General features: G+C 46.4%; 1 protein-coding gene and 1 long non-coding RNA gene across 7 annotated transcripts; one reads left to right on the top strand and one right to left on the bottom strand.

Annotated features, from left to right (window-relative positions):
* Positions 1-333: 333 nt before the first annotated feature.
* LOC119808793 lies at positions 334-6,362 on the top strand. Of its 2 annotated transcripts, XR_005284563.1 has the most exons (4): positions 334-754; positions 2,080-2,241; positions 3,414-3,763; positions 3,921-6,362. It is a non-coding gene; the product is annotated as an uncharacterized LOC119808793 (long non-coding RNA). The 2 variants fall into 2 exon arrangements; XR_005284562.1 differs by having other exon boundaries at positions 334-2,241.
* Positions 2,228-57,411, bottom strand: Snrk (SNF related kinase). 5 transcript variants are annotated; one of them, XM_038321239.1, is made up of 8 exons: positions 57,283-57,411; positions 41,486-41,543; positions 40,724-40,805; positions 37,619-38,312; positions 14,478-14,619; positions 9,973-10,185; positions 7,546-7,680; positions 2,228-5,630 (listed from the first exon to the last, which is right to left on the bottom strand). In XM_038321239.1, the coding sequence occupies exons 4-8, from the start codon at positions 38,205-38,207 to the stop codon at positions 4,463-4,465; spliced, it is 2,247 nt and encodes a 748-aa protein (XP_038177167.1). In that variant the 5' UTR covers positions 38,208-38,312; positions 40,724-40,805; positions 41,486-41,543; positions 57,283-57,411; the 3' UTR covers positions 2,228-4,462. The 5 variants fall into 5 exon arrangements, with proteins under 5 accessions (XP_038177167.1, XP_038177169.1, XP_038177166.1 ...); XM_038321241.1 differs by lacking the exon at positions 57,283-57,411 and adding an exon at positions 44,716-44,954; XM_038321238.1 differs by lacking the exon at positions 40,724-40,805.
* Positions 57,412-60,948: the final 3,537 nt, after the last annotated feature.

Here is a 60,948-nt window from a genome sequence, read left to right as displayed (position 1 = left end):
GGGCTGGAGACAGTTCAAATTATATTTTAGCAAAGCATTCATTCTGTTCATCTCCCAAGATCTGCAGTGCAGCTAAGGATACGGACTGATATGTTTGATGGGGGAAAGTCAAAGAACGTAGAGCATTCAGGCTATGGCATGGCTGCTTATCACCGTTAATACATACCCAGAGTGAAAAACCAGTACAAACTAGGCAAAAAGATTTTAAAGATTGTTTGATGGGGGGAAAATTCAGGCAAATTTGAAAGCCTCAGACAAAGCGTGCAGAGCAACAAACAGTGCTGTAGTTGTTGAGTCCCACGGAGAAACTCGTGCTCCAGGTAAGGAGCCCTGGAGAGAGCCCCAACCCCTGGAAAGTGTCCTCGTGAAAGGAGTGTGTAAGCTCAGGATGCCTCCGGAGGAGGGGTTCCCTGCTCGGGTCCAGGGGCCCAAGCTGCGTACCTAGCTGGCAGCAGAACCTGACAGCATTGTCCACACCAAGGCCAGGCAGTCTGTGGCAGTCAATGGCCCTGAAAGGCTACTACGTGAAGCTGTGAAGATGAAACCCAATTTGCAGTGAGACCCAAGGATGTTAGTTCAGAAGCACAAGACTGCTGCTGAGGAAAAGTGGAGGAATGAGATGGAGCCTGAGAGAGGCTGTCTGTGCAGCAGGGGCAGAGCAGGAGGCCCTGTGGAGCCCAGAGATTCCATCACAAGCCCCACTGCCAGGCATGGAGCTGGAGGGCCCACGACCAGTCCCCGGGCTTCTCTTCAGGTATGGGGACGTTCACTGGGAACCACTGTATGTCGGAAACACGTAGCTGGTTTATAGGCACTCACAGCTAAGATACTTTGAGCCTCAGATAAGACAGCTCTGGACTTTTGAATAATGTTGGAACTGTTAAAGACTAGGGGACTCCTGAAGTTGGACTAATTATTCTGCATTGAGATAACCATGCACCTATGGAAAGGGCTAAGAGGCTATAGCTTCAAATTGCTGTTTGGAGATCAAACTGGCAGGGGGTAGACCTGTCATGTCAGAGTGACAGCATCCAGAGTCACCTAGGAGACAGTCCTGTCCATACCTGAGAGGACTGTCTATACTTAGCCTTTGGGGAGGTGTGTGAAGAATTATGGGCTTGCTGAGGCAACCCCATCTCCCCAACTGTGGACAAATAAAAGGGGAGCTGAGCACAGCATTCAACTCTGCTCCCTGGTTGTGGACGTGCATGACCAGTTAGTCACCTCGAGCTCCTGCCTCCATGCCTTTCCTGCCATGGTGGACTTTAGCCCTGAACCAAAATAAAGCCTGCCTTCCTCAGGCTGCCAGCCAGGTATTTTGTTACTGGGTGAGACAGGTCACTGATTCAGGCTGCTATCAAGAATCCTGGTTCACAGAACTTCTGCGACTGCCATCTGATGGGCAGGAGACATTTCAAGGGCAAGTCTGGGGCTTGGAGACTGTGATTCTCTCTGGATGTATCTATGTGTTCAGTCAAAGAGGAGACTAAAATATGTCCCTGGCAAAGAAGTGGGTGTGTCTGGAAGACTGGGTGCGTGTGGTCTGGAGCCCGCATGAGTTGGTAAAGGTGAATGTTGAGGCAGGGAGGAGCAAAGGTCTAGCTAGAAAATGGGGCTTTTCCAGCTTGAAGAGCCCAGCCACCATTCTCACAGGGATGAAGCTGGACCCTGGGCAGTGACAGCCTAGGCCAGCGGGAAGGCTAAGGAAAAAGATACTGACAAAAGACCTTTTTGGATGTGTAAGAATGGATTATAGAAATGACACAAACCACCGAATGTGCGAAGACCCACTGAACTGAGAGTCAAACAGGGCACCATGACAGGAGTCCCTTAAGCCACTAGATCTGTCCCCTGGGTTCTGCAAGTGGAGGTGACAGTGACCCAACAAAGTCACCAGTGAGAGAGGAGGGCTGCAGAACACAAAGGCTGACTGACTGAGGCAAAGGCTCTATGGCTCCGGGGAAAGGGCAGACCTGGAACCACGAAGACTGCAGGGTCTTGTGGTTTGCGAAGCTAGGGACGAGCCAGGTGAGGGAAAGCAGGTGAAGTAGTCACAGCTCTGTTCTTCCTTCTGTCCAGGCAGTGTTAAAGGAAAGGCTGCCGTCAGGACCGTGGTTTCTGCACACCTCTCCGCCCCCCCCCCAGCGATGGGAAGCAAACTCCGCCTCCTTGTGCTGGACTGGCACGGACAGAGCGACACTCATGAGAAAACCACAGACTCGGCGTCTACTGCTGAACACCGTATGTCACTTTATTATTGATCACTTCCCGTCTGTCACACACCTGTCATGTTCACACAAGAAAGACTGGTCAGAACTAGAGGCAATGACCAATCAGCCAATGAGTTTGTGTTCTCAGTGCACACCAACTCTGACTTGGTAGAACATCTTTGTTCAGTTTCATGACTATTAAAATTGGTGTCAAGATTGTCACATCTTTAAATACAGATAGAATTCCAGAAGTACATAATTATATATATATATATATATATATACACAGAAAAATACAAGACTAACTTTTCCCACAATATTTAATTTATACACTACTGTAACTCTAGGTGACTTCTGAAGACAGGTTAGGGGACAAGTCACTGGTTAGAGCAAGAAGTAGTTTGGTCCACTATTGGTGTGATGGTGTTCTGCTCCCGCCCTGTGACAACATCCCAGGACATAGACACATGCACAGACATCCGCTTGTCAACGAATGGGTAAGACACCACTCAACAGACATTTATGTGCCCAGAGGGTCACCAACCACACACAACTAATAAGGCTATGATACAGCTCTGCAGCATAAATGGCCAACACTGCTGATCTAGAGTGAGCACCGTATATACACCTGAATATAAAACCACTGGAGACCAAACGCAGACGGCTGAGTTCAGAGGTGCCACTCCGAGGCTGGACGTGGCCACAGAGGAGTATGTACATTACTTGGAAAACAGCTGCGACAGAGTTTATTGCGATGCCCCTATAAACGTCTCTCCTCGCTCACACAGACACGGCTCTCACGGTCTCTGTGAACCACACTGGTTTCTGGCCCTTTGAAGATCCCTGCTTAAGAATTTCAAGCGAATATGTTCTATGGCTTCACCCACACATCCACCTTCATCACTTTCAACTATACAAATGTCACGCTGAAGGGACTGTAGCTTAAAGCACAAGCAGTTAGCCTAGGTCTAGGAAGTATCTTAAGTATCATTTTTACTTAGCATAGTCAGGTTATACTGTGAAGTTCGGAGTAATATATATCAACCCTAAAGGACTGAGTCTGAGCACTGACAAGTGACTGGCCTGTGCCCTACCCGCTCTGAATTACACAGTCAGGAAAGAAAGCGGCAGAGTGTGGGAAGGACCCTGGGCCCAGTGACACCCATCCCACAGGTCACTTATGTACTGCTTTCATAACCCTAGGGCACAGTGTAAAAAACAAAACCAAACCAGCATCTGGGCTTCCCAGGATTAGGGAAGATGTGCCTCAGAGAAGATGCCTGGGGAGCTGATTATCAGTCGGGACCAGAACTCTGGTCAGTGTGGCAGGAAGGCAGCTTGGAGCACTACCCTTTCCTGAGGAGTTCTCATCAGCTGCTCTTTGCAGCTGAGCCAGATGCTGCCATGGATTGGAGAAACCAGAGGCCACCTAACCACCAAGCTCCTGAAAAACCAATCCCAGGAAGCTGTTTTACTGTCGGTGTTGACTCTGCTGCCATCTGTGTGTGCTGTGACCACTGCAGTGGGAACTCCAGCATCTCCTCTCCACACAGGTTTGAAGGAAACCCCGCTATGTCCTGCGGGGGGGACTTACAGAGCCTCTCTTTGATCTGTCAGACAGACAGACATACACTCTAAGAGTACTCTAAGAGTTAAGACGAGAGTTCACCTCATCACCTCACAAAAGATTGTCTCCTTGTAATTCTACAGGGGAAGCTGCCTCACAAAGCTAAGTAGCTGATCTCACCTACTACAAACAAGAACATCTTTGTCAATGAAAACGTAAGAGCCCCAACTGTTTTCACACTATCGCTTAAGACAAACAGGTGTGGGCGCTCAAACCGTGGCTCGGTTCTTGGTGCACAGGCCCTGGGGGGCTGGCAGCGGCTGTTGCTCCGCCCAGGCCCGTGGGCATCACCACGTTATTGCTTTGGTTCTGTCTCAGGCACCAGGGTGCCTCAGAGCATGGAGTTTCCCTATCACCGGAGGTCAGGACAGGAATTTGGGCTTTTCACAAGGAAACGAAAGCATTTTCCCTCCAGGTTAAGTGCAGAACATGAATTTCTAAGCGCTCCATTTACGTTGGGTTCCAGATAGACAATTTCATCCTGGTCATCCACACTGAAATCATGAATGTAAAATCACACAGTAGACTTTTCGGCTGGAAAAGAAAAGTAGCGTGTAGCAGCATGCACAAGGACCATGCATTGTCACGTCAGAACAAATGAAGTGAGCGGAGCGCGCTTTACAGGTCAGATGACGTGGCAGCAACTGGCGGGGCTGGAGGCGCAGAGCAGCCCCTCCTTGCGGCTGCGCTGGATGTTCACGGAGATAGTCTTTTCGCACAGAGGTAGCTGGAGCACGTTGTTCCGCAGCTTCTTGGTCCTCATGGGGTCCAGGTCAGCAGCGGGGCCAGGGCCTGGGGTGCTGATGCACATCTTCCACGTGGACTTCTCCTGCACCTTCACGCTGGAAAACAAGGCCTTCTGCGGGTCCAGAATGTACTTGGCGCTGTGCAGCTGGGAGCCTAGGCACAGACTAACAAGTTTGAGGCTCTGCACAAGCTCCGCACCGCGTGGAGCAGCGGAGGCCGAGGCTGGGGAGGATGAGGAGGAGTCGGGGCCTGCACAGCGTTGCGAGGAGCCTGCTGCACCTGATGGAGTCCCGCCTGAGCCACCCTGGCCGCCACTGCCCGTGCCCTGATCTCCCGGGCTGGTCTTGTCCACCCCGCCACCACTGCTAGGCTTGCTCTGGCCGCTCCCATCACCCTCACTGCCCGGCGGCCCCTCGCTGCTGTCACGCCGGTGCCATGAGTAAGCAAAGCCGCTGTCCTTGTCCAGCCGCCTGCGGCTCTCAGAGTCATCATCGCTGGTCTCAGAGCTGCTGCAGCTCGAGCCGCGGCCCTGGCTTTTCCTGCGGTGGTAGCGCTTGTGCACCGTGCCCGGGGAAGCGATGTTCATCTTCAGCCGGCTCAGCTTGGGCGGCAGGTTCTCGTCCATGTCGAACTCATCGTCGGACTCGCCCTCTTCGAAGATCTGGTTGAGCACCGGCGCACTCTTGCGAGATGTCAGGCGGTTCGTGACTGACGGCTTCCTGCGCAGCACCACCTGCGTGGACAGAGACACAGGCTTCTTGTCTTCCTCCTCCTCCTCCTCATCTTCTTCCACCCTGAACAGACACTTCCGCCCACTGGCAGCAGGCGTCAGGCTCGCGGGTGGCACAGTGGGCAGTGCTGGCCCAGCCAGCTCCGGGAGCTCGTCTTTCTTGGCCGAGTCACACAGGCCTTTGCTCCTGTGGCCATTAAGAACATTGTCAGCAGCCCGAGCAGGAGACTGTGGGACCGTGGCATGTGACAAAGGCGTGGCAGTGAGGTCATCCTCAAGGTCTTGGGGCACATCGATTTTGGTCGGCCACGACTGCCTGTGTGACAGAGGAGACAATCGTCATGTAGTCGCTGGCCTGGCCTGGGAGACAGACAGCTTGGTGGGTAGAGTGCTGGCTGCCACCCACGGAACGTTAGATGTGACGGGCCGAGGACCCTTGTAATCCCAGCACCATCACAAGGTGGTGGATAGAGACTGGATTAGTTCCAGAATCATCGGCCAGCAATCCCTGCACACATGGCAAAGACCCTGTTTCAGACAAGATGGAAGATGAGGACCAAAACCCAAGGTATCCTTAAACCTCCACACACAGCCATAGCACACAGATCCTAACACACACAGAGCTAGGATGAAATCCACAGATGTAAAAAGCATTTCAGGTCCATCAGCAAGGATACCAGAGGGACATGTGGCAACTTCATCACACCACAGCTGCCAGAAAAGAACATGGGGCACACAAATATTGGGGCAGCACAAGTTCTCCCTAAACCTCAACACCACACACTTCTACACATGCACACCTACATACACGCTCACATACACCCAGACACACACATATATATGTACAGCTGCACACACGATCACACACACATACACCTTCAGACAAGCTAATATATACATACACACATGCATATGCTATCATCTACAAATGTACACATGTACACCTACATACAAATATCCAGTATACTCTCACAAATAAACACATGGACAGACTCATATGCACACATGTTCATCACACGTACCATCTACATATGTACACACGCACGCACACACAGTGCAGATGAGATTCACCTAGTATAAATCCCCACACAGGGTACTAGAGAGCAAAACTGTTAAACACTGTCTTTCAATCTGGAGGTCCCATGTGGGAGGCTCTAAATGGCCTGAGTTCCTGACCGTGCTCTCTGCTGAGGGAGTGGGGTGAAGCCAGAGGGTGTAATGATCTCAAGAGCATTCACAATAAGCTATTTTCATGATGACATTTGCATTTCATACCAATTAAAACTGCAGTTGTAAAATACCTTAGCGCAGACATATTCCCCCCTCAGCAACTGTATGGGGGAAAAACTACTTCTTGCCTCGACCACTGTTGGAGGCGCGTAACAGGCAGGTTTTCAGAGAGGCCACCAAGTGAGAAAACCAGCCAGAGAGCCCTGAGCGAGGCCCGCAGTAGGAGTTAAGGCACAGGCCCTGCAGTCGGGCCATGGAGAAGGAGGAGCAGCACGGCAGAATGCAGGCTCAGCTCTTCTCCATCAGCTTAAAGCAAAACCTACTGAGTAGCCACACTCAGGGGTAGCCTTGGCAAACACCGTGTGAAAAATCACAGTTTGGCAGCTCACCTCTCCTGAGCAGGTGACACAGGACTCACCTGTCCAAGCAGTGACAGCCGGGAGAGCCCATGTTAATGGGAGAGAAGGAAAGCCGCTAGAGAGCACTGCAGGTGGAGCGGAGATTGCCGGGGGTGCCCGGAGGGGGTGCTGATGGTGAAGCCCCAGGACTGCTAACCCGCAGGGCAGGCTTCACCAACCAAGCCCGAGGGTCAACTTCAGGGAAGGCTCTGGTCAGTGGCCCCAACAGGAGTCCACCCTCCTCGCCTCAGGAGGTCAACAGTGGTACTCGACCAAATCAGAGAGATGTGTTCCTGAGATTCCAATAGCTAATAAAGCAGCTGACTGATGTAGCTCTCTAATCTCTGACACCCCAAATGCCCCATTTAAAAGTCTTCCAGGTAACTAAGGGAATTCGCACTGCTCTTGGGAGGCGGTCTCTAGGGACCCAAGAGGTGAGGCACCGCCAGCACACAGCAGAGGAACGTGATCTCACCTCTGTGGAGGAAACTGTCATGGCCATGAGGGTGAGGAACCTCCTCCCTGCAGAATTATGAAGCATCAACAGACAGCTCCCTATTTCAAAACATTAGCTTACTAATATCAATGAAGGTATTTTCTCACCTAAACTGGGCCTTGATGTTGCTGGGGCTTGCAGACCTGCTCTGTATTTCCTTCTCTTGCTTTTCTCTCAGGATCCTTTCAGCGAGTAAGAAGTAGGTGGCTGTGATGTGGTTGTATCTGTTGGTTTCCAGGGCTCTGGAGAAAGAAATCAAGATGATCAGAAGCTAAGCAGCTAAGTTTTTACAAGATTAGTATAACCTAATGAAATCCAGTATCTGGGAAGCTTTTAAAATGAGACAAAAATACAAATTAGAGAGAACTAAACCATGTAGTTTCTTAGGTTATTACTGACATCAAAAAGAAGCAACTGAGCCGGGCGGTGGTGGCGCACGCCTTTAATCCCAGCACTCGGGAGGCAGAGGCAGGCGGATCTCTGTGAGTTCGAGACCAGCCTGGTCTACAAGAGCTAGTTCCAGGACAGGCTCCAAAGCCACAGAGAAACCCTGTCTCGAAAAAAAAAAAAAAAAAAAAAAAAAAGAAGCAACTGAACAAAAATGTGCGCATCAGTGAGCAAAGAGCAGACTGCGGTGTAGCTGGACTGCTATCCGCATCCAGACATAAGAAGAGACAACAAGCTTCTAAGAGTGTGTGTATTTTCTGGAAACATGGCTGGTAATGTGGAGCTGATTTCTTTCATGAGAAGAATGGACTAAAGACAAGACCCATGCTACCCAGATAGTCTGTGAGCCAGGGTCAATCAGAATGGTGGGAAGTGGTTTTTACTTTTGCACGTACACCGGACAGCAATCAGTGCAATCCAGAGGGTGCCACTCTCATCCTCTGCTTTAGTGAAATCAATGTGCTTGTTCATCCATTCAAACAACAAGCTCCCAGGTCACCACATCAGGCCAGGCAGCACGGTGGCCAGGTGCTGGAGACATGACAAGAAAACACATGGCCCTGCCCACCTCCTGCAGCTGGCCGTCATGGGAAAACCTCACAAGGCTTAGGAACACACAGCTCTGGTTTCTGAACGCCTCTGGCTTTGGGAAACTACAGCATGTGTAAGAAACAGGGTTCAAGATCACTCTGAAACATACAGGGCAGCTGGTGAGGCAGGACATCCTGGGGTCAAACTCAGGGAGGGGTGATTTCTCACAAATGGTTCCTGAGAAAGCAGCTGTCTGTGTTCAGGGGGTATCCTTTACGAAGACACTTAGGCCTTTAAACTCAGGAGCTGCTCTCAGAATAAGCAGATTCTCCGAGCATGAGCAGTCAACAAGAAGTGTGAGTAGCTGGGAGCCATGTGCTTGGCAAGCTGCGGTCACCATGGGTTTGCAACAGAGTCTGCACTGAGTCTGCAGGTCTGACACTACAGCACACGCGGCGACATTCCTACACATCCTGACAGTGTCTGAAGAGCCAGCAGGTGTCCTGCACTTGCTCAGGTTGTGGGGGTGGTGGACACCAACCAGGGGACACTCAGAAGCAACTGAGATCCTGCAGGAAACTAACACCAAGATTAAAAGTCTGGCTTTATTTCTTCAAATCTTTATTTTTACTATGCTAAAACTACTACTCTAAAGGGGTGTGTCCTTTCTACAGATATGTTCTTTCCCAGAGACCAGAGTTCCCACCAGACATGTCTGCTAACAGACAACACACAAGGCCTCCATGTCAAGCCTGTGCCCACCTCTTTCCCAGGTCAGGGAACTGCGATCCACAGCCAGACCCAAGTGGCCATCCCATGGTGGCCTCTTTCTTGCTTCCCTGAGCTGGGGCATCTGTTTCATTAACACACTAACTGCACTCTTCATCTGTGGGAGTGCTCCACTGTTTCCAGACAGACGGTCCTGACCCGTGCTGGAGCGGAGCGGAGCACCGTCACGCTGCACTCTCCTCAGCGGCACTAAAGTCACTAAAAACTCTTCTGAGTTCATGAGCAAATATGTAATGTGCAGGTTCCAGGACGCTGCAGAGGCCCAGGGAGCAAACAACAACCGTCCTGGTACGCACAGTGCAGCCAGAGGGATCACATGACTAAACGATCCTGCTGGAGCCTGTTGTCATGCCAGGACCCAGGAATGATGGGGACGCTTCTACAGACGCCGAATCCTGAGACCCTACCATCCTATCCATCCCACTCCACAGGTGCCTACCCACTGACACTGCCTGCAACGGGCTACCTGTCCTCTAGAATGAAAGACAACATGTTAGCTCACGTGTGAATCCTGGAGGACAACGGCTGCCTACTGGGAAGTCTGTCTGTGTGTGTCTCCTGTTCACTGTGTGCTTCCTGATGGCAGACGCAGTGTGACTCGTCCAGCTCCTGATCCTACCACCATGCCCTTCCCCACCAGAGAGAACCACATCCCCACACTAAAGCCCAGAATTAACTCCTTCCTCCCTGAAATGCCTTTTGTCAGCACTCAGTCACAGTGATGAGAAAACCAAGCAGCCTGTCAGTGTCAGGAAGCCCAGACGTACTCTACAATGGCGTCTCGGTCTGCGATGTCCCCGAGCACCATGCGCTGGATGATGCTGTTGTGCTCCTCTTCTGAGAGGTTCTTGTAGGACACGAGGGGGATGTTGTACTTGGTAGCTGGTGAGGGGTCCACTCCCTGGAGCCAAGGGTGGCTCTCAATCTCTTCCAGAGAGGCTCTCCTTTTCGGGTCTCTCTGCAGCATCCGTGTGATCAGGCTGCGAAGGAAGGAAGCCCGTTACTGAAGCAAACTGTGTGCAAGGACTAGTAATGATGGATGTCACCAACAAGCACTGTTTCTCACATAGTCACAACCATTTATGGGTTCACTGACAAATGAGCATCTGGTGCCACAGTATTTGTAAAGCAAAACCACCTCAGCCTCCTGGAGTCCTGGTGAGGACCAGCTCCTATGGTCAGATAACTGGAGATGTCAGCCTCTGCCCCACTACACACTGGCCTGTGCACAGCAGGCAGCACTGCCCAGCTGTGCCACAGGAGTACGTGACTCTCCTGATGAAGATAATGCCATGTGAGAACTTTTTAGGAATGTATTGACAAAAAACTAACAAGGAATATTTGATGACAAACAGTGAAAGCAGGAGCCATGGGGACAAGAGCTGGTAGCTCCATCTGCTCCTGCTTTGTTTGGAAGGCTACATAGGGTTCATGTTACTGAATGCAATGGGCAGGTGACAGTTGGTCACAGAAAGCTCTAGGAAAGAAAGAAGACTCCATGTCAGTGACGAGAAAGAAATCCACTAGCCAGAAGAGGGTGAGAAAGGAGCCTGTGAGCCCAGTGCTGACTCTGGAAAAATAACTCTTTTCTGTAGAATGGAGCTTAAAAGAATTTCTAAACAGTGTTTCAAAAACTAGTGTAGATCAAACCCACAAAGGAAATAAGGAGCCATCAGCAAGACCTCAACAGCAAACCAGTGCAGACCCTGTGAACGCCAGACATGCAGCACAGACTTTCACTGTCAAATGTGCTTCACATATAAACAAAACTCGAAAATATGACCAGAAAACAAGAACAGGCAAAAATATACTAGACAATCTTGAGAAAAAAAATAAAAAGGGGCTTCAAAAACTGAAGAATAACCCCTGTAATTGAAAGAAGCAAACAATGGACACATTTAGAAACTGTAAGAGAACTCATGGAATGAAATACAAAGTCAAGGAGACACTTTGTTTGCAGGCCGAGAGAAATACCAAGAATGAAAGACAAGACCGCGTGGGAAGAGCTATCAGGTATAAATCAGAGTTCCAAGAGGACATGAAAAAAGAGGAAGAGAGCCTGTTTGGGAAGGTAGTAGCTGAGAATTTTCCAAATTCATGAAAAAATGTAAATCATAAGCCAGGAAGCCTAACACAGTCTAAACAACACGGAAGCTCCAAGCAAAGCAGACAGGTGGACAGCAGAGGCTGAGGAGCAGAGAAGGAAGAACGGGACCAGGGCTGCCTCACGGGGTGACCCCTTCATGGGCACACAGCCTGAAGACCTCCTAAGGAAGCACTGACCACAGCAGAAGGAAATGTGAAGAGCACAGTCTTGGTGGAAGATGTAATTCCAGCCGAGAAAGGAGTTAGCAAAGTTTACCTGAAATGTAGTCAGAAGATCTCTGACTACATAAAATGTTTAATTTCTAGAATTAGAAAACACTACTAAAGTATTAGTTAAAACATTAGGATTTTAAAATGTTTTAGAAGACAATAGAAGTATTAGCTGTGGATTTTTGAAAACTAAAATAATAGCCTATAACTTCCCAGCTAGTTGACACATGAGATAAATGACAGAAGGAAAGTCTCCACCACCCTCCAGGGCAGAAGGTAAGTCAGAGAAGAAGTGACAGAGATAGCCCACACCTACATCCCCCACTGACCACAAGAGAAGTGACAGAGATAGCCCACACCTACATCCCCCACTGACCACAAGAGAAGTGTACAGAGATGGCCCACACCTACATCCCCCACTGACTCCAAGTGCAAGGGGAACAGCGCACAGCTGAAAAGACAAACTGTGGCCCTAGGTCCAGACTGTTCAAAAAGGTGAGGAAAACTGTCACACACAGACGCTGACCCAAAGAAGACAGGTGCAGATGCCCCAGAAATATGACACAGACCTGGACAAGAAGCATAACTCTGACAAAAACTGATACAAAGGGCAGATTCAACGCATCAGGAAGATGATAGTTTTCAACTTACCTGCAGCTAATAACTTTACCTCAGAACTCTCAAAGCAAAAATTAATAAATCTTAAGGAATTAAAAAAAAAGCTATCATCATGGTCGGAGATTATCTCAGTAGGTGAAGAAAATTCTGGATGCAAACATTTAAAAATATAATTACTGAGCTTGACCTTAAAGATGTATAGAGACCTCTGACCCCAGTTGAAAATACAACTCTATCAAAAACAAGACTGTAACAATTATCTTCATGATACACATAAACAGGCCTCAAAAATGTGAAAACATGGAACACCCAGACTGTATTCTTTGACTATACAGTCACTTAGACATCAAAAGCAACACTAACTAGAAGTAAAACCACCTGTGAACAAGGCAGGCATCAAATAAGACAACGAAAGCGAGGAGACTGAGCTGAACAACAGAATCAGCTCCTGGGTCAAGTAGAAGAAATAACACCAACGTGAGGACAGGCAGAATGCGTGAGAAGCCAGTCTTCAGGAAGAGACAGAGCAGCAACAGGCTTCAGTCTGACGACCACGCACGCAGTTGTAGCACCCAGTCAGCAAAGGCATCACGGACACGCAAGACCAACACACTGAAAAGTTAGGCGAAGCGGTCAGGTTCCTTAAAGTACACCACTTAGCAAAACACACCAGAAAAAGTTGGTTGTTGTTTTGTTTTGGACAGGATCTCTCTGTGTAGCCTTGGCTGTCCTGGAACTAGATTGGCCTCGAACTCACAGAAATCCACCGGCCTCAAGGCGTGTGCCGCTTCCACCACCACCCGATGTTGTTTTGTTTCTTATCTGACCACTTTTTTTTAAAAAAAAATATTTATTATTTATTTATTATGTATATAGTATTCTGTCTGTGTGTATGCCTGAAGGCCAGAAGAGGGCACCAGACCTCATTACAGATGGTTGTGAGCCACCATGTGGTTGCTGGGAATTGAACTTAGGACCTTTGGAAGAGCAGGCAATGCTCTTAACCTCTGAGCCATCTCTCCAGCCCCCTGAACACTCTTATAATTATTAAAAAATAATCCTCCTAGGAGGGAGACATGGAGGCAACATCTTAGATCTTGGGGAAAAAAAGCATCCATGTTGATTCTATAACCTGCAGGCTTTCAAATGATGTAAAATGAGATTTGTTTTTGTTTTTAACCTGCACTTGGTGTACACCTGCTTCCTAGGGGGAATAGTAAGATCAAGAACCTAAAACCACCACCACTACACACACACACACAGAGAGAGCTTCCCTTGTCCTATAGTACAAAATCACCCACACATATAGCCCCCCATTTTTGACAGCCAAAAGTCAATACCACCACAACACACACAGCTTCCCGTGTGCTCCAACCTAAAATCACCAGAGACATCAATATACCTCCTACCAAATATCACCACCAACACACACACACACACACACACACACACACAGCCTCCCATGTGCTACAATCTACCATCACCACCAGCCTCCTGTGTGCCCAAGCACCACGACCGACACACAGCCCACAATCACCTCCACCTCCTCACACAGAGCCTCCCCATGCTCCAGTCTAAACTGCACGCTCTACACTATCATTTCCTGACATTCCCACAGTAACCTGTTGAGTACACTGTGCCACGCTCACAGAAGTCAGCAGGAAAGCCAGGACTTGAGTCCACAGGGTTGGATGCCCAAGCTGGACTCCACCTGGAAGAGACCCCCCGCCCCATCTGCCATCGTTTTCTTACAGCCGACAGGAAAAAATTTATCTGATACCCACAATCTCATTTATTTATTTAAAACACATCCCTTTTCCACAACTGCACCTCTCACTGCAATCCTGACCCCCAGAGCGAGTCAGTGCGGGCCTCCCACAGTGGCGCACACCAGAGCACAGGCTCCACTCAGCTGTGGGAGGATGTGAGAATACAAGACACACGTTCTTAAGACATGCTGCCACGAGACAGCCAGGAGGAGCTCTGCAATGCCATGCTCCTGCCAAGGACAAGGACAGCCCAACCCTCTTCTGGAAACGCAAACAGTTCCAAATGGTCTGGCTTTGCCACAAAGAGAAAGGCACCTGCCAGGAAAGGTCTTAACCACCACTTCTAGAGGCTGAAGAGGCAAAATGGATTTCTTGAAAATATGTGTAAGAAATAAGCAAGACTGTTTGGCACTCTTCTGTTTGATTTCTTATCAAATATTACTGCGTGGCCCCAAACAATAACAGCAGAAACAGTAATCTCATAAATTAAATGAACTCAGATCACTGCACTGACATGCTGAAGGCGTGTCAGGCGTTGGAGCCATGCTACGTGCCCATGCTTTACTTACTCCCTGCACCCTGCAGACACACGGGGCGGCACAGTGTACTTGCAGTCCATGATCATGGTCAGTGTCTCGCTGTCGTTGGCCTCTTGGAAGGGCGGCTGCCCACACACCAGCATGAAAAGGATCACACCCAGGCTCCATATGTCTACAAACGAAAGACAGCATTTAAATACTGGAGTATCTAGAAAACCAGGAACATCAGGATGAGGAAAGGGAGGCTAACAAGTACTTTGTCCTTAAAAATATATAAAACAGACTGCAAAAGCTCAACAGAGCAGAGGGGTCAGTCTGACTGACAGGAGAGCTAGGCCATCAGTGCCCAGGCTTCTGAGTCGGGGACACAGTCTGCTTTCCCCAATGGCTACAGCACCCCCAGCACTAAACACATTAACGCTGTGAGGCTGGAAGGGTCTGCCTGAGGTCAGCATCATCTCCGTTGTTTTCTCCTCATCCTGAGGTGGTAACTGGGTCACACAGCCCCTGAGCGGCACAGATGAGAAATGTGAAGCTCAGAGACAAGAAATACGGCTGTCACGCAAGCCAAGCAGAGCCCACACTGGGTCTGTACCACATTACATGGTGGAGCTGGGTCCTAGGTTTAAGTTCTTAGTCTGCAAACAGTAAGAGCTACTCCACAGAGGGTAAGACATGGGGCTGACAGCCTTCTGTAACTCCAGCCCCAGGGCCTCCGAGGACACTGCACTAAAGTGCACACCCAACATACATTATTCAAAAAGTAAAACAAACTTTTTTTTAAAAAAGAAGAGGGAGTAAATTTGTCATTAGTATCCCAGGATTGCCCAGCTTTGGACAAACTGCTGTCCTGGCAGGACCCTGCCCATGTGAAGCTGCAAGAACTGACACCTGAGGACTCACAACAGCAAACAACTTCCTACCTCTTGTTTTTAAATAAAATACAAGCCTTTTAATTAGAAAAAAAGTGATTTTTTTTTTTAAAAAAAACTTTTCAGGTCAAAAAAAAGGATTTAAGAAGGGCATCAAAAATTAATTCGTTCTAAAAATAAAAATGTATTTGTGGTAATATTTATTCACACACAACACTTGAGGCAGCGCTCTGTATACACAGGCTCAGAGGAGGGTCTGTGCCAAGCCATCACACCTGGTAATAGGCAGCTGCTGTTTTCATGTAAGCCTAAAACACCTAAAATAATGGAAGTTCCAACCTAAGAAAATTAAAATTTGTTAATCAAATACCATTTCCTTGGTTCAAAGGAAAAAGAAGGGCAACAAGTGAGAACCCACATTTCTCACAGTGTGGCTTCTCAGGTGTGTGGCACACTTTGCTGTGGGTGTGCTTATGGAAAGCCACTGAAACGAAGGCACTCACAGGCCGCTGGGTCTGATCCTAGGACACGCCTGGCCCTGCCCTCAACACGAGCTGCCCCGATCTTGGGCCTCAGGTCTCTACTCAGGTAACGTCAGTAACAACAGTCGATTAGACTTGTTCTTTAAATAGTTATCAAGAAATATTGAGAATCTCGATTCTAATCAGACCTGAAGGTCTTTAAGGAAAATGTATGTGACTGATTTTAACTTAAACTCTCCTTGTACAACATTTAAAAGATTTATGTGGATGTATATGAGTGTCTTACCTGTATGTATGTATGCCACATGCATGCAGTGCCGTGGAGGTAAAAGCGTGTGTTGGATCCCCTGGAACTGAAGTTACAAACAGCTGGGTGCCATGGCAGTCACGAATCAGCCTCTAAACTGTAACCCACAATAAATCCTTTCTCCTCTAAGCTGCCTCGGTTGCCATGTCTCAGGACAGACAGAACCGTAACTAAGGCAAGGATCATCTCCTCAAGCAAATGAACACTGTCCGTCTGCATGGTCAGGGGGGCAACGAAGGAGGAGATGGACACGAGGAGCAGACCCCACAGTCTGGCTGGAGCTCACATCACTTCTCCATACACAACTACCTACAAGGTGAGGAGCTTAGAAACACAGCCCTGTACTAAGTAATGTGCAAAATTTTGAAGTATTTCAATATGGACCACATGTCAACATGACAGACAGCTTCAGATGTAGAACACTTTCCCATGAAGGAGAGGGATCAGCACTGAGCACGCTCAGACTTGTTCTTATCCAGTGAAGCTTCAACAATGTACGTAGCACTATGTAAGGGGGTCTATAGATTCCCTTCTCTCTCTGTGTGTATGTGTATGGGAATTCATATATATGGGAATGTCTGTGTAGGCACTGATCTAGCTCCTACTGTTGCTGTTATGAAACAGTCTGACCAAAAGCAACTTACAAGAGGACAGGATTCATCGTCACTGAGAGAAGTTAGGGGCAGATCTCAAGCAGAAACTTGAAGCCAGAAAGCCACAAAACACTGTGGGCTGGCTCACTCTCTGGCTCATGACCAGTTAGCTTTCTTACACAGCCTAGGGTCACTGGCCCAGGTAATGCCATGCACGGTTGGCTGGGCCCTCCTACATCAAATAATAAGACAATCCTTCATTGACATGCCCCAGAGTCCAGCCCAATAAAGACAACTCCTCAATTGAGACTCTTTCATGTGCTTCTAGGCTGTGTCAAGTTGACAGTTAATACTAAGACAGCCACACAGCGTACTATTATCACGGATACACAGGACTTCAGTGTTCTGGGGCTGATGTGGGGCATCCTGGAACCAATCTTCTGTGGACACTGAGGCTGGATTTCTATTCCAGATTTGTTTTTCTTCTCTCTTTATCCTTGAATGATTTTACTTTTGGCAATATAAGGGTAAAAGGAAAATCATAAAAAGAGGCTACTAGCCAGGCATAGTGGCACCCACCTAATATACCAGCCCTCATGGCTGGGGCAGGTATAAGGCTCACAAGCTGAGATCAGCCTGAGAAAGAACCCACCTCATAACAAAACAAATAATGACAACAAACAGGCCATGAAACAAATGCAGAAAATTCCCAAGTGATTTTAAAATGTGTGGGTGTGGGGTGGAAAGATGCTTCAGTGATTAAATGTTTACTCTGAAAGCATTAAGATGGGAGTTTGTATTCCCAGAACCCATATACATGTCAAAATGGGCATGATAGCCTGCCTGCATCTACCCTTGGAAAGTGGAGGCTGCATCCCCATGAGAAGTTGTCTAGTGAGTGGCCATATCAGGGCACTCGGGTTTGATTGAGAGACACTGCTTCATTGATTAAAATGGAAGAGCAATCATAGGTAATTCTGGACATCAACCTTAGCCTCCACATATATGTGTGCACACGCACACACACGCACACTACACGGAGAGAAACTGTGTGACCTAATCTACATCCCCACGGAACCGCTGTGGGCAGTGAAGCCTCGCTAACTGTTTAGCACATATGTCCAAAGGCACTGACCGAGCTGCCTGTACTCAGCAACAGCGGCACCGTCCCAGGCACAGCAATGGCAGAGATGAGTGACTCTTGTTTCACAGGGCTCTCATTTCACCAAGGAAAGCCAGGCACAAAGGCAACAAGAGGAAGAAAAGCCAACGGATGGGCCTGGTGAAGGAGGACGGTAAGGAAGGCTCTGCAGTGACGAGGTGGGCTGACAACGGCTCAGAAACCAGAGCCTGTCATGGCTTGAACACTGGGTCCCCAGCTAATGGTGCCATCTTCAGGGCTGAGGATACTGCCCAGTGTCTCAGTTAACTTCCCGTTGCCTGCAAGATGTAGGACCCTCAGCTACTGCTCCAGCACCTCGTCTGCCTGTGTGCCACCATTCTCCCTGTCATGTGATAATGGACTGGACCTCTGAAACTGTGAGTGAACCCCCCCCAATTACGTATTTCTTTATAAGAGTTGCCATGATCATAGTGTCTCTTCACATCAATAGAAACCCTAAGACAGGAACTCAAGCAGGGCAGGAACCTGGAGGCAGGAGCTGATACAGAGACCAGGGAAGGGTGTTGCTTACTGGTTTGTTTTCTCAGCTTGCTCAGTCTCCTTTCTTATAGAACCCAGGACCACCAGCCCAGGGATGGCACAATGGGCTGGGCCCATCCCCATCAATCACAAATTAAGAAAATGCCTAAAAGCTTGCATATAGCTTATCTTATAAAGGCATTTTCTTAATTGAGGTTTCCTCCTCTCTGATGACTTCAGTTTGTGATAAGCTGACATAAACTACCCAGCACAGAGCCCATGAGTGTTGCAAATGGCAGGGCCACAAGAAGGAACTCAGATAATGCCAGCACCTGCTCCAGCTTCCAGACATGGTGCTATCAGACTTGTTTGGCCTGCTGGGTTTCAGTCTTTGGTCCAATCTCTCCTTCCTCTCCTCCTAGTCCCCCTTTAGGAAGGGGAGTGTTTACTCTGAACCACTGCACACTGAAAAGATTTCACTTCCTTTTTTATTATACAGGGTTCACAGCTAAGAGACATTAGTCTCAAAGGGACTGATACAATTATGGGGACTAAACACATTTCACATTAGAGATGGACATGAGCCTTTGGAAGCCAGGAGCAAGTGCTAAGGCTTAAATCTGTACTGTCCCCACTGGCTCATGTTTTGAGCACTTGGTCCTTGGCTTATGGTGCTATTTTAAAGGCTGTGGCACCTTTAGGAGGTTAAGTCTGGCAAAAGTTAAGTCAGTAGGAGCAGGCCTTCGAGGAGTACACCTGGCCCTGCCTCTAGGCTTACTCCCTCTGCTCTTACTTAATAAACATGGAAAAAATAAGTGTTCATTTAGTAAAAAGAAAAAAATCTTTCAATTCACGGTAACACATGAAAAGTGGACAGATCTTAGTCTGATGTTACAGAGGATGGGAGTCACACTGGCTGCTCTCAGGAGAACTAGAAATACAATTTCCAAATGAGTCCTGAAGTCTCCCCTGCTATGCACACAGTAGAATTATCAATCACAACACAGATGAAGGATGCTGATTCTCAGGCTGGTGTAGAATTTATATTAAAGTCTTTTTTAGGCAGGCTACCAAAAGGTCAAAATGAAAACAAGAACAACAAAAGAACACACTAATTTTTTTAAAAATCATATCTAAAATAAAGATTAGAAAGTAATAAAAATGGGAAGCATGAAAGGTTTCAGGTAGAAACCTCTACTATTTTTCCTCAAGCTTTCTCTTAACAGAATTAGTCATGAGTCAATAAATAAACAGAACCAGAGTGGTCTACACCACTGCCAGTGAGACAGCAGCTGAGAGCTGCACCCTTTTCCTCCGAGAGCACTCTTTTCAGAACTGTGTGGATCCTGGGGGCCTACGATAAACGCCAGGTCCCTTGTTTCTTGTATGATAACCTGCAACCTAACTGCCTGTGGTTTACCACACTGAATTCCTATTTACCCAGCAAGAACTACTGGTCTGCATCCAAAATCACCTGGAGTGCTGGTTACTGAAGACTCTTTCCTACTCCAGACAAGGTTTGTGGTTAGTCCCAAGGATACCAGGGCTAGCGCACACAACTATCAGGTTATTTCAACAGATTGATTGCTAAGAGTGAAGCTGAGTCAGGGCCGCAGCTCAGGGGTAAGGTACTCACCAGGCATATGCAAAGCCCTGGGTTTGATCCCCAGCACCAAAGGGCAAACCCAGAGCAAAGTTGAAGAGGGTGGAGGAACCCAGACAGGCTCTTCACAAAGTCAATAATCTGTCTCTATCCCCTTAGTTTCGGCCATTCTCTAGTCTGAAGATGGTTTCAGGGGGAAACAGAGCCAAAAGGAATGTGTCCATTCCAGCCTGCTTCTCCACATCTCCTTTCCAGCAAGACCTGAATGCACCGAAATGCTCTTGGAAACAAAATCAGTGCCACCTGAGCTGAGCTATGGAGTTTGCCCCAAACTGTCGCCATCTGCAGCCCGGCCTCATTCCTGGCACTTCTACCTGTGTCTAAACTTAGCAATCAGCACTGACCACTACTCTACAAGTCTGTGACTCCCAAGTCAAGGACACAATTCTGCCACTTGCTTAAATTCTCAAAGAGCTCCCCCTACAACCCCCATCTTCCCTGAGGTCCCTCACACTGCCTTCCAGCCTGGAGACCCAGCACCAGGAAATCTCAGCTGTGGGGTCATCACAGTTTTTTACCACTGTGCTGAGGTCTCTGAATGCAGGACACATCCCCTGGACTTAGCTGAGCCTGCTACTGGGGTGAACCTAAGACCATGGACAAGACAGTTCTGCAAATACTGTGGGAAAGGCAGTCCCAGACTGCAGGGGCAGGCAGTGCTTATTCCTAGCCTCCCAAAAAACACCAAAGAGAAGGAGTCTAAGAAGTCTGCAGCAGGTGGAGGAGGGTGAAGTTTGCTGTAGTCAGCTGCTTACGGCCTTGTGCAAACTTGTTTGCTCAAGTAAAATGGAAAAATTCAAGAAGCCTAAGATTTATCAGCCACATTGTGAGCACATGCGCATGCACACACATACACATATGCACATACACACACACACGCACACACATGCACAACACACACATGCGCACACGCATGTACACACACATACACACCCCTACACCAGGCAGGCAGCAGATACCAACTCAGCAGACCCTCACACCCACTTTACAACCTAGTGCTATCAGGAAACAACTCCATAAAATGAAGATGAGATTGCTAGGCCTAGAACAAAAACAAAACCACAGCTAAGTTCTTACTTTTAGTATGGCTTCACGAGAGAACACGCCTGCCAGGGCAAGAGTCATCTCACCCAACGTATCCAGCTTTCTGAGCCTAACCCTTTCCTCCACCACTCTCTGGTAACTTCTTGGTGAGATCAGCTGCCCCTGGCTACAGAGCAGGACTGGGGGTGGGGGTGACATTCTCTACAGAAATGAAAGGGCTAAAGAAGGCAGCCTCAGCATAGTCTGTGTTCTCCACTTATGATGGGGCAATCTGTAGGATCCCCTCAAGGGACTCACAGATCAATCTCTCCATAACAAGAGAAATAAGAATTATTTCAATTTTTTTTTTTTTTTTTTTTTTTTTGGTTTTTCAAGACAGGGTTTCTCTGCAGCTTTAGAGCCTGTCCTGGAGCTAGCTCTTGTAGACCAGGCTGGTCTCGAACTCACAGAGATCCGCCTGCCTCTGCCTCCCAAGTGCTGGGATTAAAGGCGTGCGCCACCACCGCCCGGCTTATTTCAATTTTTAAAGCAAGTAATTGCTTCAAAGATTAAGAAAACTCAGATAAGAAAAAAACCAGCTATTTTCTACAAAATATGTAGCTGTTATAAAACATTTTTTAAATCCAGGATAATGGACCATCTTTGTGTGTATGTATATGTGTGTGTGTGTGATACCACCATGTGGAGGGAACTGATCCCATGCTCGTGAACCAGGAAGGAGTCAGGCAATGCTGGTGGCTGTTCTGACTACTTCCGTTCCCCTTCTTCAGGACAGATTTGAATGTTCTTAGTGAAGGAGACAGCAAAGTCAGAGCAAACACAGGCAGCCACCCAGGTACATCACCAGACAAAGTCCTGATCACCTCCAATTCTCTAACTCATCAGAACAACTCCTCAAAGTATTCCTAAAGACTATGGTGAAGAATCAGTTACAAATTCACACCTTGCAAAAGTAGATCTTTGAGGGCTGGAGAGATGGCTCAGCGGTTAAGAACACTGGCTGCTCTTCCAGAGGTCCTGAGTTCAATTCCCAGCAACCACATGGTGGCTCACAATCACCTATAATGAGATCTGGTACCCTCTTCTGGCCTACAGGCCTTCTACAGGCCTACAGTATAATATTTATTATACTGTATAAATAAATAAATCTTTTTAAAAAAATTAAATCTTTGATGACTACGTCCCTTTTACTAGCCCCAGGGGAAAATATCTAGCTACCACTCAATGTTGTTGTAAAACTGATCTCAAAAGTCTAAGGTGCCGATATCATGGAAGTAAAGAGCATGAGACAAGGGCATGGGCACAGGAACACACAGAGATGCTGCGCCTTTCATGGCGTGTCAGTGTGGATGCTCTCCAGGGAGGAACCACTGCAGAACGCTGTTGTCACACAGTGACTTCAAACCCCCACAGTGCACTGCAACACAGCAGTGTGACTCTCAAGACAAAGCACAACTATTTAAAGTCAGCACAAACATGGTCCAATTCCGTTTGTCTGGTCAATGCAACACAACCGGAGCACGCAAAACTGCCCTTTCAAGAGCATGAAGCAGGCCGCCATTTCTGCGGGACATGCAAAACTGGCCATCAAGAGTGCCGTGCTAGGTGGGTGTGGACTATTAATGAAACAGACCTCCATTTCCAAAGAGGTACCTTGATCCTATGGTTCCACCAAAAAGGAGCCTGAGTTTGGGTTGTCCCGTTCAACTGAACTTACAACATGAGTATCCCTGTCAGTTCTTGTTATTCTCAGTTTAAAAAATGACATCCATCCTAATAGGTGTGATTTTCAGCTTGAATTTCCTGAGTGGCCAATGGAACAGAGTGCCTAGGTGTGTTCGCCTGGCATTATCTCTGGTATTTTGTTTGTTTGTTTTTGGATACAGGTTTCTCTGTGTAGCTCTGGCTATGCTAGAACTCACTCTGTAGATCAGACTGGCCTTAAACTCAGACCCGTCCGTTTGCCTCCAAGTGCTGGGGTTGGGGTGGTGCCTTTTATCGCTGTCTGTCACGGTTGAGACAGAATGTCCCGTACAACCCAGACTCCTGCTCCAGACACCGTGCCCAACTGGGCTGACAGTGTCTGATACATTCTGGAAACAAGTTCTTTAACAGATAAGTGACTTTTTCTCTTACTCATGCTTTTTGTTGTGACATCTAAACACCTCTAGCTGAGCTGAGCCTGCACACATCTCCTGTTCCGTCTGGAGTTCTCCAGGTTGACATTTGGCCTCTGAGCCAAGCTGAGCTTACACAAACGGTGTCTGCAACCATACTGAGACTTATCTTTCCTCCACTGACTCACGCTGACACCTTTCTTTCTGGGAAGCAGCTGTCCGTGTCGTGTCGTTTATGATGCTCCACTCTGCTCTGTCTGTGTTTTCCTTCGTCACTAATCTTATGCTACATCCTGAATACACAATCAATTGTAAGATTAAATGTTCTCTTCTACTATGCCCACTGCATAAGTCATTTAATGAGGTCCTTTTCATCTGCTCAGAAAGGCCAAGTATACATTAATGCTCACCTTCCCCTTAAATCTTCAAATACAAACCCTTAGTTGGACTAGAATTCATTGACAGACTGCAAACCAAGGGGGTCTGTCATTCCTTATCCCCCAAATAAACTATCCTAATGTCGGCTTTTGCAGGATATTTGATCACACTGTGTGAAAGGCACCTTCTGATTGTTTTAATAAAATGTTAAGTGGTCAATAGCTAGGCAGAAAGTAATAGGCAGAACTTGTGATGAAAGAGAGGAACTCTGGGAAGAAGAGAGGTGGAGAGAGATGTGGAACAAGTTGAACATACAGAATGGGAAAAAGGTAAAATCCATGTGACAAAATACAGATTAATAGAAACAGGTTAATTTAAGTTATAAGACATAGCTGGGAACACGCCTAAGCTAAAGGCCAAGCTCTCATAATTAATAATAAATCTGTGTCATTACTGGGGAGCTGGCAGTCCCAGTCTGACTACATTTGGTGTTCCAACACTTGCCATGACCTCACAGAAGAAGAAGTCATACCAGCCAGCACCACAGTCACAGCCTGGGCCTCTCCACAAGCATGACAGTTGGCTGTGGCTCACAGGGACTCTGGAAAGTGGGTTCAGCAACTTCCCAGAGTTGGGATGGCTAGACCCGGCTAGGACAGTTAGGTGTGGTTACCACTGGTGCCCATGAATCTAAAGGGGGCAGAGCGCCAACACCATGTGCTAAGCAAAGTGGCACAGTGGGTAATCTGGTTACTGCCTAGTAGTTTAAGACTTGGTTCATGCGGTCAGGGAATGCTGCAGGTCCTGACTGGAAAAAAACCTCTAAACAGGTACAGCATGCTTAGAAATGTGCTTAGATGCAGAAGAAAGAAAAGAATATGGGTATAGATAGAAAAAATAAATAATTTAAATAATAAAGGAAACCTTTAAAGAAAGAATAAAGTATTATAAAAAGAAGCCATGTAAGGATGAGAAATACACAGGGGTCTGGACCCTGGATGGTGCCTTGTTGACTGAAATTTTTAAATGCTAATGAACAAAAACACGCCAGCTGCTGAGAGATACTGGACTGTGGGGGAAAAAAATTACTGAATTAAATCAGTCTATATATTTCAAGAATGTCTTAACTTCAGAGTAGATATCAGAAAATGTGTTGCATCAGGGGAGAGGTTATACCTTTGCTTTCACAAGAAATAAAGAGCTATGAATTCCTTCAAAATTAATAAAGATCAGATTCGATCAGGGGAGACCACCAGAAAATCTTGGCTGCAGACATGAAGAGACCAGGAAAGACTACAAGACAGGTGGCATGTGAGCTGATCCCTTGACATGGGGACAGCTCAGAGTCCTCATGATTTATCACGTACCATCCTTTCATACGGCATGGCTGGAAAGTTATATTACAGTCTGGTTATTCAGTCCAAACAGACTTATAAAGTTGACAGATGCCTCTTACCTGATCAAACACAGAACAAAAACTTACCTTTAGTTGACTTGTGTACACTGCACATTCCATATCTGTGTTAGTGCAGACATGTATGCTACCTCTAGAAGCTTGTATGTTTTCAGAAACAAAGCACAGACACCAGTGAAGACAAGTAGCCCAGGTGACCCAGCCTCAGAATGTCTCTGCTGCAGTTTCCTCAAAAATATGCACCTAGAACAGCTTCAAAGTTGCCAGCCTCACAGACTACGCCAATCGGGACATGAGCTCTACACCTCCCCATCACACAGAGACTGAACAAAAAATGATACAGCGAGCTCTCCCAGGACTTGACCATTATCTCAATTTTCTCAGGGTTCCCTAAAGACGTCATCACCCCAGACAACAAGAAGTAATTTTAAGAATATAATGCCACATTCCCAAGAGGTGGGATGGGTGATTTCTGGTTATTCAGGGAATGTTTGCCCTTGTTTGGGGAGGGGACGGTTGCAGCTGTTTCTGGTCAGGGTGAGGGGGGGAAACTAAGCAAAGGTTAGATTTAGGGATCTCTTTCCGAGAAGAAAACGGGGGGTAATAGGAAGGACAGAATAAAAGGGTAGATTTTTAAATCTACTTTTAAATTCAAAATCAACTACTAATCTCAAATATTTTACATTGGTATGGATTTTAATATATAATACAAATTTAAGATTTTTTTGTTAGAACATACTGCATATATGTTTCTACTCTTGTTTAAGCATTATACCTATGCCACTCATTTAAAAATCAAATGTAAAGTTCTAATCCTTGAAAGTTATTTAGGATAATAAACACACATTAGTAGTTAGTCATCTATAACAATTAAATCTGTGGCCATGTTAGGTATGTTTTCATGGTCAAACAGAGATATATTTTAGATAGAAGGTCTCCAAACACTTAAGAGACCTAAAGAATATGGCATTTAAGATGTTTTAATAACATAAGTCTTTTCCTGACAGTGAGACAAATCTGTTCCTGGAAGCAACAATTTACTTCAAAAAAGAATTAGGGGCATCAAAGAACCTACATACAGAGTTTGCTTTTATTGTGGCAAAGTCAGCCACTGGGCAAGAACCTGCCCTTTACTCAACTGCTGACAGTGTGCTGTCCAAATTGGACAGTAGGACACAAAAGAAGGTGACTGTCAAACTTTGCCAAGATAAGGTAGGACAGTCCTTAAAAGATTCCTGCTTCACAAAAAAGTCAGTCAGATAGTCTAGGCTTGTAGGCTCAATATGGACGCCCCATCCTTGCAAAGGAACCTTGGGTGACTCTCCAGGCAGCCAGCTGTCTCTATCAGTTCTATAATTTTGGAAGTTGTTTGTTCTGTACCTCCTGCTCACTCAGGTAATATTATATCCTCCTTTGGTCTCTGATGGGGTTGAAGTCTAAATAGTTGTAGTCACAGTTTATTTTTAACCAAATTCAGAAAAGAAATTCACAAAAGAGAAGTAAAATGTGTAAGTTTAGAGACATAAAAACTTAAATTACTTCTCTAAAAAATGTTTTATGGTCTAAAAAGATATTTTTAGGAAGGTAATACAAGCTATGATAGAACATGGGTTAGGTATAAAAAGTTGGATTCATCAAGGTAGAATAGAGTATTTACTCAAATTTGTCAAATATCAATGGACTAGACATTGTAAATGGAATTCTTATCTGATAACTGTTCTTACCGTAAACAGTTTTACTATATTAGAGTTAAAACCTTTCCTTTTTATGTAGACAAAAAGGGGGAAATGTTGCAGGATATTTGATCACACTGTGTGAAAGGCACCTTCTGATTGGTTTAATAGAGCTGAATGGCCAATAGCTAGGCAGGAGAGAATAGGCAGGACTTCTGAGAAAAGAAAGAAACTCCTGGGAAGAGAGGTAGAGAGACGCCAGAGAGATGAACAAGTCAGATGAGAGGTAAAACCTACATAGCAAATGTAGATTAAGAGAAACTGGTAGATTTAAGTTTGAAGAGCTAGTTGGGAACAAGCCTAATCTAAAGGCCGAGAAAGGCCTTTCCCAAAGAAAGTCTATGGTCGGTGTCTAAAATATTCTTCTTCTAGTACCTTCTGAAAATGTTAGGCCAGTTCCTTTGTTCACACAACTTGAGCAGCCAGCTGAAGAACCAGTCTCAGATGCAGAGGAACCCTCGTGGGCCACCGGTCCCCACTAAAGGGCCACAGGCACACACACATTCACCAGGCTGTGCACCAAGACACCATCAGAGTGAGGCCTGGGAGTCCACCTGACCTCAGAGGTCCTTGAGCACCACACTCCTCCTGACTCTTGCACATCACCTGCTGCCAACAGGAAGCTCTCCTCAGGGTCTCCACACTACCTACCAGCTGAAAGGTGTAAATAGGGAAACATTCAGCTTGCTAGCATTTTATATAAAATAACTGCAAATCAAGCCGGGCGGTGGTGGCGCACGCCTTTAATACCAGCACTCGGGAGGCAGAGGCAGGTGGATCTCTGTGAGTTCGAGGCCAGCCTGGTCTACAAGAGCTAGTTCCAGGACAGGCTCCAAAGCCACAGAGAAACTCTGCCTCAAAAATAAACAAACAGGCCGGGCGGTGGTGGCGCACGCCTTTAATCCCAGCACTCGGGAGGCAGAGGCAGGCGGATCTCTGTGAGTTCGAGACCAGCCTGGTCTACAAGAGCTAGTTCCAGGACAGGCTCCAAAGCCACAGAGAAACCCTGTCTCGAAAAACAAAACAAAAAAAAAAAAAAAATAAACAAACAAACAAACAAATAAATAAATAGCTGCAAATCTGTAAGAGACTCTAAATGACAGCCCTGAACAAAACAAACAAAAAAAGTGGTTTGTCTATTTTAATTACCAAGAACTGTGGGTTTTATTTGTTGTTTCTTGTTTTTCAGCTCCTGGTACCCTGGCAAATTAAGGCCAACTCAAAAGGTATGAGCAGGGTGTGGTGTTGCACACTCAGAATTCAGCACTGGAGACTGAGCAGGAGAACAGGAAGTACAAATACCAGCCTGGACTATGGGGTGAGATTCTGCTTTTAAAAAGGAAAGAAAAGGAGAAGGAAGATATATAAGCAGGTCTCCAATGAACAGAGTGACTGACAGTTTAGGAGTCTGAGCATCCTCACCCCATCTGCGGCAGCCCCAGAATCACACAACAGCTTTCTCTCCCTCCCTTAACAATGCCAGAGAGTCAAAGGTTAGCCATAGGCCACTCAAATTCTCTAACAGTTAACCCCGACTCCCCTAATTCATGCTATCATTTTGATATTGAAGTTAGATGGTCAGTTGTAGCAATTTGTATTGTTATTTTCTTGTAATTCAATAACAGTTCTGCCTGTATTGGACAGACAGCAAAGCATTCACTGAGCACAAAATTAAGACTGATTAATAACTGGGATTCTGCCCCCTCATGGAGTCATCGGTTTGGCTGGTACCACTGTGCTAGCTGAAAGTACATTTGCATGGGCTGACTGCAGACTGAGACACGTCCTCAGATGAAGCAGAAAGCAAGCCAACAGGAGCCCAAAGGTGTGACCTCAATGCCTCCCTGTGACAGCCAAGTCCAGTTAGCAAATGGTGTTTTTTAACAAAAAGGCTCTTTTGTGAAGTACCTGAAAAGCACAGAATCACTAAAAGCCCCAAACCAAAAAGGCTACTTTGGATGTAGGAACACAAGGGTGGAGCTGGCTTACACTTAATGCGCTTTGTTTACACCACTGATCCTGGTGTTCTGATGGACTCCTTGTCTTCTAAGAATCTGTTCCACCAATTTCAGTCCCCTAGAGAGTACTCACTGCTGAACAGAAAAACAAGAATCCCACCCTGGTACACAGTGACGGATCACACCATCTGGGCCTTCCCTCCATCTACTGAGCTCTCAGCCCAGAAGACCCATGGTGGGTCTTCTGAACCTTAGCAAAGATTTCAAGATCCAGTGAAGGGCTGGTGCATATAAACTTAGTTAATAAAACCAAATGAGTTTAAAAACATACATCAAACATGCTGACCACTTCCAAGTCCATAACACCATATGCAGACTGGAACATATGACCTCTTCAGGAACAGCCTTGTCTTGGTGCAAATTTCCCTCAGCATCTCCTACCCAAATCACTGCTGGGTAATTTAAACCACCGTAAGAAAAGGGGTGAAGGCAGAGAGATGCAGTGGTTAAGAACATTAGTTGTACTTTCAGAGGACCTGGGTTCAATTCCCAGTGCCCATACATTCATTGGTCCATAACCATCTGTAATTCTAATCCCAAGTTATTCGATGCCCTCTTCTGGCCGCTACAGGCACTGTACATATGTGGCAGACACACAGGCAAACACCCAAACCCTTCACCTTCTGTATTCCACATCTCTACTAGTCCTCCTTCATTTTCACCACCACAGAAACATGCCCACTGCCTTGGCTCCAGGACTTAGATCTACCTTGGAGAGGGCTTCTACTCTCAAGTCTCTAGACACAGAGCCACAAAAGCTGTCTTGCTACAGTTTCTGCCTCAAGTTTCAGAGGCTAACATGATTCTAAGTTACATTTTTAGGTACATTATAAAATACAGGATGTATTTGTGTGCACTTGTGCAGCAGGTAGAAATGTCCATGTGGGGGCAGAGGGCAGCCTCAGGTGCTGCTCCTCGGGTGCGGTTCACTGTGCTTATTCCTTCTCAGACAAGGCTCTCACTGACCTGGAGTCACTAAGGAGACTAGGCTGGCCTCAGGGATCCACCTGTCTACAACCCCTTAGCGCACACACTAACACATCTGACTTTTAAAAATGTGGGTTCTGGGGATGGAACTCAGGTCCTCTAGCCATTTTGCCAACTGAACTATCTTTCTAATCCTTAGTCATAATTTAAAAGCAACAATAACAAAAATCTCACCAATAAAACCTGGGTAAATCAGTGTTTTAAAACCCAAAGGAATTATACAGGTGTGTGCACTAAAGGAAGATGGGAGTGGGAAAGGAAAAAGCTGGTGAAGACACACGAGCTGAAAAGAAGCCCTGCACCTGCTCTTGCTCAAGCTCAAGCACAGCCAGCACAGACAGGTGAGCGGCTGACTGAGCAACAGCAACCACACCACTGAAAGAAGTTAAGAGACCTCTGCAAGGCCATCCTCAGCTACATAAGTCAGTCTAGAGCCAGCCTGGGCTACAGGACACTGTAGCCTTCAGCTACAGGACACTTCATTTCAAAAACAGAGATTTGTTCTAATCACTGAATTCTGTTTTACAAGCCAGTTTTTCTTTGTCAAAGGCTTACATTTCACACATATAGTTTTTAAGAACCAACAACAGAAAGCACAGACCCTCTCTTACAACCTCACACTCAGAAAGCTGAGACAGGAAAATTCTGAGCTGGAGGCCAGCCTGGACTACATACCAAACCCATCTCAACGCAAGGTGTGTGCGTGCGTGTGTGCGTGTGTGTGTGTGGGGGGTCACTGTTTTGAGCATGTGACCCAAATGAAGTTAAGTTATCCTGCACCTATGCTCATTTCCGAGTTAAAATGGTTGCTGCCTGTCTGTTCTGAGAATGATTCTGAAGTTTTGGCCTCCCCCGTGTCCACAGTGATACGAAGAGAAAGATGGGGTGCAGAGATTATGACCCCATTTCATCTCACGAGTGCTGGGATTTCAGAGCACCTGGTCAGGGCAAGATCCAGTTTGACATAGCACTAGAGTTGAAACCAGGGCCTTGTGCATGTTAGGAAAGCACTCTACCAACTAAGCTACACTTTTTAACACAAAGACAAGTCAACTATGAAATAAACACCAGCGCTTTCATTTCTCAAAGCGGAAGAGAGATGCCAGCTTTAGAAGCTGATCTAGTACGCCTATGTTAACAACCTCCTGAAATTAAAATACAACTAAAACCAGCATGTGGGAAAACACGTGAGCAAAGGTCCCAGGCTCACCCTTCTCCCCGTTTTCCCAAGGCAGCCAGCATTGTAGAAATTCCCCAAGGGCAGGTTCCCAAAGTAGACAGCACCTTAAATACTCTTTCTCCTACAGCAGAGGCAGCCAGGGACTAAGGCCAAATGTCCCCATGGGACAGCAGCCTCAGCACAGAGCAAGGCATTCTGGGCCTCTCCAGAAGAGGAAGCCCTGAGGCGATTATGTCAATGTCTGGAGGGCTTCTGTGTCAGGAGCCGCAGGAGGTGACAGAGCCTAAAGGACTGGCCAGGCAGGGGTCTCCACCTCGGGAGAAGTAAGGGCCTCACAGACGTGTGCGGGAGAATCCTAGACAAGATTATTCTGTTCCAGGCAAAAGAAAAGGAGATGAGAAAGTCCAGAAACAGCCTCGGGCCCAGAGTGTGGTCGAGAGCAGTGATTACAGCAGAGCCAATCAGAAGACAGCGTGTCAGGGGGGCACAGGAAACCAACCTGAGATGTGCTGACTACAGCTCAGGCTGTCCCAGACAGCACTCCAGTCCACGATGCCCAGAAGCAGTCCAGTTCTGTTTCTGACTGAAAGATGAAGTCTCTAAACAATACCCAGGATCTAACAAATTTTACAAGAAACGGATCATACTGTTTCCATATGACTGGCGGCTGCCTGATCCAGCCTCAACCCAGATCCTGGAATCCCCTCCCTGTGAACGCCTGCCTTCAGCAACTGATTATACAGAGGCCCGGGGAGAGACTCTGTCTCAAGAACAAGGTGGAGACAGACTGCTCTCTGCCCCATTTCTCACCTGCATGCGTGTGCACACGCACACGCGCACACACACACACACACACACACGTGCGCGCGCACAGATTCACAACAACACAGGCCATATCCCCCGTGTACAGAGACAGGTGTTTCCCGGTGAGCAGAGCTTTACCTAACTATAGAAGATCAAAAGCAGAAACGGACACTGGCACAGCTCAGACAGCGCTCAGAGCTCAGCGTTTTACCCATACCTGTGTGCAGTTCTGATGCAGTTTTATCACAGGCAGGCACAGAAGTCTCATCATAAGGGCTCTCCCTGCCTTGTGTTGCCAAGCTACCCACCACCACCTTTAGCCCCGTGCAATCACCAACCTGCCCCTACAATTTCACTTCAAGAGAATTACATTATAGAGTCTACAATGTTCTGAGAGGAGGTGGGGTTTTCTTGTTTATTTTTGTTAGGAGACAATTCACTCTGTAACTAAAGCTGGCTTAAATTCCTCATACTCCTGCCTCTCCCTCCCTAGTGATGGAATTAAAGTATGCACCTCCTGACCCTTGAAACAGACTCAAGTCACATCAACAGTGGCATCTTTTATTGCTGCACATGCCCATGGTGTGGGTGGTATAGCTGTCCTTACACTGGTGGACTTGAGGGGCCACGTGAGCACAGCTGTTTTCTCTGGGGCACACCAGGCATGACTACAGGGCTGCATGGGTAAGTGCACACCTTGTTTTGAAAGACGCTGCCACACTGTTTTCTAAATCTGGTTGTATTAGTGATTCCTCCGTAACCCTGGTTACTCATGTCTTTCTCTCAAGTTTGGCTGTTCTAGGCCCTCTGCTCCTCCCTACAGACTGGGAGCTCTGTGGACAGGTGAGCGTCCACACCACACTCTCCAGCCACTGTGGGCATGCTCTGCATTTACTCAGACCCTTGGTTCCCCATGAGTATCACCACCTCCAGTTAGACACGCTTCAGCTAGAGATGCTGACACACACTCCTATATACTTCATCACAAACACTACTGTCTTACATTTTGGCTAAGGCAGGGAATTCTTAAGTAAGAATAAGTCTCTGTGTATTTATTTGGGAGCTGGGTAGCAGGACCCCAAAGAGTAATAAACAAACAAACAAAACAAAACAAAACCTACAAGTTTCAGATCAAGAAAATGCCAGAAAGACTCCAAATCTCAGAGAGTTTAAAAAGTCTCAATGCCAATTTTAATTTTAACTTGAAACTTCTGAAGAGACTGAGATGTCCTAAGCAATATCACAGTTCCGCAGTGCAGGAGAGCTGGGAACCCGAGGCCTGGGCAACAGTTGCCACACCTGGAGTTCTAAGAGAAGAGAACTGGAGAGCACAGTCTGAAGAGTGAGCTTTCCTAGCACTGTTTTGGGAAACAAGCACATCCAGAAATCCCTGTGAAGCCCCCCCCCCCCGCAGCCACACCCCTCCTCCCATGGCCAACAGAAACATGGAGCAGTCCCAGTGTACTCCTGACTGTTCTTCCATGGGGTAACCCCACTCTCTACTGCTGCCCTGCAACCTCCCCACAGTTCTCACAAGACCACAAACACCAGTAAGTCAGCTTGACACAGCTGTGTGGAAGCCCACAGAGGGGAGTGGAACAATAGTTTCCAGAATGTGATCTAGCCAGTCCTTGGCCCCACCCCCACACGCACTCCTAGACTTGGCAGAAAAGAGGCTGTAGGTGGGATCCAATGAAGGAGGAATCCCAAACCCAGCTCGCAGGACTTCCTATAGTGCTCTTTTCTAGAGACATACACTAGACACAGGAAGAAACTGAACCAAGGGATGATGTTCTAATTCTTCTACCTCCCAGCTCCACAGGAGCCCTAGCAGGGGCTGTGGCACTGGGAAAGAGGACGGCATCTAGAAGACATTACTGAGTCCGCCACACAGTAAGTCCCCAACCCAGACTCCCACTCAGGCGCACACCCTGCTCTTCTCGACCACTCGGAGACTATAACACCAAGACAACGTATTCACAGGTAAACTGGTTGAAAATATCAGAAACAAACAACCAGTATCCCCACAAGCCCAGGAAAATGAATGCAAGAAGAACCAAGGTCCCAGAGCACAAGAATAAACACCTGGGCCAATGCACTTAGCAGTGCTCACAGACAAGTGCAGACACACACAGCTGAGTGCACGGAATCAGTGAAAACACACCAGTCTCATGCCAGCTGGGCACTGCAGAGGCAAAAGGATGGCAGAAATGATCTAAAAGAGGAAAATTAATTAGAATGTGTTTCTATATCCAGCAAAAGTATCACTGTGAGTACATTTTTGATAGATAAAAATTTACAAATCTTCCATAAAAGGATGAAAAAAACAAAGAAATATGAAAAGAGAAAAAAACAATTATCCAAGTGAAGGACAGGGAAGTCAAAACAGTTATCAAAATAAGTAAAAAGGGGCTGGAGAGATGGCTCAGTGGTTAAGAGCACTGCCTGCTCTTCCAAAGGTCCTGAGTTCAATTCCCAGCAACCACACGGTGGCTCTCAACCATCTGTAATGAAGTCTGGTGCCCTCTTCTGGCCTTCAGGCATAAATGCAGACAGAATATTATAAACATAATAAATAAATATTAAAAATTAAAAAATAAGTAAAAAGTAACATCAGCGGAACGGAAGCAACTCCAAATCCCACCATTGACGTGTCTTAGCTGCAGGGGAGGAGAACTACGCCAGACACAAGAACTCTGGGTGCTAAGAGCAAAGTCAATGAAGAGGAACCAACTGCACAGACTGCAAACAACTGGGAAAGGAACCTGGGTAACTAACAAAACCGGGAAAGATGACATGTAAGAGAACACACATACACACAGACAAATCAAGTAAATTAAAATATTCCAGCAATACCCACAGACTAAATTCAGCTCCTTAAAACAGACTCACAGATTATATGTGAAAATAAAAGCTATTATATTACTGGAAGGATATGAACCTAAACACCAATAACTAAACTACAGGTGACTAAGCAGAACTGAGGTATAGCTGAATAACCAAACAAGTTGTTTTTATATTAGTTTATTTCATGGGAAATAAACTTGTAATTCAAACGTCACAGTTTAAAAACAGCATGCACAAAGCAGAAGCTGATCACAACAGAATCCACAGACCAGAGTGGGAACAGCATCGTTCCTTTGGGAAGAGACAGCGGTTACAAAGGAACAAGTCACAGGATGAACAATCTCATGTATAAAGTTTCTTCAAGCACCCAAAACACAAACACATTAATCACACGGGGAACACTCAGGTCACCACTGTAAAAATCACTATGATCAAGCCAATGGGGAAAAATCCAAAAATATCTCCAAAGCAGAACGCAACTGGGTACATCTGTTAACTTCAATGAACTAAAATTAGATATTAAAAATCAATAAGCTAAAAGGCAAAATTTATGCCCTTTGAGTTAAAAAAAGAACTCATTCTAAATGGCTTTAGAGCATAACAGGAAATCAAAGAGTGAAGACAAGCAGTCAGGAGCAGTAACTCCACAGGGAGATGCTCGGGAGGGGGAGACTGCAGCAGAGGCAGCACTAGAAGTGAAGACGCCCTAAAAGAGGGGACACCCAAGCCTAGAAAGGACAGGGAAAGAAAAAATTCACAGAAAGCAAAGGTATAGTTAATAACCAAAACCAAAATCTGATTCCCTGGAGAATAAAGTGACAACAGAACTAAGCCTTGAGGCAAAGTCACGTGACATGAAGGCCGGCACAGAGCCCACACCTTCACCCAGCCACACCTGCCATTCACAGTGACATGGTTCTTCTATGTTCATTTTGCCAAAACATCACTAATTTTGACATAACAGATAGCATGTTAACAGAGAGGAAGTGTTGGTTCATTTATGAGACCAATTTTTGTATTTATCACAGAATCATTTAAAATCAACACAAATAACAAAGATAAAGAAATAACCTGTGAACCCAAACCACTCTGCACTTCACCAACACAAAGTAACCATGTGCCAGTTTGGTCAACATTCCCCAAACATTTTCTTTCTTTTTGTTTAACTTTTCTTAAGTTTCATTATGCAATATTTAGGATAGAAGGAGGAGAAGGAAGGGAGGAATAAGAGAGAGAAGAGAAGAAAACACACAATGAAAATACCAGAACATCAGTGTAGAAATGCCAAATACCAAACAGAACAGAAACACAAAGCTTCCTGGAAATAACCTCCAAGTGTTCACACATGCCATCATACTACGCTTCAGACACACAGAGTTTGTGCTGCATGTGTTCTTTATCAGTCTGCTTTCTGCCCTAAATACACTTAAGGAAACCCATCACTAAGACATGCATGCTGCCTTTTAACCAACCTACAAAATACAGTAGGAATACTGAAACAATTCATTCAACAGTAACACAATCATGCTTGAGTAGGATAGAGATGTGCTTGGGCCAAGGCTATGTTCCAAAGCCTCCTACCCCCACCCCTCCCCGACAGAGTTTCTGTATAGCTCTGGCTACCCTAGAACTTGCTCTGTAGACCAGGTTGGCCTCGAACTCAACGAGATCTGCCTCCTTCTGACTCCCAAGTGCTGGATTAAAGATGTACACCACCACCACCAGGCCCGTTTCTCATCCCCCTGTGCATACTGTGCACACACACACACACACACACACATACACACACACACACACACGAGCTAATGAGCTACTTGGTCACATGATGTGTATATTTTTCTTAACCAGGGTATTGCCAAACGGTCTTCTAAATTGTGTAACAGTTCCTGATTTTCACCACACTTGACTTAGCCTCACGTTAGGTGTGGAAAGCAGGAAGGGGTCTTACATATTTACATCCATCCTATGTCAACCAGGCTTTGTTTTCTGATTGAAATGGCTTCACTCGCCAACACCCCTGGCTCAGATACTAACAGAAGGCTGCAGTGAAACCTGGTTGGCTCTGAAGGCAGAGGCCAACCACCGTCCCGTCTTTTCCAGAACACAACAGTCTAACAGGAAACTCTGTCTTGCCACAGCGTGTTTTACTATGACATCGGCAATCTAACATGTCAGTATGCTATTGTCATCCCTTATCTCCTGTGTGCAGTTCACACGCAACACTCTAGTCTATAAAGTCTGATGTCATGTGCATGTAACATCAGAATACACTTCTCTGAGAGTAAATCAAATTTAAAGATGACAGCACCTTCAGTTCAACAAATCCTTTCAAGCCAAAACAATTTCTTGTATGACCCCCCCACATCTGGCACAGCCCCACAGAGACAGAGCTGATCTCCCCTGAGAAGCAGCGAGTGCTCCCACCACAGACAGGGGCACGGATGCTAGGAGGGCACATGTGGCTGGGATGCACCACACACACACACACACACACACACACACACAGGCATGTGGCACAGCAGTTTCCTGTTCTGTCCTTTGCTCCTGTGGCACTGGGACAAAGTTCCCATCTGAATAATGAGAAAGCAAACAAAACAGCACAGGAAAGCAATCCACTTTACAAGTGAAGAAGTCAGCAGGGCAGTCAGTTACTTATTCAAGGTCAGTTAGCCTGAGTCCAATTTCTAATTCTTAAACACTGTACCATTCACTTTATTACCACAGTGTGGGGTGACATGATTGTTAAAGGGTGTCTGCAGGAAAGGACAGCCAGGGCCACTGCCAGAAAACAACCTAAGAAGACAGAAGGAAATGAATACAGACTTTAAGGAAAAGCTACCACGAGTGCCCTGAGAGGTTCCCTCAACAAGACTCTAATTACCTTTGTTTAAAAATACTCTTAGACATCTGCCCTTGTAAGTTTGAAATAACCTGCCTGCTAGCTTAGAACACACTGCGTTATTCATAAAACCAAATCTGTTAAGTAAAATACATATAATCAAAATTCTCTTTGGAATTACTTTGTTATAAGCAACTGACTCAACCAATGCGAGCTGGCGGAGCTCCGACGGGCAGCCGGGCAGAACCTACCTACAGCGGGGGCATCGTACTCATCACCGAGCAGGATTTCTGGGGCAGAGTATGCAAGAGAGCCGCAGCTTGTAGTGAGCTTCTTTCCTGGCTGAAACTTGTTACTGAAGCCAAAGTCTGTCAACTTCACAAGACCTTGTTTTTCAAAAAAAACTACATTCTCTGGTTTTAAGTCTCTGTGAACCACATGGAGTTTATGGCAGTAAGATATGGCATGAACTATCTGAGCAAAATACTTCTTGGCCAAGTCTTCATTAAGACCTTCCTCGTGTTTCATAATGTAGTCAAACATATCTCCTCCATCTCCAAGTTCTAGAATGAGATACAGTTTGGTCTGGGTGTCTATGACTTCATAGAGACGAACGATGTTCGGGTGCTGCACTAGCTTCATGCACCTTACTTCCTGGAAGAGATGACCGGTGGCTAGGGTGTCTAGCTTCGTCTTGTCAATCACCTTCACTGCCACCTTTTCACCTGTAAAGACATGCCTAGCAAGTTTGACCACTGCAAAATGACCTCGACCCAAGGTTTTATCCAGATCATATAATCCAGCAATTTTTCCATCATATCCTCGCTTGAACCCTGCCATGCTGGTGCGACAAAGGGAAAATACTTAAAGTGCTTGACGTGAGTCTTCTCATATAAGCGTATCTGCTGGAAATAAGGCCTTCATTGTCAACATAGCAACGGATACCTGCAAAACAAGAGAAACAATGAACACGTGGATTTTCTAATTATTTGTTTTATTTTGAAAGCCTTAAGTCAATTGAGATGCAAAACAAGTCAGGGTCATTATTAAAACCATATACTTGGAGAATGCAGTTCAGAACAGAGTCTGAGAAGTAAGCACAACTCCACAAACAGAAAGTAGCCTCTCACTGAAATCACTTGCCTCTCTGACCTCCTGTCTGTGCATCTCCAAGTAAAATCTGTAAGTGTCTAAAGATTCCTGAAGACCCATGTTATCCATCTCCCCAAATCTAAATCAATACTGATACAAAGAGGGCAATCAAAACTGCCTTACTACATTTGCAATGCAACTTATTTCCCAAAATGTTTTCCAAGCTACTCTCTGCTCCATGACAGCAGGATGAGACAGTCCTGGACTTAGCAGGTGCTTAACAAACAGCTCTGGCTGGAGAGCACTCACTCTTTTGCTCATTACCAAGGGCGTTTCCTAACTCCACATACACGGCCATCCGTGACTGCTCACTTCCCAGGGCACACAGGCATGCACTCTTACAGACCATTTAAGTCTCAAAGAGGGTTTGGTTTTAGAAGCAATATTTCATACCATACTTAAAATTTTCAGGCTTTCTAATATAAACCTCTAACATAGAAATATGTTCTTATAACTGACCTTGTCTCAGGAAAAAATATATAAAATTATACCACTTAAAATATCACTTTGAATCACAAAAACTGAACAATCACCCTAGAAATGAGTACGAGAACCTGTGAAGTGTGCTGACCTCCCATCAACTTGTGGCCTATTGGTGTGCACACACTATTTTGTGATGGAAATGCACCTAACCTCAACTAAAGCTCAGGCACACTAGGGCTGTGCTGCATTAAAGCACTAGCATTCCACCCCCGCACTTCAGTTACTCCAAAGATCAGAAGGGAAGCCCACACTCCTCGTCATCCCACCACAGACGCTCATGACGGTGAGCCTGCACTGTGCACTGGGACCTGGGTCAGACGGTCTCCTTCTGCAGTCAAGCAAACTCCATGTACAAGCGACAGATGGCATTAAAGCTACACTCAACATAACTGAGATGTCAACGCCAAGGTCTGGTGTTGGACGGGCACTCCTGCCACTGGGCTACACCCTCCGCCATCGAGACCGCTCGATGGGTCTGACCACTCGAGGGGCACTACAGCTGGGGCACTGACACAGCAGGAGTTTAAATGCAAATGAACAAGACGCACGGACTCATGATCACATCATCATCGCTTCCAAAATTACCCAAACCGCTTACTTAGGGCGACCTCAGAAATCCACATCAATAAACCTAACAGGCCAACAATAACATATTCACTAGCACGTTCCAATTTCAGAAGTCACTGTGACCACACACAACACTGCCACTCTGGACGAGCACTGCACACCAGTCACACACCAAGCTTTACACGATCCTTTCCCAGTTTTCATGACTGCCCAGCAAAAGGACTACTCACCCCATTTCGAAGCAAAAACAAACAACAACAACAACAAAAATGAAGTAAGTTGGCCTAGGTTACAGGGCTAGGATAAGGAGGAGCTATATTCAACTCCAGGGCATCTGACACCTGTCAATGCTTTAAAACAATCTGTTGTGCTGTTTGACTAGTTCTCAAATCAAATCAGTCCTGTTTCTACTAAGATTTTTAATTAATAAACCAGTATAGGAACTTGGGAAATGGCTCAGCAGTTAAGAGTGCTTACTGCTCTTGCAGAGGACCTTGGCCCAATTCCCAAAACAAGTGTTAGCTCCAGTTTCAGGGGATCTGACCCCTATTCTGGACTTCATGGGCACCTATACCCAGAGCATGCACATGCACACACGCACGCACACACACGGGGGTGGGGAGAGGGAGTGAGAGAGAGACCAACAGACAGACACATACACAAAATAAAATATTACTTATTTATATATTCTATTTATAAGAGTGTTCTATCTGCATGTATGCCTGCATGCCAGAAGAGGGCACTGGATCCCACTATAGATGGTAGTGAGCCACCACATGATTGCTTGGAATTGAACTCAGGACCTCTGAAGAACAACCAGTGCTTTAACTGCTATGCCATCTCTAAAGCCCATAAAATCCTTTTTAAAAAAAGAAACTAGTATGTAAAAAAAAAATATGCTAGAAAAGGAGACAATTTCTTCTGTACTCTGTATTATCCTGGTTTATCTGAACTAATAATTTCAACAAAAAGCATAAACAGGAACATCTAAATTGAAGTGTTTCTGCATTTGGACAGCAGGTTCTCCAAAGAAATTTTAATTCATATATATTAGGCTAGAGAATCTGTTCAACCTCAATTAACTCTGCGACTTCAGCTGTTCCTACCTATATATATATATATATACCACATAATTTTGTAAATTCAACTTTCACCTTCAAGCAGACTTTTTGGGCTGCCTGCCCCATGTTTTTCATCTCTGTTCTTTTCATCTATTACTTCTGTTTAGACGTATTCCTGGAAAGTGGCAAACAGATCCGATTAGATAAGTGAGTCTGGGGATTTTTAAAGCTAATCCTGGGGCTGCGGAAACGGCTCAGTGGGTAGAGTGCCTGCACACAGCAGAAGGGCCTGCAACAACCCCAGCATCCACATAAAAGCTGGACACGGTGCCTCCTATTTGTATCCTCAGCAGGCAAGGCTGGGGAGGTGTGGGCACAAAGAGGTGGATCCTGTGCTCATGCGCAGGGAGACTGTCTCAAAAAGGAAAGTGGGGAGGGCCAGTGATATGGGGGGCGGTAAAGGCTCTCGCTTGACAACCTGAGCTCTATCTTTAGAACCCACGTGATAAAAATAAAGAACAGACTCCCAGAAATTGTCCTCTGACCTTCACAAGAGACAGTCACAGAATGCATGCATAAGCATGTGCACACGCACATGAGCACACACACATGTGCATGCATACACACAGAGTGAATAAATGTATAAATTTGGGGGGATCATCTGGATCATGATCAAGAGGACACTAGTGATGAGCTCTGGCCTTCACACATGCATACAGCAAACATGTACATAAATACACACAACAAATAAACTGTCATTTGATCGCTGAGGAACTCAGTGCCTGTCACGCCAGGAAACGTGGCAGTGTCGAAAGTGAGAGGTGTAGGTGAGTCTGTGCTGGCTCTAGGACATACCTTGCAAACTGCATGCCAAGTTACTCTGTTACCACTATCTCTTAGTTGCTTCTTTCTCCTAAAGGAAAATACAGAAAATGATTTCAGTATATTCTATGTTTCAATTTTGCTTAAAGTAAAACTATATTCTAGCACACGACAAACCTAAAAGCAGCAGATCTGTCCTTGGTGACCCAGTTTCCAAGTCTCTCTCTCCCCTCTATTCAATTTCCTCCTTTCCCTTCTAGTTCTGAAGGCTGAAGTTCATGCCAGGCAAGTTCTCTGTCAGTAAGTCCCAGCCCCAGTCCCCAGGTCCACGCTGGTACCCAGTCCCCAGGTCCACGCCAGCACCCCAGCCCCCAGCCCCCAGGTCCACGCCGGCACCCCAGCCCCAGGTCCACGCAGGCACCCCAGCCCCAGGTCCATGCCAGCACCCCAGCCCCAGGTCCACGCTGGCACCCCAGCCCCAGGCCCAGGCCAGGCCCAGCCCCCAGCCTCCCAGCCCCAGCTTTAACCACAGTTCTAAGAAGCTAGTGGCAGTGAACACCAGAACACCAGTCGTTTTCTAAAGACTTTCTGGGTAAGAAAGTCCTGACCTGTCATCTGCTGAATCCTGACTGTGCACCTGGAGCCATCTCTGACAAGGATCTTGTTAGTCTGCCTATGAAGTCTACCCCACCTCCAGCAGCCCCCAAACAAGCTCACCAAGCTCCCACTGCTGCAGCCAAGGAGAGGAACCTGCATAAGACACTCTTCTTCAAAGCAAGGAGAAATGCATTGTGCTGCCTGAAACAGGTAGCACATGAAACACCTTCATTCCTGCTACCAGACAGTAAGCAAAACTATCACTATGAGCAAAGCAGCTGCACTGTCCCCAGTTCCTAGCACAGTGAGGGGTCCTTTCCAAGGTGGGCTCATAGTTTTCTTGCAAACCTGAAACACCACACAAATAAGCGAAAGGCCTAAATATTCCTGGCAGCCAATGCAACTCACACCCCTGCTAAAGGTACTGAGTGTCTGGGCAATCAGTGAGCCCACATTTAGGTTTTCTTGGAACAGAGTCCAGGGTGTGGGGAAGCAGACACAGAAGATGACATCTGGATGCAAAAACAAGTCTACCGCTGGAGTGAAAGCAAAAAGAGCAGGGCCTCACAGCTGTGGGCAGTCTTGGCTTACTGACAGGTAAGCCTCAGCTTGCCTGCCCACCTGCCTGCCTGCCTCCCAGGCCCTCCTCCCCCCCCCCCCCCCAAGTAGGACAGGGCAGCTCCACCGACTACCCTTGCCTGCTTCTGTCTCTAACAGCCATTCACAGTTTCTGTGGCAAACAGCATTGTGGTCAGTGGTTAAACACTGGTTCTGAAATACATCCAATATGAATCCACCACCAATCACAAGCCACAGGCCCTCAGCAAGTTACCTGACCTTTCTGTACAGTTAATTTCCTCACTAGACAATTTTAGTAACAAACACAGCCCTGTCTGTAAGACCAGCGCTCAGAGGCAGAGGAAGAAGGATTGAGTTTGAGGCCAGCCTGGTTTGAATAAAATATCACTCACTGTTTCACCCCCAAACCAAACTAAATCAAGCACACAAACTTTAAAAGCTGTGAAGGAGCTGGAGAAATAGCTCAGCAGTTGAGGGCTCTTACGGTTCTTGCAGAGGCCCTCAGCTCAGTTCCCAACAACTCACATCACATGGCTCACAACCACCTGTGACTCCAAAACCATCCGAAACTCAAGCTCTATGTGGCACCTGCACTCACATGCACACGTGTGTGCACGCATACAATTAAAGGCAATAAAAATAACTCTTTTAAGGGCTGTTTAGATCAAGTGTTCGGCGTGCTGAGCTGCAGTGCTCCTGCTGTTCCCTCTGGCTGCTTGTCGACTCCAAGAAAAGAGCTCCCTGAACTGGTAGTCCTCTCTTGCTCTCCTAACACATCAAACTGAAAAAACAGTGCTGTAAAATCCTGAGATACAGAAAATAACAACTCTTAACACTGAAATCTGATTTTCAATAAAATTCCTTTTTAAAAATCTAAGTATTTGCTTCCCCTGCCCCAATTTTTGATTTAGTATCATTAGTAGCCGAGGCTGGCCTCCACTCAAGATCCTCCTGCCTCAGCCTCCCATATGCCACTTTTTTTTTGTTTGTTTGTTTGTTTTGAGACAGGGATTCTCTCTAGCTTTGGAGCCTGTCCTGAAACTCAGAGATCCGGTCTGCCTCTGCCTCCCAGTGCTGGGATTAAAGGTGTGCACCACCACCACCTGACCACTTCACCATCTTAAAGTAACAGACTCTTCCAGCATAGCTGTACGTAGGAAAAGTTTTAGCTTCCAGAGTGAAGGAGGGGCCGCGTGGAGCAGCAGCGCCAGCACTGAAGTGCGCGCACGTTCATGCAGCTCTGTTCCCCACTCAACCCTTGGTCTGCAGCACTCAACTCTGTTCTAGTATCATGATTTCAATTATGAAAAAATCTGTTTAGTTTCAGAAAAAAATCACCTACAACTCTCCTCTGGTTAGGAATCAAGACAGCACAGCTGCGGAGTTGTTCTCTAGGTACAGAGCCAGACACAATCTTTAAAATAAACTGGCAGAAATACACAAGGCAACAGATGATGATTATCAGGGTTAGAGAGGGGTTTTTAACTATTTAAATATTTCTCTCCCAAAGACAAGCTGAGTATTTTACTTCATCAAGTTTGGAAAATGCAAACCTGACACAAGGAAAACTCACCTGCACCCATCTTGGAGGACGATACCAAACCTGACACTCTCACAAAGCCAATGCCTTAAATGCAATGACTAGTTGTTATTCTTTGTAGAATAAACTTTTTCTTATGCTAAGCTCTTCAAAATCAGTTCTTTAACAACTACATAATTGAGCCAACATCTTTCTGAAGAGCAAATTATCACTGAAACCAGCCCTTGTAAAGCAGCTGGTGACAAGGCACATGCAACCACATGTGCATACCTAAGCCAGACCTACATGAAGCAGGCTAAGTCAACAAGTGTTTGGAATATGGAAACTCCTTTTGAGAAACAAGGGCTGATAGGTGTTACAAGAATATACTGATGTTCCCCTAGCTCAAGCGGGCAGAAATGACTGAGCATGTGGGTGTGGCTGGAGGGAGGAAGGAAGTGTGGGTGGCCCTGCACAGGCTTTGCAAGCTGCTGAAACAGTGGTCGAAGCAGCCTCTGCTAAAACTACTGTCAGTTCGGAAGCCACGGTTCCTCTTGCTGAAACTCACATCACCACTGCTGCAGTGGGGTCTCGGTGTCAAACATACCTCCTCCATCTCTTCTTCCCTAGGAGAGAGAAGTGATCAAAGACATCTCTGCATACAACCGAACAAACGCACAGCTGGCTGAGAAATCAAACAAAACAGCTGTGTGCAAAAATTAGGCTACCCCTAAGTCTCTCAACATTTTGTTCAGAATATAACATTCCCTCAAATGAGACACTCAATATGCTAGTACACTAAATCTCCCACAGGTACTAACTACCAAAAAAAAAAAAAAAAAAAAAAAAAAAAAAGCTGGGCCAATAGTTCTTCACATTATACAGAAAACCAAAAGTTCTGTTTCTGCAAAGCTAACCTGACACTGAATTTAACCTTCTTTCCCAAAGAAACAGCTAAGGTTTTTTTTTTCCCACAAATATCAAAAACTGAAAATTATAATCCTTATTCATAGGAACAAGCAGACTGAAACACACACCTATAAAGAAACACCTGAAGTCTTGGTGCAGGTAACACTCAGTGAATATTTCCAAGATGATCTACCTGTTTGCTAAAACCTCATCAACCGAAGTGATACAGCGGCTGGAGGAGGACCATGACGGAACCCGTCAGCGTCAGCACAGGCCCCATCACACACTCTCCACTGCTCTCTTCACCAAAGCAATCAACACTCAAGAGTGCACTTCCTCCTGGGAGTGACCACAGCCCACAACAGCTCGGCAGGCCCTAAGGTATGATGGGGGATGACATCAGGTCAGCAGGCCCTAAGGTATGATGGAGGAACTAGAGTTCTGTACTGGAGGATGGAGGGTGAAGGGTGCTGAAAATCACTGTGGGGTTACAACAGCTTCAGTCTGCACTCACTAGATGGAATCTCCATGTCATTAAAATTAAGAGTTAAGCCAATAACTCCTATTAGAAATGTCCTAACAGGCAGTTATACCTCCAGATCTAAGGACGTTGCAAAGGAAGGTAATACCTACTAAGTCTGTTCTAAGTTTTCCTGTTTTAATTAAAATACATTACAACATTTCCCCTTTTCCCTATCCTCCCGGCAACCCTTCCCATGACTTATTCCTTATTCCCTCTCAAATCCAGAGTTGTTCTTCTTTGTGATGGATACATACATTATACAGACACACACACAAATACAACCTGCTGAGGTTATTAAGTGCTACTTGTATGTGTATGGTATATGATTTCTGGGCTGACCACTTGGTAATGGACAACCAAGTAGGGGTCTCATCCCCGAGAAGATGAATTCTCCGGCTCATTCTCAGCATTCCTTAGTTGACTGTAGTTCTTTGTCTACGGGTCGGACCCATGAGATTTCGGAGACCATGACAGAAAATCACCATTGGCCAAACTGCACAAGGCTCGGGACCAGCACAGGAGAGAGGGCAGAAAGCCTGTGAAGACCAGAAAGTCCACTCTGAGAGTAAGTCTGGAAACGACTGGGGAGCTTCACTTGTGACACCTCAAAAATATAGCTGCTAGCATTGTCTGTAATAGCCAAAACCTGGAGACAACCTAGATACCCCTCAACCAAAAAATGGATAAAGAAAATGTGGCATATTTACACATTAGCGTACTTCTCAGCAGTAAAAAACAATGACATCTTGAAATTTGCATGCAAAAGGATGGAACTAGAAAACACCATCCTCAGTGAGGTAACCCAGACTCAAAAAGACGAATATGGTATATACTCACTCATAAGTGGATACTAGCTATAAACAAAGGATACTGAGCCTATAGTTCATAATCCTAGAGAAGCTAGGTAACAAGGTGAACTCCAAGAGAAACATACATAGATCTACCTGGAAAGTCGAAATAGACAAGATTGCCTGACAAAACTGGGAACATAAGGGTGGGGGGAAGAAGAAAGGGTGGAAGGGGAAGAGGGCGGGAGAAGGGGAGAACTTGAGGCAACGGGATAGTAGAGATGGAGGAAGGACAGAGATGAGAGCAAGGAAAGAGAGATATCTTGATTGAGGGAGCCATTAAAGGGTTAGCAAGAAACCTGGCTCTACCCAGGAATCCACAAGGATGACCCCAGCTAAGACCCTAAGCAATAGAGGAGAGGGTGCCCTAACTGGACTTGCCCTGTAGTCAGAATGATGAATATCTTAAATATCACCATAGAACCTTCATCTAGTAACTGATGGAAAAAGAGGCAGAGACCCACATCAGAGCACAGGACTGAGCTCCCAAAGTCCAGTTGAAGAATGTGAGCAAAGAGGTCAAGACCATGATAGGGACACCCACAGAAACAGTATACCTGAGCTAAATGGGAGCTGACCAACTCCAGCCAAATAGGAAAGGAAACAGCATAGGTCCAAACTAGTCCCTCTGAATGTGGGTGACAGTTGCATGGCTGGGGCAGACTGAGGGCCACTGGAATTGGTACCAGGATTTATCCCTACTGCTTGTACTGACTTTTGGGAACCTATTCTCTTTGGATGGATATCTTGCTCAATCTAGATATAGTAGGGAGGACTTTGACCCTTCCCCAAAGCAATGTGCCTTACCCTCTCTGAGGAGTGGGGGGAGGGTGGTAAGTGGAGGGAGTAGGATTGGTATGTATAATGAAAAAAGTTTTTCTTTTTAAAATAAAGATAAATATATATAGCTGCTAAGCAAGACCTGAACAAGAATGACACCAATAGACTTTTTATCATGTTAAAAATTTCCTTTTGAGTAGGGCAACTGTAATGGATGCTTAGCCCTTGACAAGACAGCAATGCCAGCTCAGAGGCCTCTCTCAAGGCAGCTACTGTGTGGTTAATGCAGATCAATCTCCAAAGTGCCAGCTTGAGTAATCTTATTCTTGTCTAATCAGATCAAGTTGTAACTGGAACATACAGAGGAGCCAGGCCAGCGCCAACATCACTGAGCAGTGAGGCAGGGCAGAGCTGGTACCTGTGGAGGTGGCTCTGACACCGAGTCACAAGCCTGTGAGCTACAACGAGAGTAAGTTCCTCCACCTCAACAGAACTTGCCTCTTGGCTAAGCATGCCATCCCTTCCCCCTGAGGCTGAGTGAGCTTAAACTGGTGTGGTCATGGATCTGGTACAGGTGCTTACATAACAAATAACAACTTAGACAAAAGCTCATGCGTGGAAATTATTACAAAATAAAAAAAGTCAGCCACCATTACTCACCTGTCCCAGGAACACAGAATGTAAATTAGAAGTCATGGAAAATTTAAAACAATATTTTAAACCTCCTCTGTTTTAAAGCCTGTATAAACACTGTCAAATTCATTTAAGGGTCTTTCTCTGATTTGGGATGGAGATGGTCATTTAAAAACGGTCATAAAAAATGCTGGAGCTGGGCGGTGGTGGCGCACACCTTTAATCCCAATACTCAGGAGGCAGAGGCAGGCGGATCTCAGTGAGTTCAAGGCCTACCTGGCCTGCAAAGCAAGTTCCAGGACAGCCAGGACTGTTACACACAGAGAAACCCTGTCTTGAAAAACCAAACCAAACCAAACCAATAAATGCTGGAACAGAAAAAGAAAACTCACCTGCAGACTAAAAGTATTGGCTGATTCTGACTTAAAAGAAATCAACCGGGCGGTGGTGGCACACGCCTTTAATACCAACACTCGGGGAGGCAGAGGCAGGCGGATCTTTGTGAGTTCGAGGCCAGCGTGAGGCAGGCGGATCTTTGTGAGTTCGAGGCCAGCGTGGTCTACAAGAGCTAGTTCCAAGCCGGGCGGTGGTGGCGCATGCCTTTAATCCCAGCACTTGGGAGGCAGAGGCAGGCGGATCTCTGAGTTCGAGGCCAGCCTGGTCTACAAGAGCTAGTTCCAGGACAGGATCTAGAAACTACAGGAAAACCCTGTCTCAGGGGGGAAAAAAAAAGACCGAGTTCCAGGGCATGCACCAAAGCTACAGAGAAACCCTGTCTCGAAAAAAATACGAAAAAAAAACCTCACTAGATTTTTCTTGCAGGGGTAGACCTGAAAGCTAACTTTCAGTGTATGTATCAAAAGCCTTAACAAAAATGCATATCCTTGATTCGACAGCCTTACTACAAGTTGGACATCTGTAGCCCACAACCCAAAGTGCTCACAAGTCATCGGAGTGGCCTGGGAGAAATTTCACACCATGAAACTAACTTCCACAACAAACAAATCTTTGCAAAATTATCTTCAGGATGTGTGTTTACATTGTGCATGAAACATAAACGAGTTTTAAATTTAAAGTTGGATCCCATCCTTCAAATATGATATTTATATAGACATTCTAAAAATCCTAAAATAAATAAATAAATAAATAAATAAAAAAGGGAGTGAACTCCAAAGCACAGTTTCTGATCCCAAGGTTTTCAGATAGGGGCAACCGACTTGTTCTAAACGTGTCGAAGATAAAGATAACAACAAATATTTTATATTTAATAATGTTGCAATACGTCAAGACTCAGAAATAACATAGAAGTCCATAAACACAGAGATGGTAAAATTAATCTACCCAGTAACAACATCATACTGCACAGTACGAAGGACAAGCAGTCTGGAGGCCACGCAGACAGCTCAGCCAGTGCGCACTTGTCACATAAGCACCATCGATGCCCAAAACCTAAGTAAAAAGCCTGGTGTGACTGCACACACATGTACTCCCAGCACCAAGGAGGTAAAAACAAGTGGGTTACAGGGTTTGCTGGCCTGCCGAGCCTAGTCTAACTGGCATGTACCCAAGGCTGACCTCTAGTCTCCGCATGCATACATACACACACACACACACACACACACACACACACACACACACACTTCACTCACTCACACATCCCAATTTTTTAATAGCTATGGGCTTTGTTTGAATGTATATACTGTAAGAATCAAATTTTAAAACAGCAATATACTCTTTAAAATAAATTTATTTTCCTTCTTTACAATTTCCTGTTGTTTTAGAATTTATTAATGAATATGTACTGCTTTTATAACCCAAGAAAGATATTATTAAAAATTTTTATTTTCTGTATATAATTATACACTCAATGTAGCTTTGCAATAAGACAACTATGAACAGGCCAAGTTCCTTGAAAGGCATTGTTGAAGGCTGGTCTGCGCTGTGTTTTGAGCAGGTACGCAGCTCTTCTGGGCTGGAGGCAGCACCGAGTCACTTTTATTAAGCCACAGTTTGTGCCTTAGAAGAAGACACCACACCACCCATCATTAGGACCTTACAGACCAGTAAAGAAAAGGATCCTCCAGAATCCCACCAGCAGTTTGCCACAGGGTGAGGAGGGGAACCAACAAAAGGCAGGGGCAGCCTCAGACCAAGGCTCCTGCAGAGGTAAACAGAGAAGCAGAGAGAATGGCATTTGCTTGGCTCAGGAAGGGAAACACGGTCATGACTGGGAAGAGGTGAAGTTCACTTTGTAAGCTAAGGAGAAGGAGATGCTCAAGAGTCCTCAGTGGTAACCATTTACTCTGTTAGTCCAAGTGTCATTAATTAAAATGCTGAAAATGTCCAGGAAAGACAACTTGTCAAGGAGCTGATACGAGGGCTCAAGAAGTAACCAAGAAAAAGATCATCACTGATTTCAAACTGATTTCAAAACTTCCTAAGCATTAATTTTTGTTCCTTTAGTAAGCTCTCCCATCACCCCCATAGACAGTGCTCTCCTCTTCCCCCTCATTTTGTGAGGACAAAGTGAAGTAAATTTTATGGGAAAACCAGGGATGTCTTTATTGTTTCAAATTTTAAAACGTTTCTTCCTGCAACAAATTGCTCATGTGATTCCAATTTGTTTGGAAGTGGCTTAAAACAGTAACCCAAGGGGAGACTGAGGAGGTTCAGCAGGTAAAGGCACTTGCCACCAAGTCTGACCATCTGAGTTCAATACTAGAGACAGAACCAACTTCTGCAAGCTACACTCTAGCTTGCACACATACATGCACAAGTGTGAGCACAGATGCACACATAAATGTAATTTAAACAATCAAAAGAGGAACCAGAACTACTGGGAATTTACGTACATAAGGGTCTTTTTACATCTGTTGTAAAATCCTCACCATGACCATTGAATGGGAAATAAGAGAGCAGGGCCACAAAGGCAAGTGAAGCCCCTCTGCCTCCAGCTGTGCCTGGTGAGGGCTGCCTGGGTGGACCCCACCCAGGACTAGAAACTTCTCTACAATGCTGCAGAGCTTCCCTTGTGCCCAGGCCTCGCTGATTCCTAGAGGAACCAAAGTACTCAAGTGGACCTCTGGGGGTTTCTGGTCTCCTCCAGTTTTGACACGCCACGGCCACGGCCAGAGAGCTGGGCCGAGCGCTCCACTAACCAGAAGAACGCCCAGTGCCACCAGAGGCTCACCCGAGAAGCACTACTAACAAATAATTTGTGAGCTGTTATGAATGCCTGTTTAAGTTAAGAAAGGAAGTTAAGAGCAAACAACTCTGTAGAAGATAGGCTTAGGTCATTCCTGGTCACCTAAACATGGAGCAACTTGAAAACAACATCCTATGACCTCGTGTACCTCTGTGCACCAAGAGTCTTCCCAAACCAAACCAGGAAAGCAAGTCAAGAAAAATTCAAGCAAGTTTAAGTTACTTCTTAAGAACTTTATCCTTAACATACTTTGGAAATCACATTTTTCTGTTTCAAAAAAGCAGTTCCCTTCTTAAGGAGAGCAAATCAAGCTCTGAACGCAGACCAAACACAGTCACTGGGCTTCTCTAGCACTACCATGATCCTTCACATCAATAAAAACTATTTAAGCTGCAGAAAACCATGCAAACCAGGACACTAACTTCCCAATCCACTCTCTCCGCTCTTATTTGTACTGTACATCATCATTAGAGATCCACAATTCTCTTGTACGATACAGCATCACATCTACCTAAGAACACGTTCGCACACTGTCCTAGATCCAAAATGAACTTTCGCAGGCAAGTCATCCTAAAAAGCCTAAACTCCACTCTCCCCAACACAGAAGAACACGTCAGACAGCGAGCCAATCCCACAGATCACTCGCCCTTTCCTCCAGCTAGCCACACAGTGAGCAAAGACAACACAAGGGTGCACAGACAAGGAGCTGGCAGTGGGTTTAAGATTCCATACTTCAAAGCGTCACTAGGTAAGCTCTTCCTTCCTGCCGTCTCCACAGGCTCACTTTAGGGATATCTGGCAACTATGCAGAGTCAAATGGCAGAGCAGTGGGAATGGCACCTAAGGCCCTGGGGCCTGAGAAGCCCTGCAAGTTCCCTCAACACTGTCTACACAGCCAAGTCCCCACCCTGGACAGTTCTCCAGACTAACTTAGTCACAGGGGGTGAGAGGGATCTGAGCCACTCAAGGATCCCCTCCCACTTCTCAGCTTCCTCCCTAAGGAGGACTGTAAAGTTAGTTCCCTAACCTACTGTTAAACTCCATAGCAACCACAACAAACTGCCCCTAAACTCTACAGGACACCAACCTGGAAGATCTCTGCCTCAGGCTGTTTACAACCTCTTGCAGGGGAAGACATAAAATAATAATAAAAATAATTGGTGGGTTCACAGAAGGCCTCCCAGAGAAATCTGCTGTACTTGAGCTACAAACTAAAACCATGATGTGGGAAAGAGGCTTTCAGAAAGGTGCCTAAGAGCTTGCCGTGATGATACACTATCACAAGCAAAACACAGATCCAAAGGGCTGGGTACCAAATTATCTTTTTCTCAGCTCTGGCTGACCCTAATTCATGCTTTACCGCCAGCTTAAAGGTCCCCACCCCCTATCATCACACACTAGCTCCCATACAGGCTCACAGCGCAGCATCCCACACCATCGTCATCAAACTGTGTCACAAATTTGTATGGCTATGTAGTCATTAATCTGCATCCTCGCTGACTAGGTACTAATTACATGTGTTTTACTCAGTTCTGTACCCAGGTATAGTATCTGCACCTACAGTAACTGTTAGGTATGGTATCCACCCAAAGACACCGACTCACTCTATTACACGAACAAACGAAAACAGACATGAGCTGCCAAAGGAGTCTTGGGTGAAGGAACAGCAATCAGACGATAGCTTCAGAAATTAGTCCAGGTGCAAATGAAGATACAACTGGAAGGGCAAAACTGAGCTGGGAAACAGCGAAGACCACTAGAAATGTCTCCAGGTGATTATTACCGATGGCTTAAAACTGAGTGCCAGCATCTGGACAGCGATGGCGGGGACGAAACAGAAGAGACTCACAGAGACGGAACCCAGGAGCACAGTGCTCAGAGGCAAGGCAGAGGACACGCAGAATGAGGGGAGCGAGGGGAGGTGGTGCCAGCGTCAGAACTGGAATGGAGGACAGCATCTACACATGCTGGCAGAGTGGAAGATTTCCTTCTAGCCCCAAAACTGTAACACTGAAAAGCAAGTAAAATCCAATCTAGCCATATTTAAACAGACGTGTTTTCCATTAACAGGCTTTTAAGAGTCATTTTAATTGACCAGGACACTTCTTGAGTGCACATACTGTATCAGGCATGACTCCCAACCTGGTGATATAAAGACCACAGCAAAATAACCACATGTCAACAACTGAGAACATCAGGCCCACTGAGGCTGTGATCTGACCGATTACCATATGCAGTCAATGCTTCTAGACCGCTAACTTCACGCCCAACAATGGTTCAGGCCAATCTGCCAATGACAGATGAACAGAAATGTGTGGACGGACCCTCTCACTTTGCATCTGGGGACACTTACTGCATCGTGTCCCATGGACAGATCATGCTCTTTCACAGAGTTGTCTGTGCTGAGCTGCTATCGGCAGCATACTGAGGGTCTCAGTCCAAGAAAGGGACAGAGGCCTGATTCGCACACAAGAGCCTAGGTGAGCACAGGGCAAATTCTGGAGGTGCCAATGCCAATTCTCAGGAGGCTCTCAAAGTGACAATGGAGAGATGAGCATTCAAGAGGCAGGGTTCTCTCCTACCAATGGCAAGAAATGGTTTCCTAAGGGGTACAAGGCCACAACCCAAAACAGATGTGCAGAAAAGCAGATGAAGAAATGATTCTGTGGAGCCATATTAGGGATGTCAAGAGACTTGACTCTAGAGGGGTTCCCAGGTATCCATGGAGATGCCCCTTGGGCAGCTGAGGAGAGGGAGCCGGAAAAGGCCAAATCCTATAACCATACTCATGAATATCTTGCATATCACCATAGAACCTTCACCTGGTGATGGATGGAGATAGAGACAGAGCCCCACATTGGAGAACCGGACTGAGCTCCCAAGGTCCTGATGAGGAGCAGAAAGAGGGAGAACATGAGAAAGAAAGTCAGTACCGTGAGGGGTGCGTTCACCCACTGAGACGGTGGGACAGAACTAACGGGAGATCACCAAGACCACTTGGAATGGGACTGATGGAACATGCAACCAAACCGGACTCTCTGAATGTGGCTGATGATGTGGCTGATGGTGGAGGCTGACTGAGAAACCAAGGACAATGGCGATGGGCTTGGACTCTACAGCATGGACGGGCTCTGTGTGAGCCTTGTCAGTTTGGTTGAGCACCTTCCTGGACCTGGGGGGAGTTGGGAGGAACTTGGACTTAACATAGGGTAGGGAACCCTGTTGGCTCTTTGGCCTGGAGAGGGAGGGAGTGGGGGTGGAAGGGAGGGAAGGAGGAAGAGGAGGGGAGGAGATGGAAATTTTTAAAATATTAAATTAAAAAATGAAAAAAATTCAAAGAAAAAAAATGATTCTGTGAAAATAACAGTTTAGATCCAGTCCATCCCAAGCAGACCACACCTCCAGTGCTCATGGATATGACAGCGTGGCTCTTCCCAAACTATAACAAAAAGCAAATATACCCCAAGCCGGTGGCACGCCCTCCTTCCTCAACAAATGCTTTGAAGAATGTGCAGTTGTGTTGTGTCTGCCTCGACTCCCTTCTACACACTCAGTCTGAGTTCTCTCACAACTGGCCTCTTCCTCAACTCCCAGCCTTTGAGACAGGCTCAGCCTAGCCTTTGGTGAGGAGTACCCCCTACTGTTCAGGGCCTCAGGCTCTGAGCAGCTGTCAAACTCCTGTCAAGAGCAACCCCAATGTTGGTTTACCTTGTTCCGCAATAGCATCCAAGTGCCTAAGAGCAGAAAAGGCCTCCCAAACAGAGACCCAGGAAACATGGTCGAAGGGAAGGCTTGTCCTCTCAAATCTACTCAAGAAGAAAGGTCTCACCGTGGTGGCATCTGCTAAGAAACCTACGCCAGCCAAACTCACGATCCTCCTATCTCAGCCTCCCAAGTGCGGGGTTACGTGTGTCTGTTACACGCTCTTTTGTTCTTGAGAAGTCACACTCACTGTGCACCCTAGGCTGGACCTGAACTTTGGCCCCTCCTCCTCTGACTCCGAAGTACCAGTACTACTTGGTACCGAATTATTTTCTTACAGAAACATCTCAGCTAAAAACTCTAGTTTGTAGCTGAGAATCTGCAGATTAGGCCATTAGTATCTCTCACCTATGTGTTTAAGTCAGAAAATTCAAGCCACTTGTCCCCTTTTCAGCCTAGACAGTGTAATGAGCTGATCGGTGCCCAGAAAGGTGCAATAGGGAAGAAATTTTAATGTCAGTGGTTAGAACCATAGCCACTCAGTATCTCCCCAAAATTACCATTTTCTATTTAGTTTCACTTTCAAACATGAGGGAAGCGCCCTCACTGGTGTGGACCTGTCGGGCGAAAACAAAGTAAATGCCCTTCAACTTTAACTAAAAGACATTTAAAAGGCTTCCTTTTAGGATTATGTTATTAAAGGCACATGATCACCAAATAAAGACTAATCTGCATGTCTGGCCCACAAAAGTAAAAAAATAAAAATTAATACAACTTTTGAGTTTTAGATATTCTAAACCTTCAGTTCTCAACCTGCGGGTCTTGACGTTTTGGGGGTTGAACAATCCTTTCACTGGGTCACCTAAGACCACTGTTTAACACAGAATTCACATTACGACTCTCAACAGAACATCACAGTTAGGAAGTGGCAACCAAAATAATTTTATGGCTGGGATCACCACAACGCAAGGAACTATATTAAAGGGTTGTAGCGTCAGGAAGGTTGTTTAAACTAAGGTGTCATACTGCAATCATTCATTAAAATTTACTCAGAACGGTATAATAATTTCCTAACAGGGTGAGAGAAAATTTTGTAGAGAAAGTAAAACAATGACTGGCTGTGGGAAACTTTAAAGACCCAGAGTGGCACAGAGAGTTCCCGATCCGAGAGCCCTGAAGGTGGAAGTCCGTGCTATGCTCCGGACTTTTTACCCAGCTTCAGTGTGTGACCTTGGGAATGTCCTGCAACTTCTTTCATTCCTAGTTCTGTAAAATGGGTCAATTTTACACCGACAGATAGAAGCACTGCTATGTATTTGGTGTTATCTCAAAAAGAAACTTGTCTAATTAGTACGTTCCAATCACCACACACGTACAGAACATTCCACTTCAAGAACCCAATTCCGAGAAAAATATTTAAGCAGACGCTGAAGACAGATTTTTCTGAAGGGAACGGTTTTATAAATGTGGAAAGGGACTGTAACAAGATTAGAAATTAACAAGCTGATTACATAATGCGTGACAACCTGGACGTCAAATACACTGATGTGTACGGTGATAAGTTAAGGACCGAGTTGGGGGCAGTGTCCCAATCCCCACAAAGAATCCAAACTGAGCCTTTTGATGTTGGACAGGAACCTGGAGTTGGGGGGCGGGGGGGTCCTGCAGAAGGAGCCTTACACCTGTAGGTCCCTCACACATTTCACCTTAAACCTCACAAGTCGCTTCAGCCCTGAGGGGCTTCACCAAGGCTCCGGATACGCTCATCTAAATGGAAGGGAAAGTAAGAAACCAGACCGAGAGGCCCGATATCCCTAGACTTCCAGTCTTAGGAACCCTGAAGCTAAATTCTCCTCCAATGCGCACCTGACCCGAACTCACAGCGAAGCTCCTAGACTGTAGCTGATCCGACTGTTAAGAATAACACAACAGCTCGACCAAGCCTAAGCATAAAGGGTTGCCACTTTCCTGGTTCCCGAGTCCAAGCAAAAGGCAGCAAGGTGTTTGCTTTTTTATTTTAAATGCTTCGGAAAGAAATCAACAGGCGATGTCTACGGAAAAGAACGGCGTCTCACAACCCGAAAAAAAAAAAATCCTAGCAGTCCCCGGGGAGCCGCACTGCTGCCCCTTCCGCAGCCCGGCGCCCTTCGCCACCGACAACCGCGTCCCCTTGCCAGCGTGAGGCGGGGCGGCCGCTCGGCGCAGCAACCGGACCCCGAGGCCCACGGGGAAACTGAGGCCCGCGGAGCCCGTGCCGCCCGGGGCCCGCAGCGGGCGCGGCGACGACTCCCGTGCTGCCGCAATCCCGCGGCGGCCGCAAGGGCAGGGCCGGACCGCGCGAGGCCGCAGGCCCGGGGTGGGAGCTCGGGGCCGGGGTGGCGCCGCGGGCCGCGTCCTCCGCGCAGGGCGCCCCGGGCCGAGCGCGCAACTTACTTTCCGCCTGCGGCGGCGCCCGCCCAGCCCCTCTGAGGCGGCCGCTGGGGAGAAGCGCAGGCCCGGCCCACGCTCCCGCCCGGCTCGCCGCACTCGCCCTACCTCAGCCGGCAGGCGGGCATCGGTCCGCAGCGGCCGCGACGTCGACAACTCCCTCCCGACCGCCGGAACCCCGCACCCAGCGCTAATCATAATACCGAGCGAGCGGCCGGGGGTGCGCCCGCACTGCGCACGCGCGGGACTTACGTCACCGTGACGAGAGCGACGGGGTGGGGTCTGGTGTGGGGGCGGGGCCTCGGGCCGGCTGGGGCGGGGCTGGCCCGGCGCACCTGCGGGCCGGCGCAAGAACTGCTGGAGGGCGGCCTGGCCCCGGGCCTGAGCACAGCCCACTCTGGCCTCTGGTCTGAGGTGCTGGGGAAGAATATGGGTTGCACAGGAGGAAGCACCAGGACGATGGACAGCGACAGGATTTAGCAGCTCCAGCTGGAGCTTTCAGGGGACATCTGAGGGCAGGCACTGCATCCAGAGGAGCACACGCGCTTTATCCCGCTTTATCCCTGAAGGTTCACTCCATCTCCCGTCTAGCTTTAAGCAAAAAGAGACAACAAAACAAATATGCATATGCACATGCATATATATATGCACATATGCACAAACATGCATACACATATGCACACGCATATACACACACACAGATTTTTTTTCTTTACTGTTTCTTCTCTCTGGGAATCCATTTGAATAATTCTGTTGATTTTGCTACTACTTAACAGAAAGGAGCAAAGCCCAACCTTAATGCAGGCTTGCCTCCAGAGTCAGCAGAAGACCCTGGCCAGGCTAGACAGCCACTGGAAACAGCATGGAGAAGCACACATCAGGCATTAGGTGGGCTGTCTGTGGTTCTACTCCGAGGTGACTCAGGAAGGGACCTCAGTGGTAGCAGGACCAGAGGGTGGGGACTCCCAGCTGCCTCTTCTGGAAGAATGGTGAGCCACAGAGACTAGTCCTCCGGGGTTCCTGAAGAGGAGTGCGGAGAAGCCAGGCACCAGGTTTCTCTCCGTTGCTGTTCCTGCTGCTTTCCTTCATCCCTGTAATCTCAACACTCGGGAGGCAGAGGCAGGCAGATCTCTGTGAGTTCAAGGCCAGCCTGGTCTACAAAGCGAGTTCCAGGACAGGCTCCAAAGCTACAGAGAAACCCTGTCTCAAAAAACAACAACAAGAAAGAAGGGAGGGAGGGAGGGAGGGGGGGGAGGGAGGGAGGGAGGGAGGAAGGAAGGAAGGAAGGAAGAAGAAAGAAGGGAGGGAGGGAGGGAGGGAGGGGGGGAAGGAAGGAAGGAAGGAAGGAAGGAAGGAAGGAAGGAAGGAAGGAAGAGCCCAGTAAAGAAAGACATGAGCAAAATGAATGTCTTATGTGTTCAAGGCTGCCTCAACTGACTGTTCAAAGAAATCTAAATGACTTTTAGCATTCTCTCTGTTGATCAGAGGATGACAAAAATCTTTTTCCTTTATTTATGTATTACTACAACATCTGCTTTGCTTGCTTGGAGACGGCTGGAAAGTGGAGTGGGTGGGAAGGTGGTCTCTGGGTACTAACAAGACTTTCTGCTGAAGTGGGGATGTGTTTAGCACATGGAAAACCCTCACGCTTGGCCTCTGCTCTTTCAGGCTCCATCTCAGCAAAGCTCTGACTTAAGACCATGGAAGGACAGTGTCATTTCGACATGGAAATTCTTTCTTTTTCATTCTCTCTCTCTCTCTCTCTCTCTCTCTCTCTCTCTCTCTCTCTCTCTCTCCCTCCCTCCCTCCCTCCCTCCCTCCCTCCCTCCCTCCCTTCCCCCCCCCCGTGTGTGTGTGTGTGTGTGTGTGTGTGTGCGCGCGCGCGCACATAACAGCATCCATGTAGGAGTCAGAGAACAACTCGTAGGAGAGATGAGCTTTTTCCCTCCATCCCTCCACCATGTGGGTCTCTGGAATGGAGCTCGGGTCATGGCAGCAGGCCCCTTCACCTACTGAGCCATCCTGATGGGAGATTCTAATTTAGATACATGTTGAGCAAGTGCTCCTAACCCTCAACTTAGACTTGCACAACTCATTCTTTTGCTGAAATACCATGACCTTTCATCTTTGGGATGGAGCTATCACTTTGGGGACACTGTGGCCAACAACGGAGTAAAGTATCACTCTAAAGGGACTTCCCAAGGGAAGTCCAGTGACTTTTGCCCTCAAGTCTGTACACCAAAGGGACGTCTGTGAGCACAGGACAGTGGCCATAACACATGAGACCTTTAAAATGGGGGTATTTATGTTGTTGCTGTATAACACGGACTCTGACCATGACAATATATTGAAGTGAGTCAAAATAATAAATTGATTTAAATGAAGTCGGCATCAGCTCTCTTTGTGAGATGAACATACAGTGCTGCCCATGTGGCAGTCATTTACCCATCTGCAGGGTTTTCCGGGAGTCTGGGACACTGCTGACAAGAAGGTGACCCATTTTCAGTCCCATACCTTCCATGTGTTAGTTAACATGATATGATTATGCTTGAGAAATATTTTTAAAAATATATTTAAATACTACCTTACTTGGCTTTTAATCACATTTGCTTAGTTTAATGAAGAAACCCCTTCTTGAGTCTGCCCCAAGGCTGTCTTTGATATACACTGCTTTTTTAATGTTAGGTCTTTTCATGGACTAGCAAGAAGCTTTAATTAGATACACAGCACAAAATGACAAGACAGAGCTTGCAAGCTTGTAGAGGTCTCTGATTCAGATCTCAAAAACAACAGAGTGGCAACTATTTAAGAAAGAAGCTATTTGTTAGAAGAAAACCAGAGAGGTGCAATGAATTAGATCGAGATGTGAAAACCAAGCACATTCAGGAAGAATCACTGCTCTGTTCTTGACCCCCAAAAGCGGCGTGTTTAACAAGGCTGCCCTATCCAGACAGTATTATTCCCATCAATTACAAAAAGAACATGTTGAAAGTAAGTATATTTAAAGCAACACATATTGATTATTCACCTAAAGTGAATATTTTGAGTTGTGATTATTGATTTTTCTCTTACATTTTCAACTAGTCATTTTGTACAATAATACATTTCTGAATTTCCTAATGGATTTGTAAATCCTGGCTTCATCCCAGTTCACAAAAATACTTCTTGACTGGGCTGGCCTCAAGAGCTCCCCAAAGATTCCTTCCTCACGCTCCAGCATTGGTTAACACCACGGGACTCCTATCCCAGATGTGAATTAATGCCATGTGTGTGTGTGTGTGTGTGTGTGTGTGTGTGCGCGCGCACATGTATTGTGTGTGTGCATTTGTGTGCATGCATTTGTGTGTATATGGGTACATGCATGTGTGTGTTACACATCAGGTGTCTTCTGCAATCACTCTCCACCTTGTATTCTGAGGCAGCATCTCTTATTGAACCTGGAGTCACCCACCCATTCTGCTATTGTACAGGAGGCCCCAGGGATCCTCCTGTCTCTGCCTTCCCCAGGGCTAGGATCACAGACATGCACTATGATGCCTGGTTTTGTGCATGGGGTTCTGAGGATCCAGACTTAGTATCTCATGCGTTCTAATACTGACTGAGCCATCTCCTTCACAGTCATGGTATTGGTAACTCTCTCACAGGGTGACGCAAAACATTGATTCTTTTTATTATTATTATTTATTATTATTATTATTGATTTTTTATTGTGCTCTACATTTTTCTCTGCTCCCCTCCTTGCCGCTCTCCTCCCCTCCAGCCCTCTCCCAAGGT

This window comes from Arvicola amphibius, chromosome 3 (genome assembly GCF_903992535.2).
Source record: "Arvicola amphibius chromosome 3, mArvAmp1.2, whole genome shotgun sequence".
In the NCBI taxonomy this organism is placed as follows: Eukaryota; Metazoa; Chordata; class Mammalia; order Rodentia; family Cricetidae; genus Arvicola; species Arvicola amphibius.
Note: the sequence above shows the minus strand (reverse complement) of the source record. Positions and strands in the feature narration are given on the sequence as shown.

Bases quoted from the DNA above. Each gene is read 5' to 3' on its own strand.
- Snrk (XM_038321239.1), bottom strand. From the start codon at position 38,207: ATGGCAGGGTTCAAGCGAGGATATGATGGAAAAATTGCTGGATTATAT. The intron at 10,186-14,477 runs GTAAGTAAAGCA...CTTCCTTCGCAG, and splicing joins GTGTCTGCAGGGTGCAGGGA to CCTGATCACACGGATGCTGC. The intron at 5,631-7,545 runs GTGAGAAAATAC...TCTGTCACACAG, and splicing joins AACATCAAGGCCCAGTTTAG to GCAGTCGTGGCCGACCAAAA.